This window comes from Aotus nancymaae, unplaced genomic scaffold (genome assembly GCF_030222135.1).
Source record: "Aotus nancymaae isolate 86718 unplaced genomic scaffold, 86718_ANA_hifiasm-v0.15.2.pri h1tg000027l, whole genome shotgun sequence".
NCBI classification, from domain to species: Eukaryota; Metazoa; Chordata; class Mammalia; order Primates; family Aotidae; genus Aotus; species Aotus nancymaae.
The window spans coordinates 3051539-3122675 of NW_026988440.1; the positions used below are offsets into that span (position 1 = coordinate 3051539).

The 71137-nt window shown below is 44.8% G+C and overlaps 1 protein-coding gene and 5 pseudogenes across 4 annotated transcripts; 3 read left to right on the forward strand and 3 right to left on the reverse strand.

Annotated features, from left to right (window-relative positions):
• Positions 1 to 8835: 8835 nt before the first annotated feature.
• On the reverse strand, positions 8836 to 12098 carry LOC105705742 (HLA class I histocompatibility antigen, A alpha chain-like; annotated as a pseudogene).
• Positions 12099 to 16569: 4471 nt separating this feature from the next.
• On the forward strand, positions 16570 to 18056 carry LOC105705749 (SH3 domain-containing kinase-binding protein 1-like; annotated as a pseudogene).
• A 605-nt stretch (positions 18057 to 18661) lies between these two features.
• LOC105705743 (heat shock protein HSP 90-beta-like) lies at positions 18662 to 20888 on the reverse strand (annotated as a pseudogene).
• Positions 20889 to 25766: 4878 nt separating this feature from the next.
• On the forward strand, positions 25767 to 26687 carry LOC105705744 (large ribosomal subunit protein uL4-like; annotated as a pseudogene).
• A 35620-nt stretch (positions 26688 to 62307) lies between these two features.
• LOC135276610 (uncharacterized) lies at positions 62308 to 63006 on the forward strand (annotated as a pseudogene).
• A 1234-nt stretch (positions 63007 to 64240) lies between these two features.
• On the reverse strand, positions 64241 to 67614 carry LOC105705751 (saoe class I histocompatibility antigen, A alpha chain). 4 transcript variants are annotated; one of them, XM_064380645.1, is made up of 8 exons: positions 67508 to 67613; positions 67109 to 67378; positions 66592 to 66867; positions 65719 to 65994; positions 65482 to 65598; positions 65007 to 65036; positions 64838 to 64885; positions 64241 to 64672 (listed from the first exon to the last, which is right to left on the reverse strand). In XM_064380645.1, exons 1-8 carry the CDS (start codon positions 67578 to 67580, stop codon positions 64668 to 64670), a joined length of 1095 nt encoding a protein of 364 aa, XP_064236715.1. In that variant the 5' UTR covers positions 67581 to 67613; the 3' UTR covers positions 64241 to 64667. The 4 variants fall into 4 exon arrangements, with proteins under 4 accessions (XP_064236715.1, XP_064236714.1, XP_064236716.1 ...); XM_064380644.1 differs by having other exon boundaries at positions 67109 to 67595; XM_064380646.1 differs by lacking the exon at positions 64241 to 64672 and having other exon boundaries at positions 64694 to 64885; positions 67508 to 67586.
• Positions 67615 to 71137: the final 3523 nt, after the last annotated feature.

Sequence of the window (71137 nt, forward strand, 5' to 3'; positions counted from 1 at the left end):
ATAGAAGGGCAAGATTTTTTCTAGTATCATTCTTTTGCATGTGGATGTCCAGGTTTCCAGCACCATTTGTTAAACCACCATGTGTTGCAGTGGGGCTGATCCAATTGTTAGATGCACTGAGCAGTAATACATGGGAGCACCATGCATTTATTTACCTGTCTTTTCTCTGGAGTTGTTTTGAGAAGGTTTTCACTGACAACCCAGCAGAAATACATGCATATGACTTCCTATAAAATAAAATTCAAGTAAAATTATAAATATTAAAATGCTAAGACTGGAGCAAGACTAGAACATCACTAGAAAAGCCAAACATAGACTGAATTGGAGGGTTTATGTTTACCTTGCTACACATTCTGTTGGCCTGCCATCTCTAAGCTTACTGCATAAGATAGACATAGGGTGGGGTGAGAGCTCACATAACCAGTCCCTGGTTTTCTGCTTCAGAAACAATTTCAAATTCTCTGCTTAGGCAGAGTGAGAAAATTAACTGAAACATGTTGAATGTGAAGTTGGCATCTACAAAGTCGGACAGAGAGTAGTAAGTGTCAACATCAGGAATCCAAGGAGATTGTATCTTTTGACAGAGAAATGGCCTCAATCTGCATTGCTGAAGGGAGCAAGTCCCTTCAGGTAACCTTCATGATGAAGAAAATCCCTATATGATATAGAGGTTTTCTGCTGCAGCCCTAAATTGCACTGTCCTTCTTTCTAACTGAAGGTCTCACAAAGTTTTATAGCTTCAATGGTTTCACCTGGGCCCAACTTTTGTTTTTCTGATGTTGTTTGTTAGAGCTTCTGGTTGGGGCTTAGAGAAGTGACTTGGATATTTTGCCAAAATGATATTTCTTTAATGGAATTTGAAATCCATGAACACTCTACTTTCCTGCTGTATACCCAGAGCAGGGTGAGTACCTTGCTCTTGTTTTCAGAACATCACTAGGAGTGGTACAAGATTTGGAGCTAGGGCCTCCCTTGATATCTACCCTTTCTTTAATTCAGAGGATCGCAAGCTGTTGGGGGAAGAATTGTGTCTTGTGCCCCTCCTGATCTGATTAATATTAATATTCAATGTCCTGTGAGGAAGTCACATGCGCACATAACATCACTTCTGCATGTAGTGTCATGGGAGAGTGGGTTCCTGGGCCCCAGGTTAAGAGCCTAAGCACTACAGGCATGGAGCTAGAGCTCTGGGAGGGGAGGGATGGCTGGGATGGAACCTAGTCTTGTCCTTTAGTCCTGGGGCCTTTTCACTCTTCACATGGTGGGTGGTGGGCATCTGGCAGGCGCTGATGTTGATGGAGTCGAGGGAGGACACTGGCCGGGACTGGGAAAGCAGGGTTTGAGAGATAATTAAGGCAGACATTATTTTCTCTGAGCGTAAGTCATGTCTTGAAATGTGGAGGGCCTGAAGGTGTATCTCCCTACCCAAAGCTGTTTTTGCCTTTTCCCACAAGGCTCATTTAGCCACAGGCCTAGTGTCAACACCAGGGGGCGAACAAAGACCATGAAGGCACCGCACAGCCAGGATTGTCTGTGATACTGACTTAACCAGGAAGGCAAGACTTTGCAGCCAGGCCACCTGGATTCAACTTGCAGCTCTGGTCCTACTGACACTTTTCCTCCTGGTGCCTCAGTTTTTAAATCTGTGAAGTGGTGAGGACATTACAGCACTTACTTCTGGCTCAGGTTTCTCAACGGCAGCACTGTTAACCATTTGGTACAGAGAGTACCTTGTGGAGTGGGCTGTCCCGTGCATTTTGGGAGGTTTGCCAGCAGAACCCCACTCACCCCCTCCCACCAACTCCAATATGACAACCGAAAATGTCCCAGGATTTTGAGGTCTCCCTTGTGTCTAGGAACTGCCCTTCCTCAGGCATTTTCCCACCTGACACTTGAGCTCATCTCTGCTTTGGTCCACATAAGGCCACTGTAAAAAAGATTGTTTCTTTAAAGATTCTATCCATCTTTTAAATAAATGCATTTTCTTCCTTTATCTCTGCATTCAGTTAATCCTTCCACCCCCTTTGTTTAGTATATCTCGAAATGTATCAATTCTAATTCTAGTAACTAACATATCTGACTTGCGTGATACTTGTTATGACCCCTAGTAGAGCTCTGATTCCTTTAGCCCAGGGAATGTGCTCTCGATTCTGCTCTGGATGATGGAAATCAATTTATTATACTTTATTTGTTTCAAATGTTGCTCCTCATCGGCAAAATGTACATGTGGATATGGCTTGAACTACTAAGCGGTTTTATTTCTTCATTCCCCTGATAATTGTTGTGCACTTACTGGAAGTCAAATACATGGCATGATATTGCTTCCTTGATCACACCAGATCAAATGAGAAAATGAGACGTTATAGCCAGGTGTATTGGCACATGCCTATAGTCCTAGCTATTCATAAGGCTGAGGCAGGAGAATTGCTTTAGCCCAGAATTCTGAGGTTACAGTGAGGTATTTCAGTCTGGGCAATAGACCCTGTTTCTTAAAAAAAGGTCAAAAGACATGGTGAGATGTCTACATGTGCTCTATGTCTCAGGAGATTCATGTCCTGTAATTTTTCTAAATGGCATCTCCGTGTGGTTTTCATGAATGTTTGTCTGGTATTTCTTTTCTACCCTTTTCCTTTCAACTTTTTGGTATCTTCGACTGAAGTTATGGCTTTTGTAAACAGCCTACATTTATTTATATATTGACTTATTTTCCCCCCTCTGCACTATTTGTCTTGTCATTGGAGTGTGTGAGTCCATTATGTTTAATGTCATTGTTGACCTCATTGGGTTTAAGTCTGTACATTGTCATTTGCTGCTTTCTAATATTACATCTTTTTTGCTCAACAATTTTTCTTCTCTTGCCATCTTTAGATGAATAAAAAACTTTGCATTATTGTAGTCTTCTGAATAAGTGTTCTAGTTACAAATTCTTTTATTTTTACTTTAATTACCTGAGAAAGCACAATAATCCATGGCTTATTATAACCAACAGCAGACCATAACTTCCCTGACTCCCACCTACCTGTGCAGACAGCCCAGAGGAGAATCAGTGCTCTGGCTCTGAGACACAGGGGGTGGAAGCAGGAGAGCAACTGGATGGTGAAGCTGTAGCTGCAGAGGCATCCGGGCCCCTCACCTGCACTCCTGGTAGATGTCTCTTCCACTGAATGCCTGCGACGCCCTCTCCTCTATATGCTCCTGCCAGAGTCTCCCCATCTCCACTGACAGCAGCTCCACCCTTCTACTCACTCAGTCCCACACTGTGGGTGTCCTTGATTCTTCTTTCTCACACCACAGATACAATCCCTTAGCCAGTGCTGTGAAGTCCATCTTCAAATTCATCCGGAATCCCATCACTTCCCACCATTTCCCCTGATCACACCCCAGACAACGTAACCAGCATCTCCATCCTGGAATACCGCACTCCTTCCCCACCATTTCCCTACTGCCTCACTTGTCTCCCAACTCTCAATTCTGTTCTCAGCACGGCAGCCAGAGAGAAGCTTTCAAAGGATAAGTCCCAGCATGTCCCACTTTTCAAAACTGTCCTCTAACTCCCCATGTCAGTCAGAGCAAAAATCAAACCCTTCCCACACCCTTCAGACCTATCTGCTCTGGCCACACCTCTCACCTCATTTCAGTTTCTCTCTGTCCAGCCCTTCTGGCCTCTTCCTCTTCCAGGAGCACAGACACTTTCCTGCCCTAGTGCATCGGCACTGAAGGTTCCTGCCTGAAAAGAGCTTTCCCAGTCATTCTTGTGGACAGCTCCTCACATCCCTCAAATCTTCACTCAAAGGTCACATTTACAACAAGGCCCATGCTGATCACTCAGCACAACAGCTGCCTCCCTGTCCCCACAGCCCACACTCTGGATCACCTGCCCCACAGCACTTGCCACCTTCTAACTCAAGCATTTTCTGCTCTGACTCTGCTTATACTGTATCTATCATCTGCCTACAGAGGTGTCCAATGTTTTGACTTCCCTGGACCACATGGGAAGGAGAAGAATTGTCTTGAGCCACACATAAAATTCACTAATGACAGCTGATGAGCAGAAAATAATCAAAAAAAGAAAAAAGTACATGCATAACTTTTATGATATCTGCCACCACAGATAAGCAAAAACGTCTTCACATTCGAAGCTGTCCTGGACCACATGCAGCCTGGGAGCCGCAAGTTGGACAAGCTCGCATCTAGAACATATGCACTGGAAGTCTGAATTTTTTTCTGTTTTAACTTTAATGATGTTTTCTAAATGCGGAAACAGTCATAAACGTAGCAGACAACAAATGTCAGTTGAATGAATGATCACTGTAAGGATCTCCCTATTCTAAAGGCAATATCTTTATTAATGTAGCCTCAGGCCAAATGCTATTTTGTGGCAGCTACAGAACAACATCATCTCACACTGACATCAGTGCTGCCAGAGCTTTTCTCACCAGGGCTGAGTGTGTGTCCTCTGTCCCTCCCTCCCTCCTCCCACACCAACCCTCCTGCACGCTGCAGTGCACAACCATATTTTTCTCTCAGGAAAGATAACCCTAGGCTTATGGGTCCAATTCTCCAACCACATATGAATCTCAGTCAGACTCTGCTTTATAAATCCATGAGTTTGGATTGGAGGCAGCACTAGGATTACTACAACTCAGGCAGGAAGAAGAGTAGGAGAGAGAGCAGAAGGAGTTCCAACAGAAAGTTACCTATGATGAAAATCCATGGGACCCCTCTTCACTGCAAGTTTCCTAATCTGCTTTCTTTAAAAAGATTGCAGAGGCCCATGGACGCCGCTGAAGAAGCATCATTAAAATCTCTCTTCTCCCTGTGATCATGTCTAAGTCAGAGTCTCCTAAAGAGCTGGAACAGCTGAGGAAGCTCTTCATTGGAAGGTTGATCTTTGAAACAACCGATGAGAGCCTGGGGAGCCATTTTGAGCAATGGGGAGCGCTCACAGACTGTGTGGTAATGAGAGATCCAAACACCAAGCGATCCAGGGGCTTTGAGTTGATCATGTATGCAACTGTGGAGGTGGGGATGGCTATAATGGATTTGGTAATGATGGTGGTTATGGAGAAGGCGGCCCTGGTTACTCTGGAGGAAGCAGAGGCTATGGAAGTGGTGGACAGGGTTATGGAAACCAGGGCAGTGGCTATGGGGGGAGTGGCAGCTATGACAGCTATAACAACAGAGGTGGAGGTGGCTTTGGCGGTGGTAGTGGAGGCAATTTTGGAGGTGGTGGAAGCTACAGTGATTTTGGCAGTTATAACAATCAGTTCAAATTTTGGACCCATGAAGGGAGGAAATATTGGAGGCAGAAGCTCTGGCCCCTATGGTGGTGGTGGTCAATACTTTGCCAAACCATGAAACCAAGATGACTATGGCAGTTCCAGTAGCAGCAGTAGCTATGGCAGTCACAGAAGATTTTACTTAGGAAACAAAGCTTAGCAGGAGAGGAGAGCCAGAGAAGTGACAGGGAAGCTACAGGTTACAACAGATTTGTGAACTCAGCCAAGCACAGTGGTGGCAGGGCCTAGCTGCTACAAAGAAGAGATGATTTAGACAAATACTCATGTGTATGGGCAAAAAACTCAAGGACTGTATTTGTGACTAATTGTATAACAAGTTATTTTAGTTTCTGTTCTGTGGGAAGTGTAAAGCATTCCAACAAAGGTTTTTTTTTTTTTTTTTTTTTTTTTTTTTTTTTTTTTTAGAAAGAAAGAAAAAAAGAATGAAGAAGAGGAAGAAAAAGGAAGAGAAAGAGAGAGAGAGAATGGGAGTACTGCTTTCTTGCCCAGGCTAGAATGGAATTTAGTAATGGGTATTGAAAACCACTTTTATACCAATAATTATACTTAATGATGTAGACAGGAAGGAATAAAGGAAGAAAATAACAAACAAGCAGCCAACCCATATTTCATTTAAACCTATGAAATGCTATGCAATTACTGAGGAGTGATTTACTTCCAATTATGTAGTCACTTTTGGAATAGGTGTGAGGGGATAATCTGTGTTTTGTGTATTTGAAGTGGAGAGTTCTATAAATGTTTATTAAGTTTACTTGTTCCGGGTCTGAGTTCAAGTCCTGAATGTCCTTGTTAATTTTCTGTCTCATTGATCTATAGAATCGTTAGCTCTTCTTGTTACATTGATCCTTTTGCCATTATGTAATGTCCTTCTTTGCCGCTTTTGATCTTTGTTGCTTTAAAGTCTACTTTATCAGAGGCAAGAATTGCATCTCCTGCTTTTTGTTTATTTGTTTATTTTTACTCTCTGTTTGGATGGTAAATCTTCCTCCTTCTCTTTGTTTTGAGTCTTTGTGTATTGTTGCATGTGAGATGGGTCTGGATGCAGCATACCGATGGGTTTTGGCTTTTTATCCAATTAGAATATATATAAGTTTAATACTGCCATTTGATGTTAGCTGGCTGTTTTGCCCATTAGTTGGTGTACATTTTTCATTGTGTTAATGCTCTTTGCTTTTTGATACATTTTTGGAAAGGCTGATATTGGTTGTTCCTTTATATGTATAGTGCTTCTTTCAGAAGCTCCTGTAAAGCAGGCCTGGTGGTGGTGAAGTCTCTAAGTACTTGTTTGTTCACAAAAGATTTAATTTTTCCTTCGCTCATGAAGCTTAGTTTGGCTGGATATGAAATTCTGGGTTGAAAGTTCTTTTCTTTAAGGATATTAAATATTGGTCCCCACTCTTTTCTGGCTTGCAGGGTTTCTGCTGAGAGATCTGCTGTAAGTCTGATAGGTTTCCCTTTATGGGTAACCTGACCTTTCTCTCTGGCTGCCCTTAGTATTTTCTCCTTCATTTCGACCCTAATAAATCTGGCAATTATGTGTCTTGGGGTTGGTCTTCTTGAAGAATATCTTTGTGGTGTTCTCTGTATTACCTGGAGTTGAATATTACCCTGCCTTGCTAGCTTGGGAAAGTTTTCCTGAATGATATCCTGAAGAGTATTTTCCAACTTAGATTCGTTCTCTTCATCACATTCAGGTACACCTATCAAACGTAAATTAGGTCTTTTCACATAGTCCCATATTTCCTGGAGACTTTGCTCATTCCTTTTTATCCTTTTTTCTCCAATCTTGTCTTCTCGTTTCATTTCACTGAGCTGGTCCTCGACTTCTGATATCCTTTCTTCTGCTTGATCAATTCGACTGTTTAAGCTTGTGCATGCTTCGTGAAGTTCTCGTGTTGTGTTTTTCAGCTCCATCAATTCACTTATATTCCTCTCTAAATTGTCCATTCTCGTTAGCATTTCGTCAAACCTTTTTTCAAGGTTCTTAGTTTCTTTGCATTGGGTTAGAACAAGTTCTTTTAATTCACGGAAGTTTCTTATCACCCACATTTAGAAACCTGCTTCTGTTATTGGAACACACTCATTCTCCATTAAGCCTTGTTCCGTTACTGATGAGGAATTGCGATTCCCTGTAGAGGGAGAGGCATTCTGATTTTGAGTATTCTCTGCCTTTTTAGGCTGGTTTCTTCTCATTATATATTTATCCCTCTGTCGTCTTTGTAATTACCGACTTTCTAACTAGGTCTCTGAGCGGACGTCCAACTTTTGATTCCCAGCGCCGAAATCTGAGCAGTCCACTGCACCAGCCAAAACAGCGGTGTTAAGATTGATGGTGCTTTTCTGCCCAGGAATCTCCAGACTCTGCACCTAGAACTGCTGTGCTAAGGCACCAGCAAAACCACCGCGCCGGCCACAAGAGTCACTCTGGCGACCCGTGGGGCTCCTCCACTGGGAATCTCCTGGTCCGTGAGCAACAAATATTTGTCTGAAAGTGTGGCGTCCTCTCATTCTCTGCGCTTTCACTGGGAGCTACGTGCCTAAGCTGTTAGTGATCAGCCATCTTGGATCTCTCTCCCAACAAAGGGTTTTAATGTAGATTTTTTTCTTTTTCTTTTTCTTTTAGTTTTTTGCACCCATGCTGTTGATTGCTAAATGTAATAGTCTGACTGTGATGCTGAATAAATGTCTTTAAAAAAAAAAAAGAAGATTGGGGAAATTTGGAAAATACAATCCAGGAAAGAGACATGGAAGGAGGGCAAGAGGTACAGGGGTCTGAAAATTTGTCTCTTGATACCACGAGGGCTTCTATGTGTAGGGACCACACTAGGTGACATCCAAGTCCTTGTGATCACAGGTCATGGTAAGACAAGGTTCTATTGAAGGATCAAGGAAAATGGAGCAGCAAAGATGACCCAGCCAAGCAGTGATCACATAAAACCCACAGTGGCCTGCATACACACTGGGCACAGCCCCATCTACTCCATCCCCTGCAAGAAATTAGTACAAGAAACACATGTACTGTGGAAGATTCTTGGGTGTTCCGTTTATTTTGCGACTCAAATTTCAGGAATCTTCTCCTTTAATTAACTCATCAACCTCTCATGGAAATAATTTTAAAAAGTAAACTATACTCAGATTCTAATGTTAATAGGAAAGTAAGAAGTTACAGCTCACTGCACCATGAAGTTGAGACAGAGATGGAGACATCCCAGCCCCAGGTCTCTGGAACAGGAAAGGTGATGGGGAAGGAATGCAGGTCAGCATGGGGAAGGGGTCATTGTGGACACAGGGCTGGGCTGGTCTCCCCACCTCCTCACATTATGTCTATAGGGACACAGACACATTCAGATGCCTTTGTAGAAAGAGAAGTCAGGGTTCTTGAAGTCACAAAGGGAAGGTGTGGATAAATCTTGCCTCTCAGTGCCACACAAGGCAGCTGTCTCACACTATAGAAAAATATTTATTAACAAATTCGTATCAGTCACAGTGAGGGGTGACACTTTAAAAAGCCCACCACATGCTCAATACATCCCACTCAAACAAACTCCATAGCACAGCTGTGTACACTGTTCTCCCCAACACCCACACACATCAGGGTCCTCAGGGTCTCAATTTTACAAGGTGATGTGAGAGACACATCAGAGCCCCGGGCACTGTCATTGTCTGGGATAGAACTAAAACAGGACCTGGTGAGAACTCACAGGAGATGCAGCTATAGGAGGAACTGCGGGCTGGGTGAGCTCCCCCATGGGATCCCGACCACAATATCCCAACGATCTCAGGGATCAGCCTCCTTCATACTTACTTGCTGCCTCAGTGTAGCTTCCTCCTTTGCTATCTGTGGGAAGAAAATATTCTGTGAGAGGCCAGAATGGTGGCAGGGCCATGAGGTCCTAGAGGACCCTCCTAGTCTTGGACCCCAGAGATGTTTCCAGAAATGTGTGACTGCAGACCCAGGGCAGGATCAGGAAAAACAAGGAAAGCAGGTGTGGGTCCTGGACCAACTGCCCCCCTAAGGACTGTCCTCAGCAGGGACCTTCCCTTGTGACCTGTGACTGCTGGGATCAGGTCCTCATCACCACAGTCATCAAGGTGATACATCTGTCCTTCATTGTCACAGGTGCTTTACACAAGAGTAAGTGCTGGCACACAGGGCCCAGGCTGGGTAAGCTCATGAGTGTGGATGGTGCTTCCCAGTAACCAGGCAGGGGACACTTCTACCGGGGGCTTGGAACCCTCAGTGGGACAAGAAATCTCAGACCCCACTCTGCACCCCTTCCTCACCTGAGCTCTTCTTCCTCCACATCACAGCAGTGATCACAGCTCCAGTGACTACAGCTCAAAGGACAGCCAGGTCAGCAACGATGCCTACGATGGGGATGGTGGGCTCGGAAGACACCTCTGGGAAAAGAGGGGAAGGTGAGGGGCCCTGATCCCAGGCCCCAGCCTTGACCCTGCTGAAAGGCTCCAGAGGCTCCTGCTTTCCCTAAGAGACATGATACCCCCATCTCCCTCCTTACTCCGTCTCAGGGTGAGGGGCTCGGGCAGCCCCTCAGTCTGCAGATTGGCTGGTGTATCTCTGCTCTTCTCCAGAAGGCACCACCACAGCCGCCCACTTCTGGGAGTTTCCGTCCCCTGCGGGCCTGGTCTCCACAAGCTCCGTGTCCTGGTTCTGGTCCTCCCCATCCCGCTGCCAAGTCAGTGTGATCTCCACAGGGTAGAAGCCCAGGGCCCAGCACCTCAGGGTGGCCTCATGGTTAGAGACGGGGTGGTGGGTCACATGTGTCTTGGGGTCATCTGAAGGAAAAGTCAGAAAATTCAGGCACTTTGCTTTCCTCATGGGACACTCCAGCAGCACTTATGTGATCATTCTGAGAAGGAAGAGGACACCTGGTGTGGGAAGGGAGCACAAAACCCATACACCAGCCTGGACACAGGCACCTGGGATAATCTATTCCTTGGAAATTCTAGTCTCTGAGCAGAGGAGGAGGGACTGCTGGTCCTGTCCTGAGTAGAGGCCAGGGGACTCAGAGGAACTGGAGTCAGACTTCTACACACATTGAGTGTGAAGCAGAGAACCAGGCCTGAGAGGAAATGGCTTGGTGCCCAAGGCTTGCTGTGGGGTCACAAGGAAACCCTGATCAGTATTCCAGGGATTGTCTTCACCTCCACTCCCTCAGAGACTTCATCCCTTAATTGTATCAGAGAGCAGGGCAGTCCCTCAGAGTCATTCTCTGGCACAGGATCTGGAAACCCAAGAGGATTCCTGAGGACCAGAGGGAGGGTGATATTCGAGTGCTGGTCCCATTTTTCTCCCCTACTTGTGCGAGGCCAGCCTGGGAGGTCTACAGGAGATCAGGGAGGCGCCCCGTTGCTCCTGGTACGCGCGCGCTCCAGTGTCTCATTCCTGTTCTCCAGGTGTCTGCGGATCCACTCCAGGCACCTGCCTTCCAGGTAGGCTCTCATCTTCTCCGCCACACTGTCCGCCTCCCACTTGCGCTGGGTGATCTGAGCCGCCAGGTCTGCGGTGGTCGAGGAGCGCAGGTCCTAGTTCAGGGCGAGGTAATCCTTGCGGTCGTAGGCGAACTGGTGATACCTGCGGAGAAGGCGCCCTTCGGGCCCAGGTCGCAGGAATACATCTCCTGGAGGGTGTGGGACCCCGCCCCCGCCCCGCCCCCGCGGTCATCCCGCCCACCAAGCCCCGCCCCTGCCCAACCTGCGGGGATTTTGGCCTAAACTGAAAACGAAACCGGGTAAAGGGGCTTGGGGCTCTCCCAGGTCGAGGGTCTGGACGGGTCCCCCAGTCTCGGGGTGGATCTCGGACCCGGAGACTCGGGGTGACCCAGGCCATCAGTCGGGAACGGGGAGGGGTCGTGACCTGCGTCCTGGACCGGGGTCAGTCACCGGCCTCGCTCTGGTTGTAGTAGCCGCGCAGGTTCCGCAGGTTCACTCGGAAACTCTGTGCGGTGTCCTTGAAAATCCGAGTCCCCGGGCCCCAATACTCCGGCCCCTCCTTCTCCATCCATGGCGCCCGCGGCTCCACCCTCAGACTCTAGGCGTCGCTGTCGAACCCCGCGATCTGCCTGTCGTCCATGTAGCCCACGGAGATGAAGCGGGGGTGCTCAAATACCTCACGGACTGGGAGCCTGGGGGCGAGGAGGGGCTGAGACCCACCCGACCCTTCTCACAGCGTGGCTCCCCGGGTCCTGCGCCCCCGCGGGGCGGGGCTCTCGCTTCTCCCGCAGAGGCCGTTTCTCTTGCGACCCCGCACTCACCTGCTCAGGTCTCAGTCAGGGCCAGGACCCCCAAGAGCATCAGGAGGAGGGTTCGGGGCGCAATGGGTGATTCGGGACTTTAGAACGGGGACTGCGGTGAGCTGATTGGCTTCTCTAGGAAGCCGACACCCAGTGGGAATGGGAACTTGGTTCACATCGTGAGTATCCAGGAAGAAGGTCCCGGCACAAGTGAGGAGAGGAAGAGAAACTGCGGAGATGAGGAATCCCCAACGCTGCGCATCCCCAATCCATACACCTCCTTTGGTGCCTGAGACCCTGAGAGCCACGTCTGGGCCCTGGCACTTCGTCCTGACCCAGCTCCTCCTGTGCCAAGCGCTCTGTCTCAATGTCTCCCTGAGTCTTGGCCCAGGAGCTGCTGAGAAACCAGAGAGAAACCCTCAGCATGGGTCCCGTCCCTCTTCCTTCACTTTTCATCCCTGCATCCCCGGTCCCTGAACTGGACTTCATGCCTCCCACTCCTTCCCGGCCCCCCTGGATTCTTCTAGAAGAAAACTCACCCCATGGAGCTTGGTGCCAGAGAGTGAGCTCGCCCTGGGAATGAAGGTGTAGAAACAGGGTGTTTTGGGTTTTTTTTTCTTAAATCCGGTAAAATTGTGCCTGAACGCATGAGATAGCACAGAGACCAGTTTGCTTTTTGTTTATTAACTACAGTGGGCAGCAGAATCTTGGTAACCCCTGAATGATCAGGAATCTAATCGGTAAAAAATGCGACTTTGGCCCCTTGATATGCAAATGTGTCTAAAAGCATTACAACAGGACTCAAAAAGCTCCTAAGTTCCACTTTTCCAGACAATGTATCTGTGACTCCAGCTTGTTGTATTTTAAATTTACCTTCATTCCATAGCCCTGAGTTACTGTGTGGGTCCAGGACATCTCCTCAGTTCAAAGTAGCACACTGTGTTACTGTATGTTGCAACCAGGAGCCAGTACAGACTTCATTCACTTCACAGTCGCAAGTGTTCAAGGCGGTCACAATGCCCCTCACCAGTGCTCATGCATTGCCTGTTTTTAGGAAGTGTCCACATCTAAGTGGTGTGTGCATATTTTATAGGAACACTTAGTGTTTATTTAGACCTGATTAACATAAAAAACAATTACTTTTTAGGCAGACCTAAAAACCACATAAGGTATTAAAGGCCAACTGCAAAGAACACCCTTGCAGGCTCTGTAGATGGATGTATTAAAAATCTATAAAACAATGTGTTTCAACCTAAGAATTCTGTTGCTTTTGAATTCCTTCCCTCTGCTCCTTTTCCTCACCTCCTGCTTCTCCAGCCCTTCCCTCCATCCCTCTCATCCCTCAGGCCCTCCTCTCCCCTTAGACCCCACCACCCTGTCACTCCTGAATTGTGGTTCTAGCATTGTCTCGTTATCTGCTACATGACTATTCTCTCCACAATGAACCTGCTACTGTGAGTCAGAGTGTGTCATTTCTCCACCTAAAACACTCCAGTGGCTCCACCTTGGTCTTGTGAAGCTTCCAGAATGTCAGGCATATGAGCATATGAGGGCATACCTGCTCCATCGTAGGCACTAAATTAATTTTTCTTGACTGAATGAATGAAATATGAGTGCATTAAGTTGCATCACAGAAAATTATAAAATGTGAAACACTGAAAAAATTAAGATTTTATTTAATGTAACTAGTGTGCATATCAATTAATCAATTCATTCCATAAGTTTGTTGAGCCTGTGTATGAATTTTATAAGACTGTGTAATTATCGCAAATATTGGCTTTAAACAACACCCGTTTATTGTATTCATACATTTATTTATTTTTAGAGACAAAGTCTCTCTCTGTCATCCAGGATGAAGTTCAGTCACATGATCATGGCTCACTGCAGCCTCAAACTCAAGGGATCCTCCTGCCTCAGTCTTCAGAGTAGCTAGGACTGAAAGTACCACCATGCTCAACTAATTAAAGAAAAAAAAAACTGTAGAGATGACGGTCTCACTATATTATCCTGTTGGTCTCAAACTCCTGGCTACAAGTGATCTTCCTGTGTCAGCTCCTCAAATGTTATGATTACAGGTGTGTGCTACCAAGCCTGGCCTAACAACACCCATTTATCTGTTTATAGTTCCTTAGTCAGCAATCCCGGCATGATGTGGATGGAATCTCTGTTCTGTGCTTCCCAAAGCAGTGTTTTCATTTTGAATTCTCCTTCAGGCTTATACAGAGGAGTCAGAATGCAGTTTTTGGCAGTTGTAAGACAGGTTCCTGCTCCTTGCTTGCTGCCAAGGTGGAGAACAGGGAGGGATGTGGTCAATTCCTGGTGCCCACCAGCATTCTTTCCCACACAGCCCCTTCATTTTCAAAGCCCACAGTGGAGGAAACCCCTCATGCTGAATCCCTCTCACACTGTGAATCTCTACGCTCAAGAAGAACCCAGTCCTTTCAAGGGCTCACCTGATTAGGGCAGTCCACGCAGAATAAACCCAGCCTAAAGTCAACTAATTGATGCCCTTAATTATATCTGCTGAATCCCTTCACAGCAGCACCTACATTCAATTTGGGAGAATATCTGGGGGAAGGTGAATGATCAGGAGTTGGTTGTTGGGGATATCATAGAATCAGCCTAGCAAGGATAGGATCTTCCTTTTGTGTTTAATTGGAAACAGTTGGAAATTGAAGTTCAAGTAAAGTGATCATTGTGAACGGTAATAAAATACATCCTCTTCAGCCATGAAAATTCTCCTTACCTTTTACAACCAAGTTATATATTTAGTATCTTACAATTAATTTAGGCCAGGTGTGGTGGCCCATGCCTGCAATTTTACCACTGTGGAAGGCAGAGGAAGGTGGATCCATTGACTCCAGAAGTTCAAGATCAGCCTGGGAAACATGGTCAAAGCCCCATCTCTGCCAAAAAATTAGAAAATTAGCCAGGCATGGTGGTTCATGCCTGTCATCCCAGCTACTCAGGAGGCTGAGGTCAGAGGACCCCTTGAGCCCAGGAGGTCGGCACTGCAGTGCATGGGGATCATGCCACTACATTCCATCGTGGGTGACAGAGTGAGTCACTGTCTCAAAAATAACAAGATTGATGATCACAAATTTAGAGCATATGCAAATTAATGTGTAATAATCCATCCTCTCATGAAAATCTATCAGTTATTTACTATTGCATAACAAATTATTTAAAACAAGCAACTCAAAACAACAGATATTCATCATCCCCCACAGTTTCCAACAGTCAGGAATCCAGGAGAGGTTTCCCTGAGTGCTTCTGGCTGAGTTCCTCTCACAAGGTTGTAGTCCAGTTGTCAGCCAGGGCTCCGTCATCTGAGTGTTTCACTGGGGCTGAGGATACACATGAAACATGGCTCAGTCACATGGCTGTTGGAAAAGGCCTAGTTTCTTGTTGTTTGGTTCCAGAAGTCCTCAGTTCTTAGCCACATGGACCTTCCTGCAGGGCAGCTTATGGGACAGCAGCTGGCTTTTCCTAGAGCTCATGATCCCAGAGAGAGAGAGAGAGAGAGAGAGAGAGAGAGAGAGAGAGAGAGAGAGAAAATGTAGAAGCCACAGTGACTTTTATCTTCTACACCCAGAATGACAAACTGTCGCTCTGGGTGTAGAAGATATGTCATCATTACTCTATCAGTTAGAAGTTGCATTAGCTCATTCTCACACTGCTATAAAGAAATACCTGAGACTGGGTAATTTATAAGAAAAGGAAGTTTAATTGACTCACAGTTCTACATGACTGAGGAGGCTGCCCCAGGACACTTACAATCATGGCAGAAGTAGAAGCAAACACGTCCTTCTTCACATGGTGGCAGGAGAGAGAAATGCAGAGTGAAGCAGGGAAAAGCCCCTTATAAAACCATCAGATCTCATGAGAATTCACTCACTATCATTAGAACAGCATAGGGGAACCGTCCCCATGATCCAGTCACCTCCGATGTGATCCCATCCCCAATATGTCAGATTACAATTCATAAGGCAATTCAAGATGAGATTTGTGTGGGAACACAGAGCCAGGCCATATCAGAAGTGCATCATTAAATCCGAGCCACATTCAAGAGAGAGAATTAAGCTGCACCTCTGGAAGGGACCAGTATTAAAGGATTTGCATATATGTTAAAAGCAAAATTAAAACTATTGTTTCAAGATTTTGTAACTCAAAGGCTTTTTTATTATCTAATTGTTTTTCATAAATGCTTTAAGCTTGTCTTTTAATTTAATTAATTTTAAGCTCCAGGGTACAGGTGCTGGATGTGCAGGTTTGTTACATAGTAACGTGTGCCATGGTGGTTTGCTGCACCTGTCAACCCATCATCTAGGTATTAACCCCGGCATGCATTAGCTGTTTATCCTAATGCTTTGACCACCACTGCCCACCCTCAACAGGCCCCAGTGTGTATTGTTCCTTTCCTCTTGTCCATGTGTTCTCATTGCTCAGCTCTCAATTACATGTGAGAACATATAGTGTTTGGTTTTCTGTTCTGTGTTAATTTGCTGAGGATAATGGCTTAGAGCTTCATCCATATCTTTTTATGCAGCCATAAAAATAAATGAAATCAAGCAAAGGACTTGATTTCATTTATTTTTATGGCTACATAATATTCTATGGGGTATATGTATCATCTTTTCTTTATCCAGTTCACCATTGATAGGCATTTGGGTGATTCCATGTCTTTGCTATTGTAAATAGTGCTGTAATGAACATACACATGCATGTATCTTTATAATAGAATGATTTATATTCCATTGGGTATATATCCTGTAATAGGATGGCTGGGTCAAATGGTATTTCTGGTTCTAAATCTTTGAGGAATCACCATACTCTCTTCTACAATCATGGAACAAAGTTATGTTTCCACCAAGAACATAAAAGCATTCCTATTTTTCTGCAACCTTGTTCCGACTCCCGTGTTCTCAACGGGAAGACTGGAATGTTTCCTTCCAACTTCATCAAGGAGTTGTCAGTGTAGTCAGATAAGCTTGGCATTTCCCAGGATGAGCATCTGTCCAAGTCAAGTTTAAGGGAAACCACAGCTCCGAGAGCGATGGGGGTGACTCAAGCAGCACCAAGTCTGAAGGTGCCTATGGGACAGTGGCAACTGCAGCAATCCAGCCCAAAAAAGTTAAAGGAGTGGGCTTTGGAGACATTTTCAAAGACAAGCCAATCAAACTAAGACCAAGATCAATTGAAGTAGAAGATGACTTTCTGCCGGTGGAAAAGACTATTGGGAAGAAGTTACCTACAACTCCAGCAACTCCAGACTCCTTGAAAACAGAAATGGACAGCAGGAGAAAGAGTAAGGATTACTGCAAAGTAATATTTCCATGTGAGGCACAGAATAATGATGAAATGACAATCAAAGAAGGAGATACAGTCACTCTCATCAATAAGGACTGCATTGAGGTAGGCTGCTGGGAAGGATAGCTGAACGGCAGATGAGGCGTGTTCCCAGATAACTTCGTGAAGTTATTTCCACCGGACTTTGAAAAGGAAGGGAATAGACCCAAGAAACCACTGCCTCCACCTGCTCCTGTCATCAAACAAGGGACAGGTACCACTGAGAGAAAACATGAACTTAAAAAGATACCTCCTGAAAGGCCAGAAATGCTTCCCAACAGAACAGAAGAAACAGAAAGACCACAGACAGAGCCAAAACTGGATTTACGGAAGCCCTCCATTCCTGCCATACTGCCAAAAAAGGCTTGGCCACCTAAGACCAATTCCCTCAACAGATGTGGTGCACTGTCCCCAAGAAGGCCAGAACTACCAGTGAGTCCGCTGACACACACCAGGGGTGATGGTCCAAAGATTGACTTGGTGGGCAGTTCGCTTTCTGGCATCTTGGACAAAGATCTCTTGGACAGCAGCAATGATATCAACCTAGAAGGTTTTGACTCCGTGGTGTCATACTGAGAAACTCAGTGATCTGACCACAAGCAGACCAAAAGCTATGTGGAGGTGGCCACCATCCCAGTCCCTCACATCTTCATCCCTTTCAAGCCCTGATATCTTCAACTCCCCAAGTCCTGAAGAGGATAAGGAGGAACACATTCCACTTACGCACAGAGGAGTGGATGCACCAAAGAAAACTTCCAAGTCTATTACCATATCCCAAGTGTCTGAAAACAAAGCATCCTTGCTGCCCAAGCTGGGGACTGTGGCAGCAGCTGGTGGTGGGCCAGCCCCTCTGTCCTTCGCTGCCTCCTCCCCATTGTCATCCTTTTTGGGAACAGCTGGTCACAGAGTCAACTCCCCGTCTCTGTTCAGCACAGAAGGAAAACCAAAGATGGAGCCTGCGGCCAGCAGCCAGTCAGCCATGGAGGAGCTCAGGACACAGGTCCGCGAGGGGAAGAGCATCATCGAGAACATGAAGGACCAGCAGAAATGGGAGATTAAACAGTTATTGTCTGAGTTGGATGAAGAGAGGAAAATCTGGCTTCGGTTGCAGATGGAAGTAAATGACAAAAAGAAAGCTCTACAATCAAAATGAATACTTGATCAATGAAATGTCACATTTTCATCCTGAGTCCGAGACTCAAATTTTCTGCCCCAGCCAAAATAATCTTGTGCCAAAAGATTAAAGGTTTGCCTCAATATGTCCCTGTTTGAAAGATTAGCACAAAAGTCTGATAGAACAACACAGATTCCATCCAAGAGGAGAATTTTCCCCTGGGTTTAATCGTGGGGCTGGCATTCATTGTGACTTACACAGAACAAAGTTGTGCTAAAGACTTTTCTACTCTGAGATCTCAATGTGAAATGAAAACTCAGGCAGTTTAGTCCATAGTGGTACTATTTTGATGATATTTTCCATAAATAAAATGTATTTTCAGATTTAAAACTTTTTAAATAAAAATTTATTTATTTATTTTTTATTTTGCATACTTTAATTTCAGAACAAAATGAACAAACAAAATAAAAAACCACAATATACAACATCCAGTCCTGCTGTCAGAGTAGGGAAAGAATGGGAGCTTGACACCCTTGTTTCCTGCCTTCAACAGAAGGACAGGAGAGAAAAAAAATACCAGACATTAGCAGGGGGAGCCAGGTGGGACAGGGGCACTCAAGGCTGCAGTGGGAGCCACGGGGACACTATACAAGGGCAGTTTTCCAACTAGGAACTCCTAATCTACTTCTTCCATCACCCTCAATAAGGGGGATCTCATCAGGAACTGCAGCACTGGGTTCCTCTGCTGCCACTTCATTTTCATCTATACCTAGACCTAGCTTGATCATGCAGTAGATGTGGTTGGAGTGGGTCTGGGGATCCTCAAGGGAAAAGCCAGAAGAGAGCAGGGCGGTTTCAAACAGCAGCACCACAAGGTCCTTGACTGCCTTGTCATTCTTGTCTGCCTCAGCCGTCTGCCGCAGCGTGTCCATAAAGGGTGGCCAGGGTTGATCTCCAGGTGCTTTTTGGCCATCATGTAGCCCATGGTGGAGGTGTCCCAAAGTGCCTGGGCTTTCATGATCCTCTCCATATTGGCTGTCCAGCCGTAGGTGCTTGTCACAATGCAGCAGGGTGAAGACACAAGCCTATTGGAGAATGTCACCTTCTTAACCTTCTTATCTGAGATTCCTTTCATGAGCTTGCAGAGATTCTCAAACTTTGCCTTGCTCTCTTCCATTTTCTTCTTCTCCTCCTCATCCTCTGGTAGCTCCAGATCCTCCTTGGTAACTGAGACCAGACTTTTCCCATCAAACTCCTTTAGCTGCTGCACACAGCTAAAGGATTCACAAATGGGCTCAGTCATATATACCACCTTGAAGCCCCACTTCTGCACTCACTCCACAAAAGCTGAGTTGACCACCTGCTCTTTGTTTTCACCAGTGATGTAATAGATGGACTTCTGTGTCTCCTTCATGTGAGAAACATACTCTGATAGAGATGTCATCTCATCTCCAGACTGGGAGATGTGATAGTGCAGCAGCTCAGACAGGTGGCATTGGCTAGTGGAATCCTCATGAATTCCAAGCTTGAAATTTTTAGAGAATACCACATAGAATTTCTTGTAATTCTCCTTGTCTTCTGCCAGCTCAAAGAAGAGCTCAAGGCACTTCTTTTTCAAGATTTTGCTGTTCTGGAGCATTTCTCAGGAGATGTTCAGAGGCAAATCCTCAGAGTCAACCACACCACGGATAAAGTTGAGATACTCTGGTATCAGCTCATCACAGCTGTCCATGATAAATACATGACTGACATAGAGTTTGATGTTGTTCTTTGTCTTCTTGTTCTCAAAACGGTCAAAGGGAGCCCAATGAGGAATGAATAGCAATGCCTTGAATTCCAACAGACCTTCTACAGAAAAGTGCTTGACTGCCAAGTGGTCTTCCCAGTCATTAGTGAGGCTTTTGTAGAATTCTTCATACTACTCTTGAATGATGTCATCATGGTTTCTGGTCCAAATACGTTTGGTCTTGTTTAGTTCTTCCTGATCAATGTATTTCTCTTTGATCTTAGTTTTCTTCTTCTTATCCTTTCCACTATCATCCTCCTCATCTGAACCCACATCTTCAATCTTGGGCTTTTCTTCATCTTCTTTATCTTTCTCATCTTTCTCACCTTTCTCTTCCTCTGCCTCATCATTACTAATTTCCTTCTCTCGTTCCTTCTGCAAATAAAGGGTGTTAGGATAACCTATGAACTGAGAGTGTTTCTTCACCACTTTTTTGACACACCTTTCTTCTAAGTACTCTGTCTGATCTTCTTTAAGGTAGAGGATCACCTTGGTACCCCTGCCAATGGGCTCACCAGAGTCAGCAAGCACAGTGAAGGAACCTCCAGCAGAAGACTCCCAGGCATACTGTTCATCAGCATTATGCTTTGTGGTCATGACCACTTTCTCTGCCACCAAGTAGGTGGAATAAAAGCCAACACCAAATTGCCCAATCATAGAGATGTCTGCACCAGCCTGAAGAGCCTCCATGAATGCTTTAGTACCAGACTTGGCAATGGTTCCCAAATTATTTATGAGATCTGCTTTGGTCATGCCAATGCCTGTGTCTACCAAAGTCAAGGTATGTTCCTGAGGGTTGGGGATGATGTCAATTTTCAGCTCTTTACCACTGTCCAACTTGGAAGGGTCTGTCAGGCTCTCATAGTGAATCTTGTCCAAGGCATCAGAAGCATTAGAGATCAACTCCTGAAGGAAAACCTCCTTGTTGGAATAGAAGGTATTGATGATGAGAGACGTGAGTTGGGCAATTTGTGCCTGAAAGGCAAAAGTCTCCACCTCCTCCTCTCCATGGTGCACTTCCTCAGGCATCTTGAAAAGAAAAGGCTCACAGGTATTAGAAAGCAAGGTGGGCTGGCTGTCCAACACACACGAGACACAAGAGCAGCGCTGGAGTGACTCGAGAGCAATAAAAATTTATTAATAAAAAATTATTAAAAAGTCAAGGAAAAATAGATAAAATCAGGTATATCTGTTTTTTCTTGACTTTTAAATAATTGCCATTCTGACTGGCATGAGATGGCATCTCATGGTGGTTTTGATTTACATTTTTCCAATGATTAGTGATGTTGAGCTTTTTTTTTATTATGTTTTTGGCCTCATGTATGTCTTCTTTTGAGAAGTATCTGTTCACATCCTTTGTCCACTTTTTAATGAAGTTGTTTTTTATGTAAATTTGCTTAAATTATTTGCTGATTCTGAATATTAGACCTTTGTCAGATGAATAGATTGCAAAAATTTTCTCCCATTCTGTAGGATGTTTGTTTGCTCTGATGATAATTTCTTTTGCTGTGCAGAATTTCTTCCCTTTAATTAGATCCCATTTGTCAATTTTTGCTTTTGTGGCAGTTGCTTTGGCAATTTCATCATAAAGTCTTTGCCCAATGTGTATGTCTTGAATGGTGTTGCCTAGATTTTCTTCCAGGGTTTTTGCAGTTTTGGGTTTATACTTAAGTATTGAATCCATCTTGAGTTAACTTTTATACAAGGTGTAAGGAAGGGGTCCAGTTTCAATTTTCTGTATATGGCTAGCCAGTACTCTCAACACCATTTATTAAATAGGAAATCCTTCCCCTGTTGCCTGTTTTTGTCACATTTGTTGGAAAGCACATGGTTGTAGATGAGAGGTCTTCTTTCTGAGTTCTTTTTCTGTGCCATTTGTCTACATGCCTGTGTGTGTGTGTGTGTGTTTTTTTTTTTTTCAATACCATGCTGTTTTGGGAACTGTAGCCTTGTTGTATAGTTTTGTCTGGTAGTCTGATGCTGCTAATTTGTTCTTTTTGCTTAGGATTCTCACAGGTATACAAGCTCTTTTTTTAGATCCATATGAATTTTAAAATAGTTTTTTTCTAATTGTGTGATAAGCTTCTCTTTTAAATTAGTGATTAAAAGTTCAAGACATCACAGAGCCTTGGGTGCTGAGGGGGAAACAGTTTGAGATGGAGAAAGGAGATAATATGGTATCTCTGAGTTTTTCTTGCAAATACCTATAATAACAATTTTCTCTTTAATGAGTTAACACAGTTTTGAACGTAGAGTAACTAGATTAAATAGTTCCAAGTCTTCATTTCCATAAAAATAATGCCTTGAAAATAAGTCTTTGTTTTGTCTAAGATGTCTCAAATTTAGTGGAAATATGCCCCAAGGGCCCGTTTTCTTATTGAAATATCTTCTTCAAAAAACATCTGTGTATACTTAAAAAAAAGAAACACTGGGCTGGGCATGGAGGCTCATACCTGTAATGCCAGCACTTTGGGAGGCCGAGGTGGGCAGATCACAAGGTCAAGAGGTCGAGACCATCCTGGCCAACATGGTGAAACCCCGTCTCTACTAAAAATACAAAAATTAGCCAGGCTTGGTGACACTCACCTGTGGTCCCAGCTGCTTGGGAGGCTGAGGCAGAAGAATCACTTGAACCCATGAGGCGGAGGTTGCAGTGAGCCAAGATTGCGCCACTGCACTCCAGCCTGGTGGGGGAAAAAAAAAAAAAAAGGAAACACTGCTCTGTCTCTGGAGTAGCCATTCTTTTATTTCTTTATTTCTCTGATAAATTTGCTTTCACTTACAAAGAAATTGCCTAATCAGATGACTTTTCATACTCCAGTCAACACATCTAACTTAGCATGATGCCAATAACTTTGGTTTGATGTAGTAGCCCAAAATGGTTAGCATGAATTGAGAAACAAGTTTTTTTCAAAAACTAGCTGTTTAGTGGGCATTCTATAATAAAGTTAACATTGTTTGTTCTGGTATTGAATGGATATGATATAAATAATTTAGACACCACTTTGATTCAAAATAGCAATGGTATTATGTGCTTCTGAAGTATATTTTTTAATTGTTTTTTTGCAGTCCTATTTTGTTTTCCATTCATATTTGCTATTCTGTCACTGGTTATCCCTTTCTACTCTTTTCTTGTTTCATTTATTTTGATCAATGATGTGCATTTCCAATTTGGTAAAACTTCAATTTAGATGTATGTGTAGTAAAATGTAACATGACAACTTTTGCAAGAAGGAATTACCTTGCACATCAGCTTGAACATTGATTGTATACTTAAAAATCTAGAGAGATGCCAGGGAGCCAAGGACCAAATGACCTATTTTTAGCTAAGGCAATTTTCTTGGCATCCTCATCCTCTCTGTCACATGGCTCCTTGCAATTCTCTATGGTTTTCTTCCAATGTAAGTAGTTCTCATTAAGGATTCTTGCAATGAACTTTAGTATTCTTTTCTCTTTTATTTTAATAAAACCAGGTATATTTTAATTTGGAAAACTCTGAGGAATTACAATGAAGTAACTACCAGGGTGCCCAGCACTGTTGTAAAACACAGAACCTGTAAGGCTACCCTGGGCTGCTGCCCATTCCCATCTCCCAGAAGGAGACTCCATAATGAGTCTTGTGGTTATTATTCCTTTGTATTTCTTTAAAGATTTGTGCAATAAGTGTATATCTATATCTACCTATCTATCTATCTATACATATATATGTACATATGTATCTCCAAACCAAATATTAGTTTTGCTAGTTTTTAAGCTTCCAGTACAGCAAATTCCTACTGCATTTGTTTTTTCATAATGCACATTACATATAGGAGTTATCTGTGGTGTGGGAGGCTATCATTGATTTATTTTTGCTGCTGAAGGTTTACATTTTATGGTTATACCACAATTTCACCAGCTTCCTATTGATGTGTCAGAGGCTAATTCCAGCTTTTACCATAAACATTATTATGCATGTCTCCTTGAAACATAGGCAAGAAAGTCCCCAGATTGTATGATTAGGAGTTAGGTTGGAGGATATATTGTATGGACTTTAACAATACTAGATAATGGTAATATGATTTCCAAAGTGATTGTGCCTACTTAAACTATTTTTTTTTTTTTTTGAGACTGAATCTTGCTTTGTCACCTGGCTGGAGTGCAGTTGTGTGATCTTGGCTCACTGCAAATTCTGCCACCCCATTCAAGTGATTCTCCTGCCTCAGCCTCCCGAATAACTGAGATTACAGGCACACACCACTATGCCCAGCTAATTTTTGTGTTTTTAGTAGAGACAGGGTTTCACCGTGTTGGCTAGACTGGTCTTGAACTCCTGACCTCTGATGATCTGCATGACTTGACCTCCCAAAGTGCTAGGATTACAGGCATGAGCCACCACACCCAGCCTAAACTCTTAAATAAATGAGCAATACTTGATGTTGATGATGTGTTCTGAAAACACTGAGTTGAAGGAATTGAGTTAAAAGCCAGTGTCTTGGCTGCAGGTTTATAGCAGGAATTTTTATTTAGACTCTGTTATTAACTACCTGTTGTTTACTTGTTTCTCATATACCATGGCATTACGGTTTTGAAATATAGATTCAGAAAATGCTTATTTATGGCACAATCAAATAGGGTTGTTTTATATGTTAGAAAAATTTTATAATAAAAAGCAAAAAAATGGGGAAAGGGAGGGAAAGAAGGAGGAATAGAGGAAAAAGTGAAAGAAGAAAAAAAGGAAGAAGATGGGAAAATTGGAAGGAAAGGGGGGTGAGAAGGAGGGAGGGTAAGAGTTTGAATGGAAATAGAGAAGAAAGGGAGGGAGGAAGAGAAGGAAGGAGAAAGGAAATGAACAGAGGAGAAAAAAGCTAAAATATAGACAAGACTAGGCATTGAGAAACTAGAAACTCTATTTATGGCTAATATTACCAAAATAGGAGGGAATAAAACAGATGTAGTAAACCTCTGCAGAATAATGGAAATGTGAGAGGGCTCCATTAGTTATCCATTGCTGTGTAACAAACTACCCCCAAATTTAGTGACTTCCAGCAACAAACATCGACAAACTCAAAAGCATAATACAAATATCAGCAAAATGGAGCCAATGCAGGGAGAAAAATTTGAATAAACAAAAGGATTACAAATTGGAATAACTAAGAGGTCATTGGTGTGCAGATGAAAATGATTTTTTGTAGTCCAAATGCTCGAAAAAGGAAGTGCCAAAATGGGATTCAAGTTACAGCATTTTATTAGGGGACACACAGGTCAGACGATATGGTGAGGGAGGTAGGTTACCCTGGGAAACGCAACAGGCCAAGATGCAAGTGTGACCCCCAGTGATGGACAGAGGGGGAAGGTTTACTGGATGTGTCCTAGACCACAGACAATGTAAGCGAAGTTGAGCAAGGCCATGGAGGAGTCCTGGAACCATAGTTCACCATCAGAGGTGTCCCCTGTCTCCCTGGAATGTCCTGCCTTAGTGTCACTGGTGTGACCCATAACTGGTAGAGAGCAGCCCATAGGAAGGAGCCTCTCACCACCAATGCTGCTGCGGATGTCAGGGCACAGGTGCAGGGCCTTGGGAGATCACCCAGGAGTGTGACTCAAACCTTCTGCCCTGATGGATCTGGGCCTTTGGAAATCAAATAATCTCAGGCTGAATTGGTGGATGATTCTGCTCACACTTACAATGGGGTAAGGGAAATCAGAAGGCTCCCAGGTGGATCTCTGGTTTCTACACATACTTCTGCTCTCATTGTGTGAAAGTAGCCATGCCTCCTCTTGGCTGGATCTATTCAGCCAAGGATGAGGATCCATTATCTGGTCCTGGAAATGAAGAGACTCATCTTCTCACCAGTTCGAGGTGGTGGAACTCACTGTTCTGGACAGAGTGCTTTTGGAAATATGTGTTACAGATGCTCTATGTTTGCACTAATCAAAGCCTGTCATCATTGGCACCACAGAGTGAACACAAGCCAAAAGCTATGCCATCTGCTCTGACCTGTGCCTCAGCCTGACCAGTGTTAGTCATGTCTAAAGGTCATCATATTGAGGACACTCCTGTACTTCCTGTGATGGCCAAAGATATAGTTGAAGTCTACAAGAAGACCAAGGAGGCTCTTTTGCTTCTTAAGAAATGTAGAGCCTGGGATAATATCAAAAAGTCTGTGCCTCTCAGCTAATGAGAGCTGGCAAGGACTAAATGAGAAAATGTCATTGTATCCAGTGCAGGGGACCCCACGTCACCTATAATGAATGAGGTTAGATGGTATCAGCAAGGTCTTCAGAAACATTCCTGGAATTACTCTACTTAATGTAGGAAATTGAGCATTTAGGACCCTGCACCTAGTGGGCATGTGGGACATTCTGCATTTGGACTGAAAGCACTTTCCAGAAGTTAGATGAATTGCACAGCACTTGGCACAAATTTGCTTCCTTCAAGAGTAACTGCAACCTTTCCAGACACAAGTTGATCAATACAGATTTCAGCAGAATCTTGAAAATCCCAGAGATCCAAAGAGACCCTTGAGCACCACGCAAGAATATTCACTGAAGAGTCCTGAAGAAGAACCCACTGATGTGTTCCTGAGAATGACATTAAAACTAAACCCATAGGCAAAGACCATGTTCTAGAAGACCATTCTTTCCCAGATCAGGAATCACAAACTCTGGGTAGATAAGGCAGCTGCAATAGCAGCATTAGAGGCCAAATCAGCTGAGAAGGGGGTTGCAAGCAAGAAGTCTGTGGCAGGCAAGTAAGGAAAGAAAGCTGTTGGTTCTAAGACGCAGAAGAAGCCTCTGGTGGGAAAAAGGCAGCAGCTACAGAGAAACCAGTAGCTGAAAAGAAGCCTGCAGGAAAGAAACCTACCACAGAGAAAAAGAAGCCTCCTGCACAAATGTTGTAAGGCTGAAATCATTGTGGGTAAGTTACTGTGGACAAAGACTTGATCAAAGGGAGAGTGAAAAAAGAAATAAAGAACAAATGTAAGTGATCCCTCTCTCTGCTTCATTTTTCCTTGTGCTTATTCTGGCAGTTTTGTAAATGAAATCTGTTGCTGAAATGTGAAATTCTTATTTGATGAAAGTCTCCAAATATTAGAGAATAAAATTATCAGTGTCTAAGCCTTGCACACTGAAAAAAAATAGAAACTTTAGGAAATAAAGCCATGCATGAGGATCTGACTCTGAACAAGCTCTAAGGTGATGCTGAAGTGAGAGCCACTTACTGGACTATGTGATCTCGGGCAGCTCCTGGAATTCCTGTGTCCTCTTAGAAAAGTCAAATGAGGACCCAGTGCCCAGATCATAGTTTATAAATGTCATTCTTCAGTATGAAAAAGCAGGGCACCTTAGAAAAATAGCTGATTACAAGGCTAGGATAGAGAAAATACAACATAAACTTAGAACATCATGTAATTCTAGAAAGGAAGTGCCACTCCCCAGCTAAAAATTGAGAATGTGCCAAAGGGCCACAGGAGCCAACCTGAAATAGCTCCCTATGGACAAACCTAGAATAATTTGAACAATAACATAACAACAGTATTGAATTATAACCCAAAATATAAAATGAATATCCATTTTGTACTGAAAAAATAATTAATTTAAGAAATAAATAAATGAGAGTGAAGGGACAAATCTTTCTTACAGAAGAATTTCCAATAATACATGAAGAGAATCCTTTTTCCAGAAGATGAAACTTAATTTCCATCTTTTGAATGTGGGCTGGACATGGTGACTCACAAAGAATGGAATACAGGATATAAAGAATTGTAAACTTACAGAGGAGAAACTTGGCAGGCACCACCTTAACCAAGTGATCAAAGTCCTGTTGATATCATGCACTCCTTGATATGATGTGATGAGAAAGGCACTTACCAGTATGGCACTTGTCCCCTAAACCCTTAACCCCAATCTAATCATGAGAAAACATCAGACAAACCCAAACTGAGTGACATTCTACAGATTATCTGTCTAGTACTCTTCAAAACTTTCAAAAACATAAAAACAGGCAAAGACGAGAAACTCACAGATCAGAGGAAACATGACTACTAACAGCATTAAGTGACCTGAACTGAATCCTGGAATAGGCAAAGGACATTAATGGAAAAACTAGTGAAATTCAAGTAAAGCAATAGTTTAACTGATAATATTATGCTAATGTTAATTGCTTACATTCCTAGCCTTAACATGGTTTTATTAAATTGTAACATTAATGGAAGTTGAAAGTAGGGTAGATAGAACTCTGTGCTCAAGATACACAGAGGTCAAATTTTTTTTTTTTTGAGATGGAGTTTCACTCTTGTTACCCAGGCTGGAGTGCAATGGTGTGATCTCGGCTCATCACAACCTCCGCCTCCTTGGTTGAGGCAATTCTCCTGTCTCAGCCTCCTGAGTAGCTGGGATTACAGGCACGCACCACCATGCCCAACTAATTTTTGTATTTTTAGTAGAGATGGGGTTTCACCATGTTGACCACGATGGTCTCGATCTCTTGACCTTGTGATCCACCCACCTCGACCTCCCAAAGTGCTGGGATTACAGGTGTGAGCCACCGTGCCCGGCAATTTTTTTTTTTTTTTACCTTGAACTTAGACCCACTTGCCCAGCAGCCATTAAACTGATGCCTATTATGATAGAGTAGTTCCTCCTGTTTTAAAACTTCATACATATCCACTCATCCACTATGGCTTCCCTGTGTCTGGCTTTTTGCACTTCGTGTAATATCTATGTGGTCTATTCAGGGTGTTGCATGTATCAGTAGTTTCCTCATTTTTATTGCTGGTAGTATTCTATTGCATTACTGAACCAGTCTTTTGTACATTGTGGGAGTATTCTTGTTTTTTTTTTACTATTACAAATAAAGAAAATATAAATATTCTTGTACAGGGATTCGTGGACATATTCTTCAGTTCTCTTGAATAAATATCTAGGACTTTAAAGGTAACCATAGAGTACTAGCTGGCTTAACTTTGTTAGATGATAGGAAACTGACTTTCAAAGTGGTTTTATATTCTTTTTATTTATTTATTTATTTATTTATTTATTTTTATTGCATTTGAGGTTTTGGGGTACATGTGAAGAACATGCAAGATTGTTGCAAAGGTACACACATGGCAGTGTGATTTGCTGCCTTCCTCCCCATCACCTATATCTAGCATTTCTCCCCATGCTATCTGTCCCCAACTCCCCACCTCCTGCTATCCCTCCGCTATTTCCCCCCAACAGACCTCAGTGTGTGATGCTTCCCTCCCTGTGTCCATGTGTTCTCATTGTTCAACACCTACCTATGAGTGAGAACATGCAGTGTTTGATTTTTCTGTTCTTGTCTCAGTTTGCTGAGAATGATGGTTTCCAGGTTCATCCATGTCCCTAAAAAGGACATGAACTCATCATTTTTTATGGCTGCATAGTATTCCATGTTGTATATGTACCACATTTTCCCTGTCCAGTCTATTATCGATGGACATTTGGGTTGGTTCCAGGTCTTTGCTATTGTAAACAGTGCTGCAATCAACATTCGTGTGCATGTGTCCTTATATTAGAACGATTTATAATCCTTTGGATATATACCCAGTAATGGGATTGCTGTGTCAAATGGAATTTCTATTTCTAGGTCCTTGAGGAATCGCCATACTGTCTTCCATAATGGTTGAACTAACTTACACTCCCACCAACAGTGTAAAAGTGTTCCTATTTCTCCACATCCTCTCCAGCATCTGTTGTCTCCAGATTTTTTAATGATCACCATTCTAACTGGCGTGAGATGGTATCTTAATGTAGTTTTGATTTGCATTTCTCTAATTACCAATGATGATGAGCATTTTTTCATATGTTTGTTGGCCTCATGTATGTCTTCTTTTGTAAAGTATCTGTTCACATCCTCTGCCCACTTTTGAATGAGCTTGTTTGTTTTTCTCTTGTAAATCTGTTTTAGTTCTTTGTAAATTCTGGATATCAGCCCTTTGTCAGATGGGTAGATTGCAAAAATTTTTTCCCATTCTGTTGGTTGCTGATTCACTCTAATGACTGTTTCTTTTGTGGTGCAGAAACTGTGGAGTTTGATTAGGTCCCATTTGTGTATTTTGGCTTTTGTTGCCAATGCTTTTGGTGTTTTGGTCATGAAGTCCTTGCCTATGCCTATATCCTGAATTGTTTTGCCTAGATTATCTTCTAGGGTTTTTATGGTGTTAGGTCTTTATGTTTAAGTCTTTAATCCGCCTGGAGTTAATTTTAGTGTAAAGTGTCAGGAAGGGGTCCAGTTTCAACTTTCTGCACATGGCTAGCCAGTTTCCCCAGCACCGTTTATTAAACAGGGACTCATTTCCCCATTGCTTGTTTTTGTCAAGTTTGTCAAAGTTCAGATGGTTGTAGATGTGTGGTGTTGCCTCCTAGGCCTCTGTTCTGTTCCATTGGTCTATATCTCTGTTTTGGTACAGTGGCATGCTATTTTGATTACTGTAGCCTTGTAGTACAGTTTGAAGTCTGGTAGTGTGATGCCTCCAGCTTTGTTCTTTTCGCTTAGAATTGACTTGGCTATGTGGGCTCTCTTTTGGTTCCATATGAAGTTTAAGGTGGTTGTTTCCAGTTCTGTGAAGAAGGTTATTGGTAGCTTGATGGGGATAATGTTGAATCTGTAAATTACTTTGGGCAGTATGGCCATTTTCACAATATTGATTCTTCCTAACCATGAGCAAGGAATGTTTCTCTATCTGTTTCTGTCCTCTCTTATTTCCTTGAGCGGTGGTTTGTAGTTCTCCTTGAGGAGGTCCTTTACGTTCCTTGTTAGCTGTATTCCTAGGTGTTTTATCATCTTTTTAGCAATTGTGAATGGCAGTTCGTTCTTGCTTTGGCTCTCTTTAAGTCTGTTATTGGTGTATAGGAATGCTTGTGATTTTTGCACATTGATTTTGTATCCTGAGATTTTCCTGAAATTGCTAATCAGTTTCAGGAGATTTTGGGCTGAGATGATGAGGTCTTCTAAATATACAGTCATGTCATCTGCAAATAGAGACAATTTGACTTCCTCCTTTCCTATTTGAATACCCTACGGGTATTTCTTTTTCTTGCCTGATTGCTCTGGCTAGAACTTCCAATACTATATTGAACAGGAGTGGTGAGAGAGGGCATCCTTGTCTAGTGCCAGATTTCAAAGGGAATGCATCCAGTTTTTGCCCATTCAGTATGATATTGGCTGTTGGTTTGTTGTAAATAGCTTTTATTATTTTGAGATACTTTCCATCAATTCCTAGTTTATTGAAGGTTTTTAGCATCAATGGTTGTTGAATTTTATCAAAGGCCTTCTCTGTATTAATTGAGATAATCATGTGGTTTTTGTCTTTGGTTCTGTTTATGTGGTGAATTATGTTTATGCAATTGTGTATGTTGAACCAGCCTTGCATCCCCGGGATGAAGCCTAGTTGATTATGGTGGATAAGCTTTTTGATGTGCTGTTGCAATCAGTTTGCCAGTATTTTATTGAAGATTTTTGCATCTATGTTCATCATGGATATTGGCCTGAAGTTTTCTTTTCTTACTGAGTCTCTGCTGGGTTTTGTTATCAGGATGATGTTGGTCTCATAAAATGATTTGGGAAGGATTCTCTGTTTTTGGATTGTTTGGAATAGTTTCAGAAGGAATGGTACCAGCTCCTCTTTGTATGTCTGGTAGAATTCAGCTATGAACTCACCTGGACCTGGGCTTTTTTTCGGTGGTAGGCTATTAATTCCTGCCTCAACTTCTGACCTTGTTATTGGTCTATTCAGGGTTTTGACTTCTTCCTGGTTTAGGCTTGGGAGGATGCAAGTGTCCGGGAATTCATCCCTTTCTTCCAGGTTTACTAGTTTATGTGCATAGAGTTGTTTGTAATAATCTCTGATGGTGGTTTATATTTCTCTGGAATCTGTGGTGATATCCCCTTTATTGTTTTATAATGCATCTATTTGATTATTCTCTCTTTTCTTTTTATTAATCTGGCTAGTGGTCTATTTTGTTGATCTTTTCAAAAAACCATGTCCTGAATTTATTGATTTTTTGAAGGGTTTTTTGTATCTCTATCTCCTTCAGTTCTGCTCTGACCTTAATTATTTCTTGTCTTCTGTTAGGTTTTGAGTTTTTTTTTATCTTGCTTCTCTAGCTCTTTAAATTTTGATGATAGGGTGTCAATTTTAGATCTTTCCTTGCTTCTCATGTGGGCATTTATTACTATATATTTTCTTCTAGAGACTGCTTTAAATGTGTCCCAGAGATTCTGGTACATTGTGTCTTCGTTCTCCTTGGTTTTGAAGAACATCTTTCTTTCTGCCTTCATTTCATTGTTTATCCAGTCAACATTCAAGAGCCAGTTGTTCAGTTTCCATGAAGCTGTGCAGTTCTGAGTTAGTTTCTCAATTCAGAGTTCTAACTTGATTGCATTGTGGTCTGAGAGACTGTTTGTTATGATTTCCATTCTTTTGTTTTTGCTGAGGAGTGATTTACTTCCAATTATGTGGTCAATTTTAGAGTACGTGTGATGTGATGCTTAGAAGAATGTGTATTCTGTGTATTTGGGGTGGAGAGTTCTGTAAATGTCTATTAGGTTTTCTTGGTCCAGGCTTGAGTTCAAACCCTGGATATACTTGTTAATTTTCTGTCTCATTGATCTGTCTAATATTGACAACAGGGTATTAAAGTCGCCCACTATGATTGTGTAGGAGTCTAAGTCTCTCTGTAAGTCATTAAGAACTTGCTTTATGTATCCAGGTGGTCCTGTATTGGGTGCATATATATTTAGGATCATTAGCTCTTCTTGTTGCATTAATTCTCTTACCATTATGTAATGTCCTTCTTTGTCTCTTTTGATCTTTGTTGGTTTAAAGTCTATTTTATCAGAGATGAGAATTGCAACTCCTGCTTTCTTTTGCCCTCCATTTGCTTGGTAAATCTTTCTCCGTCCCTTTATTTTGAGCCTTTGTGTATCCTTGCATGTGAGATGGGTTTCCTGGATACAGCATACTGATGGGTTTTGGCTTTTTATCCAGTTTGCTAGTCTGTGTCTTTTGATTGGGGCATTTAGCCCATTTATATTTAGGGTTAATATTGCTATGTGTGATTTTGATCCTGCCATTTTGATGCTAGCTGGCTGTTTTGCCTGTTAGTTGATGTTTTTTCTTCATTGTGTTGATGCTCTTTACCATTTGGTATGTTTTTGGAGTGGCTGGTAATGGTTGTTCCTTTCTATGTCTAGAGCTTCTTTCAGGAGCTCTTGTAAAGCAGGCCTGGTGGTGATAAAATCACTGAGTACTTGCTTGTTCATAAAGGATTTATTTATCCTTCACTTACGAAGCTTAGTTTGGCTGGATGTGAAACTCTGGGTTGAAATTTCTTTTCTTTAAGGATGTTGAATATTGGTCCCCACTCTCTTCTCGCTTGTAGGGTTTCTGCTGAGAGATCTGCTGTGCGTCTGATGGGCTTCTCTTTGTGGGTAACCCGACCTTTCTCTCTGGCTACCTTTAGCATTTTCTCCTTCATTTCAACCCTGGTGAATCTGATGATTATGTGCCTTGGGATTTCTCTTCTTGAGGAATATCTTTGTGGTGTTCGCTGTATTTCCTGGAGTTGAATATTGGCCTGCCTGGCTAGGTTGGGGAAGTTTTCCTGGATAATATCCTGAAGAGTATTTTCCAGCTTGGATTCATTCTCTCTGTCACATTCAGGTACACCTATCAAACATAGATTAGGTCTTTTCACATAGTCTCATATTTCTTGGAGATTTTGTTCATTGCTTTTTACCCTTTTTTCTCTAATCTTGCCTTCTCCTTTTATTTCATTGAGTTGATCTTTGACCTCTGATATCCTTTCTTCTGCTTGGTCAATTTGGCTGTTGAAACTTGTGTATGCTTCACGAAGTTCTCGTGTTGTGTTTTTCAGCTCCATCAATTCACTTATATTCCTCTCTAAGTTGTTTATTCTCATTAGCATTTCGTCAAACCTTTTTTCAAGGTTCTTAGTTTCTTTGCATTGGGTTGCAATATGTTCTTTTAGCTCACAGAAGTTTCTTATTACCCACCTTCTGAAGTCTGATTCTGTCAATTCATCACACTCATTCTCCATCCAGCCTTGTTCCCTTGCTGGTAAGGAGTTGTGATCCCTCTTACGAGGAAAGGCATTCTGGTTTTGGGTGTTTTCATCCTTTTTGTGCTGATTTCTTCCCATCTTTGTAGATTTATCCACCTGTCATCTTTGTAGTTGTTGACTTTCAGATTGGGTCTCTCAGTGGACATCCAGTTTGTTGATGATGAAGTTATTTCTTTCTGTTTCTTAGTTTTTCTTCTAACATTCAGGCCTCTCTGCTGTAGGACTGCTGAGGTCCACTCCAGGCCCTGCTTGCCTTGGGATCACCTGCAGCAGCTGCAGAACAGTAAGGGTTGCTGCCAGTTTCTTCTACTATCTTTGTTCCAGAAGCATACCCACCTAATGTCAGTCTGAGCTCTCCTTTATAAGGTGACTCTTTGGATATATGGGGGTCAGGGAGCTGCTTGAGGAGACAGTCTGTCCTTTATAGGAGCTCAAGTGCTGAGCTGTGATCTCCATTGTTCATTCAGAGCTGCTGGGCAGGTCCATTTAAGTCTGCTGCAGCAGAACTCATAAACACCCTTTTTTTCCCCCAGGTGCTCTGTTCGGGGAGTTAGGGCTTTATTGATAAGTTTCTGTTGTGCTGCTGCCTTTTTTCAGGGCTGCCCTGCCCAGTGAGGAGGCAGTCTAGTCACTGTCTGCCTGCAGAGGCTTTGCTGAGCTGCTGTTGGCTCTGCCCAGCTGCCATGTGAACTTCCCTGCAGTCCTGTTTATAGGGGTGTAGTTAGAACTGCCTCAGCAATGGCAGCCCACCTCTGTAATGGTGGACTCTCTCTGTAATGGTGGGCTGTCTCATCAATGGTGGGCTCCCTCAGCAATGGCAAACTACCTCTGTAGTGGTGGACTCCCTTGATAATGGCAGACACCTCCCCGCCACACAGAGCTGGACCATCCTGGGTTCAGCTGTGCTTGCTGTGAAACTCTCAATCTGGAGCATTTCAGATTGCTGTTTTTTTGTGCGGGTGGGACCAGCCAAGCCTGATCACCTGGCTCCCTGCCTCAGACCCCCCCTTTTTTTTCAGTTGAATGGGTGACTCTGTCTCCCAGGTGTTCCAGTCGCCTATTGAAAAGATGCCGTGATCTGTGATTTCTCATGTGGTGACCCACTGTGCTGGCTGAAACAGCTGCGCTGAGATTTGTGGCATTTTTTTGCCTTGGAATCTCCTGGCCTGGCTCCCTGTTTCAGTCTCCTTTTTTATCAGTTGAATGGGTGACTCTGTCTTCCAGGAGCTCCAGTCACCAGCTAAAACGGTGCCCGGACCCATGTATTTTGTGTGGAGACCCGCTGCACTGGGGTGCCGGCCAAAACAGCCACGTTGGTGACCCATGGCATTCCTCCACCTGGGAATCTCCTGGTCTGTGGGCAATAAAAATCCATCTGTAAATGCAGCAACCACTCACCCTCCATGCTTTCACTGGGAGCTGCAATCCTGAGCTGCTCCTAATCGGTCATCTTGGATCCATCTCCCAGTTTTGTATTCTTATAGGCAATGGTTGAGATTGTTTAACATCCTTCCCAACATTTGTATTTATTAATTATTTGAATTTCAGTCATTCTGATAAGTGCTTAGTGGTTTCTCCCTGTGGTTTTACTTTGCATTTTTCCCTGATGACTGTTGGCCATTTGTATATCTTTTTTGTAATGTTTCAGAAGATTTCTCTAAAGATGGTAGAAGGAGCTTAAATAAATGTGATTTCTTTTTCTCTAAGTGCTAGACCTAAAGTGGAATATTCAGAATCCATCCACACCTTGCAGTCTGGCCCACTCAACCCCATATTTGCCCCCTGAAGTTCCCACTCCTTCATCCCTCTTTTATATTCTATCCACGTCACTCTGGCTCCAGCTTACACTCCTCCAGGAAGTCTGTTACTGTGAAGGTCACTGACATCTCGGTATTATACTCTCTCCATCTGTCTGTACCTCTCCATGAAATACAAAAATAACTTTTTTCATTTTGCTCATTTCCTGTGGATTCACTTTATAAATATTAATTCAATGTAACTCTAGCTGGAAGAAAGAATAGACAATTTTTAAAAATCTTTGTGAAGGTACTAGCTAGGTTGGTCAACTGGTGACATTTAATAATATTGGCTATATGTAGTATACACAGAAAAATAATATAAATATATGTAGATAGCATTGATTTTTCACATTTCTGATGTGTATATGATTTTGTCAATACTGTACTGAGAAAATCAAGGACTTTTGGTGGATGTGTGTCTCAAATTTGGTGTATGCCTTCATATTTTTACTAAGTTTTAGGAAATCTCTGTGTTTGAAACCTTTTAGACTTATTTTAGACAGGGTCTCACTCTGTCACCCAGGCTTGAGTTCAGTGGCACAATAACAGCTTGCTGTGCCTCAATCTCCCAGGCTCAATAATCCTCCCACCTCAGCCTCCCAAGTAGCTGGGACTATAGACATGCCCTACCATGCTGGGCTAATTTTTTGTATTTTTTGTAGAGAGGGGTTTTGCCATGTTTATCAGGCTGGTCTCAAACCCCTGAACTCAAGTGATCCACCCACCGTGTCTTCCCAATGTACTAGGATTACAAGTGTACACCACCTTGCCTGGCTTTCCTTTTAGACTTCTTATAAATTGTTTCTTGCTGATTTTATCATTCATTTGCTTGTTTTTTCAGTTAACATGGCCTATGGCAGGAATCCATATTCATACAAATAGTTCATTTGTTTTCATTGCTGGATAGTATTCCATGGGAGGAATATGCTACAATTTCTCTCTTTCCCTCTTCATTGATATTTAGGTTGTCTCTATTGTAAATATCACTGCAATGAACATCCTGGGACATTACCTCCTGGTCTCAGAGATATGTGAGTTTTCCTAGGACATGCTCATAGGAGTGAGGTCACTGCAGCTTTTTCATATGATGCTACATGATGTGAAACTGTTCTCTGAAAGAAATAATCCAAATGCCTACCAAAAGGGGTTGGTTAAAAAGCACCACACTCAAAAGGAGCAATCTCTATTTTTAAAAAATATTTCACATCTATACAATGGAGTATCATGAAAATTTCAAACAGAGAAACAAAGATTTAGTGAAGCTCTTGGTATTTCTTCATGGGACGGTCTCAATGATACAGTGTGAAGGGAAAAGGCAGGGTGCAGGAAAGCAAATGTAGTTTGCTAAAATTTGTGTGAAATGGGAGAAATATATACACATACATTTATATTTTCTTGCATATGCATAAAATGTCTTTGGAAGAATAAGCAAGAAACCAATATAAATGGCTGCCTGTCAAGATGGGGTAGGATAAGAGAGACTTTCAAGTTTTTGAATTTTGAGCCAACTCAAAACACAAAATAAGATAATTCCAAAGGAGACAAAGCAAAACCAACTACTTCAAAATAAAATACTTTAAAAAACCAAAGGCTGACAGAATTAATTATCATACCTTCCTTAATATTTAAAAAAACTGTCTAAAAATAATATCACTCACAAAACAAGGATTCATTACCATTTTCATTCAGTATGTTGTTTTCATTTTCATTGCACTATCTAACTTTATGTGTCTGTCTTTCATTCATTAAATGGAAAAATGAAGGAATGGTTAATTAGCAATTGCAATTGGTTTGGTGAAGAAAATTTTGACCAAATCTTGATGTAACTGGTGAAGCCCAGTTACAGGGAATTCTATGGGGTCCAATGTGCCAATTGTGGCTCAACAAGCTCAGAACTTTTTCAATTGTTCCTGTGGGCTCCAGTATGTGATGTTTAGAACAGAGAACACCTTGGTAATTGTTCTGGAAAACACATGGTTGAATCCATTTGCCAAATTCTGAAGGTCCTCATTATGAGCCCATTCTAAGTATGTATCATATGAGGTCACCCTGTATTTGGATCAGAAGGTACACTCAGAGCACCTAGGGTCACATCCCAGGCCCAAACAGCCCAGGACAGTAAAGCAAGGCCCATAGGTCAGTTTCATAAGGGATGGGAAGGATTGAGTGTGTAGGAGCCAGTTGTGAAGTAGCGGAAGCCCCAGATGCTGTGTAAAGCTGAGCTTCTGGATTGCCCTGTGACTCCACATTTGGTTCCTTCCTGGGCGTCTGCCATTCCTGAGATCCTGAGGAAATCAAACCTTGCTGTCTGGGGTGGGTTGCTTTCCAGGATGGGCCAGGCATGGTCTAGTTTGTCCTATACCTCTGCCTCTCAGCCCTCTTCTGATATTAGGAATCAACATGGATCACCTTAGGGTGGTGATTCTCAAAGTATGGTCCTGGGACAAGTAGCATTGGTATCACCTGAGAACTTGTTAGAAATGCAGTTTTCAGGCCCTGCCTCAGACCTACTGAATCAGAAACTGCATTTTAACAAGGCCCCCACCAGAATTCTACTTTTCAAATCAGGTCTCTCTCTCTCTCTCTCTTTCTCTCTCTCTCTCTCTCTTCCCCCCCCCCTCTCTCTCTGTCTGTCTCAAGACTCAATATTGAGTAGCTCTGACTTCTGGATAGTCAGATGTGGGACATACTTCCTTGCCAGGGAGCACCTGCCTCCTCAGCCAGCTTAGTCTGAGTCTTGGCCTGGCCTAGGGGAGAAAAAGTTATGTTCTAGGTTTTGAGCAATGCTCTCCTGTCTGGATGCCTGTTGGGCTCCTATGTGTACCTCAAAACCCAACTCAAACATTGTCTCTTATGAAACCTCTGTGACTCCTTTGTCAGAGCAGATGGTCTACATGTGCATCCACAAAGCAAGTTGCATGTTCCGCCAACCATTTGTGTAAGAATTTTCTTACTGATCTCTGCCTGAGCAAGATTGCCTCAATGTCAAACACAAGGAAGGTTTGGTTCTTCTTACCTCAGCCCCAGCTCCTTTAACACAATGCCTGGCACACAGTAGGTGTGTGATAACTGTTTACCAAGTGAAGGGACCACCTGCAATGACCTGGCAGACAAGAAAGTGGAATGAAAAACCCACAAGCCAAAAGTGGTGGGGAGAAGATTTTCCAAATCCCAGTGCTGTGTGAGCACAGGGCCCATGGAAGTTCACTTTTAGAAGTTTCCCACCCATCTTGTTCTCTTCTCATCAGAGACACCTATGCCCCCTGCCAAGGCCTGCCTAGTCACACGTTACCTTTGAGGACCACCTTTCAGATTAGCCAGGTACAAACCCCACAACAACATTCTGATTAGGTTCCAAATACTCAGCCGAAGCCCTGGTGTGGTGGTTCATGCTAATTCTAGCACTTTGGGAGGCCGTAGCAGCAGATTGCTTGAGCCCGCGAGTTGGAGATCAGCCCAGGGAACATGGCACAAACCCATCTCTACAAAAAACACAAAACATTACCTGGGGTTTGGGGTGAGCACTGGTAGTGCCAGCTATTCGGGTGTCTGAAGTGGGAGGATCACTGGAGCTGGGCAGTCTGAGCAGTTTCAGGCTGCCATAAGCTGCAATCATGCTACCACATTCCAGCCTGGATGACGGAGTAAGATCCCATTTCAAACAAACAGAAATTACAACTCAGGCTAATTTTGATGGGAGTTAAGAGCTTAACCTACTGAGGCGTCACTAGGAGTGATAAAGGTTGGCTTTAAGATTAGGGGGTTTACATTTCTAAAAATACAACTGCTTTACAAAGAACGTGAAGTGTTGGTGTGTGCAGGGTTGGGGTCTTCAGGACAAAAAAGGCAATAGCTCCAGTCATACTCAGTAGCTGACTGTCCCGCCCTCCTGTCACCTACAGCCTAGGCAGGGGCAGGACACTCACCTCAGCCCCTCCTCTGCGTGCCCTGGATGTGGATGGTCCCTCAATGTGAACCCACCTGGGCTCTGAACATGGCGGCTCTTCCCACTGTTGTGGAGCCTCAGTGGGTGTGGTGCATGCAGCGGGGCCTGCTTAGGAGACTCCACTCATAGGTGGCGTGGCCCTCCGAGCCCAACTGCATTTCATTTTCCTTGTACTTCTGTGTCCTGTCTCTTTATTTCTCAGATCCTGCACCTCAGCACAGCATAAGGGACACCCCACGACCCTGTGGGGCCCTCAGCCCTACACTCCTACGAAGCAATGCTCACATGCATCCCTTATGAGAAGGATCAGATCAACAAATAAAAATATGCCAAATAAAGTGGAGCTGAGGGCAGGATGGAGAGCTGCCAGTATCTGCCTTTGACCTCCATGGACTTGGGGAACAGCTCAGCCTGGAGACATGTGAGGTCTCCAACCTGGAGCAGCATCTGTCCCTAAAGACTGGACACAAATCACAGCACAAGGAGGGATCCAGACAAATAGACAAGGAATGACCACAGCAGGAACTTTGTGGAGCAGAGTGAGGCTGCAAACCACTCAGCACCTGCCCCTCCACCTGCCCTTCTCTCCCCACCTGCCCCTGCCTCAGCATGGCAGATCCTCAGAATCTGAAAAGAGAACCTAATCTCCATGCTTTCTTAACAGCTTATAATATTTTACCACAGCTTCGAAAAAAAGATATGAGAACAATAACTAATAGAGTAAGAAATCTCTTCAGGGTGAGTGAGCGAGTGACAAGGGGAATCTGGGAAAGAGGTATTGTAACCCTTTCATTCCCAGGAAGGAAATGATGGTCCAGGGAGAGACCTCAGGCCTGGATATTGGGATTATGTGGAAGGGGTTCTGGGGCATCAGGGGAATGGGCCTCACTCCCACCATCCTCCCCGTGCTATACTTGGAAGGAGACAGAGTGCATCAGTTGGGAAACTGGGGGAAGAGAAGTCAGGTCTTCTGAGAGACAAGGGAGCTGAGAACAATCTGTGTCTTGCTGGTCTGCACAAGGCAGCTCTCAAACTGTGGAGAACATGGTAATGACCAGATTCAGCTCAGCCACCCTCAGCCTCGACACCCTGAGCATTATGGGCAGCCCGTCATCATCCCCTACCTTCAAATGCAGAGTTCCTCTACAGCCCAAAGCTGCTCCCCAATCTCAACTCCTGTTGGTGTCAGGTCTGAGGGATCATATTTCAGTGAGCACTGCATCGGTGTCCAGGATTCTGTTATGACCTGGAGAATGACAAAAGACCTAGCAGAGCCTTCAGGAGGAGGTAGGACCATGGGATGGGTGAGGAACAGGACTGTGGCTCCATCCTCTCTATTCCATGGTTAGAGATGAGCTACCCCTGCTGCCCCTTCCATGCTGCTTTTTATAGAGTAGACCCCTCCTAAAGTTACTTCTGAGGACAGAAGCCCCTGTTAGGTGCCATGGTGGAGGGGTGCCCTGAGGGTCTTGAATACCTGGTTAACATTGGTACTTAGCTGAGATTGGGAAGGTAAGCCCAGGATGCAGAAGAGGAGAAAGAGACAGCATGGGACCCTGCAGTCACCCTCCTGGACATCTGTTTGCAGGGAGGGTCTTTCCTGCAGGGTTGTGGGTGCCCAGTATTGAGGTCCTCTGTGTATGGCTACCCTGCTGTTCTCATGTGTGAATGGAGCCAGACCCATTTCTTATTCCAATATAAACAACCAGCAGAATCCATCCACAAAACACCTGCTAGCTTCACATTAATACTGTAATAGTTTGATTTAATATTTCATATCTTATAAGAAATAAAACAGAAGAATGATATTTTTGATAAGGGGAATTCAGATTACTGGGATCCTGCATACTTTCTCTCACTGTTTAAAATCCTCATGGAGAATCAGGGGAGTACAGAGCCCAGAAACAATCATGAGGCCTAAAGCTCCCTGGTGTGAAGGACCCTCCCCTGCATCACGGGGCTCAGAGCAAACAGCAGAGCTGACCCCAGGGTCTCCAGCTTGTAGCCTCTACTGTCAGTCTGCACTTTCTCAGCCTTCCTGGCTGCCAACCTTCTGGTTCCCAGCAGCCTCCTCTCCCACCCTTCATTTCTTCTGACTGGGGCCATTGGGCACTTGACAGGCAGTGCCCTCCTTGCCAGTCTGCCTGGTTTCCTCTCAGAGGTTGTGGCTTAACTGGGTTCTCCATCCCCAGCCCCAGCAGGAACAGGGAGAAGTGACTTGGCAAATCCCCCAATAGCAGTGGGATCCCTACACATGAGATGTGGTGAAGCCATCATTCTAGTCCCTCCCATGCCTAAGAACTTCTTGCACATCACAGGTCCAAGCACCAGAACAGGAAGTAGCTCTGTGTCAGAAATGGTTTCGATGATGGTTAGGATAAGCTGGGAAGTGGGGGACTGAGTTGTGAATGAAAGAGGTCTCGACCTTCTGGTCAAAACTCTGACCCTGCCACAGGGCCCAGAACAGCTCCTGCATGCCAGTTCTGTGTAGGGGTTTCCACCTTATACCCATTTCCACCCACCTCAACCGAAGAGGCCTGAGCAGCCCCTCATGCTGCACACAGCACAGGGATTCCTTCTCCCCTGCAGAAGATCCCACCAAGCTGCCCACTTCTAGAAGGTTCCATTCCCCTGAGGCCCAGGGTTCCCAAACTGTGCGTCCTGGGTCTGTTCTGCCCCCTCCCACAGTCAGAACAGCGTGATCTCTGCTGGGTAGAATCCCTGGGCCCAGCACCTCAAGGTGACCTTCCCATTATGTCCTTCCCGATGGGTCACCAGTGCTCATGGCCACTCTGTGGAGAGTCTTAGAGGTGGAAACATTTAATGAGAATCTCAGCTCTCAGCCTCCTTGTTAGAGGTCCAGGAGAAAATTTGAAAGTTAAAAGTAGGTTCCAGATAAACAATTTTCCTCATCTCTAGGGCTCTCTTTCCACAAATGCGTCTCATTGTCTGTGAAGCTTCTAAGGTTGGTGATATTATTTTTCAGTTTTAAAAAGTCCTTTTTTTTCTAGTTTGCACTCAGTGTTTACAACCTTCTGATACTTCCTGTTTCATTCTGATATTAGAAACTAGCAGTCATTTATGGTACTTTCATGCACTGTCTCTGCTGATCCGGTTTCCTGGTATTTTATCTTCTGGTTGTGATAAAAGTTATCTCTAATTGTTGGGAACAGAAGACCAGGGAAGAAAAAGATCCCCTGGTGAAGTTCACCTCTATTGACAAGTACATCACTGTTGGCAAGGGGAACTGCCGCCCCTTCTATTTTCCTCCCTGCACTCCTTCTCCCTGTCCGTCCTCCCACCCTCTCTCAGGACAGCCTGAAGAGCCTGGGCAGAATCACCAGACCCACAGTAGAAATGCTGAGGAGGAGGAGGAAGGAGCACCATTCGGGCCTCCTTCCCTCCTATAGGGAGGCCTCCAGGTAACGTAATTCCAGCTTCAGGAGGTCCTCACGTGCGGCCCGAGGCCTACAGTATCTTCCAGCAGCGTTGTCTCCTTGCCATGCTCCAGGCTTCTGCACTGCGTGCAGCCTCCGCGAACCAGAGCCTCTCCCAGGTGCGCTTGATCCTCTGAGCCGCGGATCGCGCTGCTGTCAAGCTGTTTACATCCTGGTTCAGGGACATGAACTATTCCCCGTCTTAGGCGGGCTGGAAGTGTTCCCCATGGAAGTTCCCAGGTAGTAACAACACGCAGCCCCGCAGCAACTGCAGGTGCCGGGCCCAGAATCTGTCCCCCGACCAGCTGGAGGCAGGGCCAGAATCCCCGCTTCGCCCCGCCCACCTCAGCTCCTCCCTCCCTCTGTGATTAGTCACAGCAGAAGTCAGTCACCATCCAGATCGAAGGACAAACCCGGAGCAAAACGTCCCCAGCGCTTCCCACCCGAGAGAGGTCAGCTGAGGCCGCGCCCCCACGCCCTGGAGACCCTGGCAGTCAGTGTGGGGTCGGGAGGACAGTGGCCCGGAGCCTAAAGTCACTCACCGGCTGCCTCCGGTGGTGGTGCTGGCCCAGGAGCCTCAGTCCCCGCAGAAACACATTCCCTGAAGCCATTGAGAACTCTTCTCAGGGCGCCCACATCCTGTCCCATTACCCGCGGCGCCCGCAGCTTCAAGCTCTGATCCCGTCCGCGGCTGTGGAAGCGCAGGAACCGCGTGTCGCCCACGAAGGCGCCACTGAGGAGCTCAGAGCGCGGGTGGTGGATGCGGAGCCCCGCGGCCTCCAAGTACCCGGGAGTGCGGGCCTGGGAAACGGGAACCGGCCCATTGGGGGTGCGAGAGGCGCAGGGAGCCTGGGACCCCGACCTGCTCCTCTCGGGTGCCCACCCGACCCCTGTCTCCGGGACGCGCTCGCTCTGCCTCCCCGCGTGGACTCAGATTCCCGGGCTCCTTCCCACATCCCCGCCCGGCCCCGGAGTCGCTCAGCCGGGAGTTTCTTACCTTGTGTGGAGAGCTGGGGAGAGGACAGAGGGACAGGGACCAGAGGAGGGTGCCGTGGGGCTGGAGCGCCTGGAGAAATGACCTGAGGAGTCTGCAGACCCCAGCCCGGGGCCGAGGCGCCGCGGGAGGAGCTGCTGAGCCCTGCAGGCCGCCCTTTCTCTCCTGCCCCCACAGTCCAGGTCTCCCCAAGCTCAGGGCCCACAGAGGAGCAGTAGGGGGTTCCGGGAACCGGAATTCGGCTTCTCTGGGTATCTTGGAGTCCAGGGAGGATCCTGGAGGTCTCCCACTTTATGAAGCCCATTCTCCACTCACTCTGACGGTTTCTCTAGACCCCAGTGGAAACCAGACAGGACGCCCTCATTAGTCCTGGGGGGAAAAACAAGAGCAAAGGATGAGAGGTGGCCATGAGGTCAGGAAAACTCTGCCAGAATTCTCAGAAGAGGAAAACCTTCAGAGCTGGGCCCTTGGCTTAGTTTGTCCTCCCTGCCCAGCCACCTGTCCCAGAGCTGGATAACCCCAGGATTAAGACAGAGGCTTTGGATATTTTCCTTGATGGTGACATCATTTTTGTCTTCTTCTCTCCTGGAAGGGGAGTCCCAGAAACATCAGAGTGACCCACTCTGCCTCTTTTTCTTATTCTTCTGTCTCTCCATTCAACCTCCCTGAGCTGGACTCTCCACCCACCCTCACATTCTGGAGAGTGCAGAGCCCTGAGCATGGCCCTGGGGCAGGACTGTCTGCGTGCAAACCCAGCTCCACCATGACTCCCTCACTTCCACTCAGAGACAATGTGGCCATTTCATTAATTCCAGAGGATATGGCAAACATAAGTAACAGAATACTGGGAGGTACCTTGGACAGAGTTCGGGGCAGGCACAGCTTATGGGTCTCCGTGTCCTTACCCTTCATCTCAACCAGAAAGCATTTGTGGAGAACGAAGAACAAAGACTCTAAAAATCAGAGGTGAATCTAGGACCACTGCTTCATTTTGATCAGGAAACTGAGCCATGTATTCCAGCAGTAATGAAGTCTGAGGCCTTGGTCACTGCAAGGCTTCCCCCATTAGGAGCTGCTTCTCACTGATACCAGGAACCCCAGGAGCTGGACATGGCACTGTTTTTCTTTTTTAGTCATTTCTAACGAGAACCTGGAGAGGTCCAAGATCATATAGACCTTGATCAAAATGGGGTCGGGCTGGAGTCAGGCAAAACTCTGCAACAACTCAGTGGCACCTAAGTGTGAAATGGATGCAGGATGTGCACGTGTAGCCCAGAGCCCAAAGCGCAATTAAAAACTAAAATAAAATCTCAACTCAGAGCTTCCATCAGAGCGTCAGGTTCAGCAGCTTTATGTACATATAGATCACCCTGATTTTCCACAGTTCTGATGTGCATGTGTTTCAGTCGATCCTGTGCTGAGCAAAGCAGGAACTGCTGGTGAAGGTGTGTCTTGAAATTGCTGTATGCTCTTATATTCTTACTAAGTGTTAGAAAGTTTCTTTGTTAGACATACTTTTCGTCTTGTTTTTCTTTTCTTTTTTTGAAATAGGATCTCGCTCTGTCACTTGGGCTGAAATGCAGTGGCACAAGCACATCTCACTTCAGCCTTGACCTGCCAGGCTCAAGAGATTCCTCTCACCTCGGCTTCTCAAGTAGCTGAGACTAGAGGTTGGTGTCACCATGCCTGGCTAATTTTTATATTTTTCGTAGAGACGGGATGTTGTCATGTTTCCCAGGCTAGTCTGGAACTCCTGGGGTCGATCACTCTGGCTTCCTTGGTCCCCCATGTGCTAGGATTACAGGCATAGGCCCTTGCCTTTCTTTGCTTTTAGATTTTTTATGAAGTGTTTCTTGCTGATTTTATCATTCATTTACTTGCTTTTTCAGTTAACATGGTCTATCTGATGAATCAATGTTCACAAAAATAGTTCATTTGTTCTCGTTGCTGGATAGTATCCACGGGAGGAATCTGCTACGATTTGTGTCTTCCCCTCTTCACTGACCTCTGCGTAGTCTCTGTTACAGACATTGCTGTGATGATCATGCTGGGACATTGCGCTCTGGTTCCAGGAATATGGGAGCTCCCTAGGATATGCAGGTAGGAGTGGAATCACTGCTCCCTGCCCACATGACGCTACATGATGTCAAATTGTTCTCCTAAAGAAATAATCCAAATGTCTATCAGCAGGGGCCTGGTTAAAAGCATTGCATTCAAAAAGAGTCATTTCTATTTTAAAAACTCCAGACCTACACAATGGATTGCCATGAAAATTTTGAACAAAAAAAGAAAAACATAGTGTAGCTCTTGATATTTCTTCACGGGATGGTCTCCACGTTACAATGTTAAGGAAAAACATCAAGGTGCAGAAAAGCATATGTAGTCTGCTAAAATGTGTGTGAAAAGAGAGAAAGAACATTTACATTTACATTTACTTGCGTATTCACAAGATGTCTTTGAAGAATAAGCACTGCCCAGTAAGTTTGGAGTAAGAGATGGTCAGGAGGATTTCCCCACAGTCAGGTTGTTTGAGGGGAGAGGGAAAGAGCAAGTAGGAAGTTTTGTGCTTCTGCAAAGACAGAGACAGTGCAGGAGACTCTGAGAGGATGGAGTGTCCAGGAACCCCGAGTCTTTCTGCCATTTCCCCATTTCTGTGTGTCTAGTAGTGGGGGGGTGGTTTCTCATCCTTAAACTTAATTGCACTGTCAGTCAGCCCCTCCAATGGGATGGTTCATCCCGTGCCCTGCAGAAATAGAGCACCATCCAGGAGGCACCCACAGCAGGGGCAGTGCAGGTCTGTGGTGGCTCCTGCTCTCACCTGCGGAGTCTCCTGTGGAGGGATTGTCAGTGTTCATTCCCTGTGGGCAGGAACGGTTGCCTTGTAGGTCAGTGGGGCATTGGCCAGGAAAAGGATATGAAAGTTATATGCTAATTTCTCAAAATTACTGACCTAAATGTTGATGTCCAATCAAGATGTTCATAATTTCAGCTGCGTCTTAAAAGGATTTCCACCAATACTAATGTTGTAAAGCAGATTAAGTGAAACAGGAACTCACACTTGGAGCTTCCTCTCCAGGAGGGTTCATAGGGGAGATGGTGGCTGTGGCAGTGGCAATCCCTGAGTGCAGAGGGTGAGCAGAGGCAGCTGCAGGCTGAGAGGTCTCAAGAAACTCTCTACTTCACAGGGAGAAGAAGATCCCCTATGGGCTGTGAGGTCAGTGGCTTGGGTGGAACCCCTGCTAGGAATCCCTGCTAGGAACGGAAGAGGAAGGTCTTTCGGTCTCACCAAGCAGCAGCCCTGGGGTGGAGCTGTGCTTCCCGAAGTGAGTGGACCAGGCTGGAGGAAGCATGGCCCAAGTGCAGGTCATGGGCCTGGGGGTCAGGCTAGGCTGGGCCTCCTTGAGCAAGGGGGTCTCCAGGGTCAGGTGAGCTGCAGACCCCATGGCAGCCACATGTTTCCATGCTGAGCCAGCTTTGCCGATGGGCTTCTTAATGGGCTGCTCAGTTAGGAGCTGCCTGCTCAGGGCTGGGAGGGGAGGAGCGCTGAGCTGCAGGTGGAGGGCAGAGCCACAGTGTGCAGGGCCTGCCTGGTGTGCAGGTGCCTCTGCAGGTGAGGTGGGACTGGGGACTGAGGGGGAGAAGGACTGTGTGTGTGACCCAGCCAAGAACTGGAAGGACATGGAGCCAGGGCCAGGGACCGTCTTTGGGGATTCCTCCCGCTGTCAGAGCTGACCAGTCTTGAAAGGAGGGGAGGGCACTGAGTTTTCTCCCAGGTCTTGTCCTTTAGACCTGGGGCTTTTTTCCACCTTGCATGGTGGGTGGTGGGCACAGGGCAGGGGCTGATGTTGATGGAGTCACGGGAGGGGACTGGCAGGGGCTGGGAAAATTGCCCTGGGTGGGAGAAACAAGCACAGACATACCTTCCCTCAGAGAAAGGGTGAATCTGATTTCGGAGTGACTGAGAAGGCAGAAGTCCTCAGGGAATAGAACATCTGCACCCAGTGGAGCACTAACTCTTTTCCCGAGTGTGTGAGCCTACAAGGCCCAGATCAACACCCGACTGGACAGGAGAGCACCAGGGCACCGCACAGCTGGGGTTTCAGTCTCTGCTGTCGGCTCCCGGGTCCACTGGCTCCACTGAGGGCACCCACACTCTGCAGCCGGTTGGCCGGGATTGAACCCCCTGCCCAGGTCTCACAAGCATGTTCCCTCCTGGTGCCTCAGTTTCCTCATCTATGAGATAGGAAAGTAACAGCATTCATTTCTTGTGGTTGGGTGGATGGAAAGGGTTAGTATATATGAGGTGCTTGCAGCTGTGCCATATTATTTTTATTATTTTGTTATGATTTATTATATTTATTATATTATAATACATGACATGTGCAGTAATTGTGCAGTAATTTTATCATATTATAATACATGACATGTGCAGTAATCATCACAGGTGGGCTTTATGAGTGGGTGTCCTGGTGACGGCTCCTCCAGGGGAGCCCAGGACCAACTTTCCTGGCACCTTGAGGTCCTCTTGCCCTGTCACACTGTCATGCATTACCCCATTCTACTTTGTCTTCATATTTTATACTATAAATATTTAGCTTTTAAATAGACATTTCTGGTCTGTGTTTTATTTCAAGCGTCTCAGAAGAAACAGAGTTGAGGTTCAGGGGAGAAGGAGAGGTCTGTCTTGATGCCTTGACACAGCACAAAGAAATCTCCCCTCCCCTCTGACATTTCCCCACCAGTTCTCAGTGAGGGACAGATTCACAATAACACTGACAGGCCTGGGAAGGGATTGGAGGGACATCTGCAGCAAATGTTCAGGGCTGACCCTGTGGGGGACACCTGCCCTGCAGAGTTTGTACCCTCATGTGATGAGGCAGAGCTGAAGTGTGATATTCCAGAGGGGACAAAAAGTGCTCTGGGGTTTTCTGATTATGAAGAGTAGGGTTCAGTCTGCTTCTAGGGGAGATGTGGACTGAATTAATGAAGAATCAATGCCCTGGGAATGTGGATGAGTAAAGCAATCATCAGCATCTCCCGCCATCAGTTCAGACTGACTGGGAGGTGGGAGGTGGGATACTTCCTGAGCTTGTGGGGTTCCTCCTAACTGTCTGGTCTTGGGGCACACAGATGGGTGGTGCCCTTCCTGGTCAGGGCAGCCTCAGCTCCGCCCAGGTAAGGCAGTGGTGGCAGAGAGAGTTAGAGGAGCGCCTGTGAAAGAGACCAAGGCAGGGATGGGAGGCCTCTGTGCAGCAGGAGCAGATGCAGGACCTTCTTGGGAGCGAGAGGATGAGGGACCGTAGTTGGTATTAACTGTAAGCACATTGTTATGCAGCAGATCTCTAGAACTTTTCATCTTTCAAAACTCAAACTCGATACCCAAAAATTTCTCATGAATCCCCTCAACCCAACCCCTGGCAACCACTGTTCTAATTTCAGGTTCTAAGAGTTTAGACGCCTCTTTTAACTGGAATTGCTCAGTATTGGAATGTCTTTGTGATTGGCTTATTTCACTAGCAATGTTCTCCAGGTTGATCCATATTGCAGTATATAATAGAATTTCCTGCTTTTTGTGGGTGAATAATATTCTACTGTCTACATAGACCACATTTTCTTAATCTATTCATGTGTTGATAGGTGCTTTGTTTGCTTTCTTTTCTTGGCTATGGTGAATAATGTTGCTGTGAATATGGGTATGCAATGTTTTTCTTTTTCACACTCTTCCTCATTTTGGTGGAATTAATATTTAGTAGCTACTTCTGACAGCACAGATTTAAAGTATGTTCGCATGTTTCTGTGTGTCCATTATTGTTTTGATTCTTTTCTGGAAGAAGATAGAAATGTATGAAGTTGCTGTTTGGCACAGCGTTTAATGATGAAGGAAGAGACAGTGTAACTGATCAGTGCTGGGTCTCGGCATCCTGCAATTTCAGAACTACTGTGAGCAAAAAGAATTTTTAAAAATGTTGCCCAGAAAAGGGGGGTCATCCCTAAATATGGTGACCTTGGGACAGCTGGCCTCCCTGCCAGACTTCTTCCATGGCGGCCCTTTCTGCAGTGACTGGGGTTTCTTCCTATTTCACTCTGCCCCCTGTCCTGACCCAAGAGACAAGGTGTGTCTGCAGCTGTGCCCTCACTTGGAGTTTGCCGGTACGTTATAAACACTGGCTCAGTGGTATCAGTACATTATAAACATTGATTTATTATGGGTTATTTTATTATTTATTAAGTGTGTATTTAGATTTCACTTTACTGGCCACACAATGAACCAGGACATGGTGACCTTAGCAATCGCATCCTCCTTCTTGTGTCAAAAAGCACCATCCAGGGAGGTCAGGAGGAGACAGTTTTCACTAGCGTTGATTAAGGGAGGGCCAGATGGGCTGGGCAGGAGGATTTTTCCCTGGAAGCTGTGCCTTGAACTATGACATCCTCCCCACCTTCAAGCACAGCCCCAGTGGCCATCTCCTGGGAGCAGAAGCAGTGCAGTGGCGCCACCTGGTGGTCTCTGCTCTTCCTTTCCCAGATCCAGCACAGCCCTGAAATCCACCTGTCCCTCCTGTGTGCCAGGGTTTCTTCACTGGACACGAGCGTGGGTCAACTTTCCTTTAAAGCAGAACAAGAATGAGATTGGACCATGTTAGAAGAGGAATGGTGTCATCTCCGCCTCTGGAGAGATCCCTGTCGCCGTGTTCAGGGGAAGGATCATGCTTCACGCCCATGCAGAGAGGAGGCTCTGGCTGTGGAGAGGTGAGGACCTGCTTCCTCTATGCTAATAACTAAAATCTGCAGACTGGGGCCAGGCTTCCCCGCAGCTGTGTCCTGTTAGGTTCATCGAGGCCTCAAGGAATAGACCGTGGACGTTGCCCCCAGCGACGTGGATCTGGATGCACACTCAGAAATGAGGGAGCCCTGCCAGGGGTCCTTTGGCTGCCGGTTGTTCTGGGTGCTCAGTGTCCAGAGAGGAGGGTGGGGAGGAGGCTTTGTGCAGAACAGGAACCATGCCCTGTAACTTATTTTATTCTGCATTAGCCTTTTTTTTCATAAAATAAAACACAGGTAACATAAAAGAAAAAGGTCTTAAAATGACGACCTTTAATCAAAGGTCATCTTGAGATCAGAGAGAGAGAAATTTGTCAGCTGACCTAGAAGCCCCATCAATTGCCCCAGTTCAATAATAAAGTCTTCTCTTTTTCAAATAAAAGTCAATCACATCCTGACTTTTATGTTCATCACCTCTTTGTTCTATTTTACATTTTCTTCATCCAAAATTACAGTTTTGGTTTACTTTTTAAAATATGTTTTTTGTTCTCACTATAAGTTTCTCCTTGAAATTTATATTGTATTGTAAGGTTCTTATTGTTTGCCTTTTGTGGATTGCACGCCATGATGTGATTTACTATGGAGCTCTATTACCTGTATTTTCTATAAATTCATTGTTTGATATAGAGGTTTGTGTATATTCAGATATTTTCTGTAAATATTGATGGTACATAGAAGGAGAATAAATCTTGAGGCCCACAAATCCCTAAGCTAAGGGGAAAAGTCAAGCTGGGAACTGTTTAGGGCAAACCTGCCTCCCATTCTATTCAGTCTCCCCTCTGCTCACTGAGCTAAATGCATGTCTCATTGCCTCCTTTGGAGAGGCTAATCAGAAACTCCAAATAATGCAACCATTTGTCTCTTATCTACCTGTGACCTGAAGCCCCTCGTTGCTTCCAGTTTCCTGCCTTTCCTGAATGAATCAATGTTCATTTTACATATGTTGATCAATGTCTCATGTCTCCCTAAAATGTATAAAACCAAGTTGTGAACCACCTTGGGCACACAAGTCATGAGGATCTCCTGAGGCTGTGTCATGGGTGTGTATCCTCAACCTCGGCAGAATCAACTTTCTAAAGTAACTGAGATCTCCATCAGATTTTCAGGATTCCCAGTACTGTATTGTATTTTTCATCAAGAAGAATAATTTAATACTGGTTATTTCTTTTCTTGTGATGGTAATTGTCATTGCTGTTCAGTGGCTGAATCTGTTAGTTGATTGTGGATTGCAAAAGGGTTACAGTCTTAGTCTTTCATTTATTTTCATGTATTAGTGGAATAATTTCTAGCATAAGAGATTTACCCTTGTCTATTATTTGTCTGTTCCATAGACACTTGTGTTTTGAGAGACTAAACCAAACATTCATTCACCCATGACCCAGCAATTACACTCTTGGTTATATACCTATAGAAATGTATGCACTTGTGTGCCAAAATATGTGAAAATATTATTTATAGCAGCACAGTTTGTAAAATCTGGACATAACACACATGTTTGTCAACCGTAGAGAGACAAGAAGAGTGAGCTATTGTGAAGTGGAGCACCTGACTGCCATGGGAGTGAATAGGCTACGACCACACACAGCAAGACCAGAGACATGAGGGTGACTGTATTCAGAACTGACACATCCTATCTGTGGCGTTAGAAGTGAAGACAGTGGCTGCTCTAGCATCAGGGAGGGTGATTTATGATTAAGTAAAACCGAAGGGTGTTTTCTGGAGGCTGGAAATGCTGTACCTTGATGTGCGTGTTGTTTACTCAACTATTCACTTTGTGAAAATCCACTGCCCACTCATGGCCTATCCATCTTTCTCCATGCATGCTGTCCTTCATTCCAGTATACATTTCTGATGTTTTCAAACAGTTCTTTCTAAGCAAATATAGAATCTTTCTCACTGGAAGTCCTTAGAAATGCTGCATTGAACAAATCAGTGTAATTATTGAAAATCCCAGGAAATAAATGACTGTGACTCCATATAAAGAGGAGAACCTACACCAAGAGCAGTCGGCTTGGGAGCTGAAACCGGAACAGCTTTGGTAATGGCTGTTGAATCAGGTACTAGGAATCAAAACCCAAACAGGCACACAGCAGATAGAGGATGTGAAGTGATGCCCCTGTGCTGCATGAGTGAGTGAATCATGGGCTGTGGCTCATGGGTTGGCTTGCCAGTCAGGAACTCAGGAAAAATAAAGATGAAAAACTAGGGGGTAGTGTAGACAGGTGTGCATAGGCCTCTTGCTATGGACAGAGTGTGTGATGATAGTGGTTCATGTGGATGCCCAGCAGAGGGACTCCAAGGGGCTGGGGCTCCCTGTAATTGGGTGGGCAAGATGGCTTGATGGATGATGCCACTCAGCCACACAGGGCTTGCCCATAGAGTCCTGGCACAAAGTGGCCGTGGTGGCTGAGATGGACACTGCATGGCCACAGCAATTGAGTCACCACTCACCATGGCTGACTTGGCAGCTGTGACCGTTGAGAACCCAGCCTGCGAAAAGCAGCTCTTCATAGTACAAAGAAATAAAACAGGCAGTGTTAATTAAGAACAAGAGAGTGTTATAACAGACAAATATACCACTGCAGATATAGCGGAGATTTAAATAGTCTTGAAACCAAAAAAAATATGTCAATAGAAAGACTTATTACAAGTAAAGAAGGTAAAACAATTGTAATATCCTATTTCCATTCAAACATACCCAGTTTTATAAGTATCCTCATGTATCTCAAGAAAAATATTAGTAGACTCAATCTACCTGTGTGCAATGAACAGACTATGTTGACCAAGTTATGTATCCCAAGAAGGCAATAATATATAAACTTTAAATCTTTCAATGCATTTTACCACTTAAAAAATTAATAAACAAAGATGGTCATATTTTAGGAGGTGAAAAAATTACAGTAAAAGAAATTGAACATTTCATCTGACACACATTCTTCAATTTATAAGAATTCATGTGATCAGATTGGGCCCACCTAGAAAATCCAAGATAATCCTCCATCTGAAGGTCCATGCTCTTAATCATATCAGCAAATCTCTTTTGTGTGTAAGGTAACATATGTACAGGTTATGAGGCTTAGGGCTTGGACATATTTGTGAGGCCATTATTTTGGATTCCACAATGTATATAGCGGTCAAATGAGATTTAACATTAGTCTAGTTAAATTCCTACACATCAAAAAGTGAGTAAATGTGTGAGGCATTCCACAAATAGGTTCTGGGTAAAGATGAAGCAAGTGTATACACAACACTGTGAATAAAGAGATCCACGTTTACTCACACTGCACCGGAACTTCAGCTGTTAAAGAGAAACAGAGATCTTAGAAGTAGCCACAGAAGAAACACACATCATCTAAGAAGCAACTGGGTTAATACGTAACTGATATTTCCCTGTCTGCCTCAGCAGCCAGAAGAGACATACTCATCAAAGAGCTGACAGAAAGCCAGTGTCAAACTAGAAATTTGTGGCTGGTAAATCCACCTTTCAGGAATAAGAGTAAAACCAAACATCATCATATAAATGAAACTGTTGGACCATCTCCGAAATGTCCACTCTAAAAATATTTACAAAGACAGAGAAATATATAAGAAAGAAACAAGGCTGGGTGCAGTGGATTATCCCTGTAATCTCAGAACTTTGGGATGCCAAGGTGGGTGGATCACAAGGTCAGGAGTTTGAGGCCATCCTGGCCAGGATGGTGAAACACCGTCTCTACTAAATGTACAAAAATTAACCGGGCATGGTAGCGCGCACCTGCAATCCTAGCTACTCAGGACGTTGAGGTAGGAGAATCTCTTGAACCCCGGAGGCAGAGGTTGCAGTGAGCTGAAATGGCACCACAGCACTCCAGTCTGAGCAACAGAGCGAGACTCTGTCAAAGAAAAAGAAAAAAAGAAAGAAAACAGAAATTGTAATTTGTAATCATTGGTATGTGTAAGTCAGTATAGTCATTATAAAATATAATGTAGCATTCAAAAGGAAAAAGTAAAGTAATATAAAATATTTTAAAATGTTGTGCTATAATTTCCTTACCCATCTTCCAACACCCCTCCTGTGCCAGCCATGAGGTCCGATGATGTTTGATTCTTTTTTATGAGATAACTTCATAGAGTACAGCACCAAGATTAAGTTAGGTGCTTGATGAATTTTTGCCATGTGAATAACTTTCCTGAAAGTACTTAGCAGATGAGGAATTGTGGTGCATAAGCACAATTCAAAAGTGGCTGAGAAGTGACACCAAAGGCCATGGTGGCATAAGAACTCCAAGGACGCCCCTCTACGGCGGCAATGTGCTTGTTGAAACCCCAGTATAAAAAATTTCCATGAGAGCTGTGATTGGATTTAGTGTTGATATATATTTTCTAATTGTGATAAAATATACATTCCATATAATTTACCTTCTAACCATTTTTTCAGTGTACAACTTGGTGGCATTAAGCACATTTACAGTGTTGTGTAACCAGCACCAAAATCCATTTCCAGAACATTTTCATCATCCCAAACAGAAACTGTTCCCATTCAACCATAACTGCCCGTCCTCCCTACCCCCAGCCCCTAGTAACCTCTAGTCTACTTTCTGTTTCTATGAATTTGCTTATTCTACCTACCTCATATAAGTAAAATATCACATTTGTTTTTTATTTCTAGCTTATTTCACTTATAATGTATTCAAGGTTCATCCATTCAGAATTTTATTAACTTTTAAGGCCGAATAATATCCCATGCGCATGTGCACCAGGGGTTGTTCATCCTCTGATGGACACTCGGTTGCATCCACCTTTTGGCTATTGGGAACAGTGCTGCTGTGGGCCTGAGGGTACAAATGTCTGTGTGAGTTCCCGCTTTCAGTTCTTTTGGGTATATGCCCACAAGTGGAGTTGTCGGCTCATAGAGTGATTCTATTTTGACTTTCTTGAGGAACCACTCTACTCTTTCCATGGTGGCTGCAGCACTGTTCACTCTCACCAGCAGTGCACAAGTGTTCCAATGTCTCCATATCTTCACCAACACTAGGCCTAGTGAAGTTTATCATACTTTTATGTCCTTATTGGCATTCCTTATTTTTATGTCCTTACAGTATAGCTTCTTTGGAGAATGGTCTATTAATCTCTTTTACACATTTTTGAATGAGATTGTTTTGCTGTTACTGAATTGTGCTTTACATATTCTGGATATTAATTCTTTATCAGATATATGATTGGCAAATATTTCCTCCCATTCTGTGCATTTTCTTGTGACTCTTCATAGTGTCCTTTGATGCAAAAAAGTTTTAAATTTTGATGCAGTCTACTTTGTCATTTTTCTTATATTACTTGTGCTTTTGGTCACCAGCCAAGAAACCACTACCAATTCTTAAGTCCATGAGATTTTCCTCAGTATTTTTTCAAGGGTTTACAGGCTCAACTCTTAAGGTTAGTTCTTTGAGTCATTCTGACTTAATTTTTGGAAAGGGTGTAATGGGAGGGTGTGAATTTTGTCCAGCATCGTTCTTCTGCATGGGGATTTCCAGGCTTCCAGCACCGTCTGTTGGTGCACCGTGTGTTGCGTGGGGCTGACACATTTGTAAGATGCAGTGAGCCCTAACACATGGGAGCACATGCACAGTTGTTTTGAGAAGGCTTTCACTGGCCAATCCAATAGAAATGAATACATATGACTTCTTATAAAATCAAATTCAAGTAAAATTATAAATTTTAAAATGTTAAGACTGGAGCAAGACTGGAACATCACCAGACAAGCTGAAATATAGGCTGAAACGGAGGGTTTATGTTTACCTTGCTACGAATTCTGTTGGCCCACAATCTCTTATGCTTATTATATAAGAGAGCCAGAGGGTGGGGTGATAACTCACATAACCAGTCCCTGGTTTTCTGCTTCAGAAACAAGTTCAAATTCTCTGCTTCCACAGAGTAAATAAATTAACTGAGAGAAGTTGAATGTGAAGTTGGCATCTACAAAGTCAAAGAGTGAGTAGTAAGTGGCAACATCAGGAATCCAAGGAGAGTCTATCTTTTTACACAGAAATGGCCTCACTCTGCACTGCAGCATGGAGACGGTCCCTTCAGGGAAACTTCATGAAAATCCCGATATGATGTAGGGGTTTATGCTGCAGCCCTAAATTGAATTGTTCTTCTCTCTAACTACAGGTCTCACAAAGTTTTATAGCTTCAATGATTTCACCTGGGCCAAGATTTTGCTTTTTTGATAGTGTTTTTTTGAGCTGCTGCCTGGGGCTTAGAAAAGTGACTTCGATATTTTGCCAGAATGGTATTTCTTTTTTTTTTTATTGCATTTTAGGTTTTGGGGTACATGTGAAAAACATGCAAGATTGTTGCATAGGTGCATACGTGGCAGTGTGATTTGCTGCCTTCCTCCCCTTCACCTATATCTGGCATTTCTCCCCATGCTATCTCTCCCCAATTCCCCACCCCCCACTGTCCCCCTCAACTCACCCCCAACAGACCCCAGTGTATAGTGCTCCCCTCCCTGTGTCCATGTGTTCCCATTGTTCAACACCCGTCTATGGGTGAGAACATGCGATGTTTGATTTTGTGTTCTTGTGTCAGTTTGCTGAGAATGATGGCCTCCAGGTTCATCCATGTCCCTACAAAGGACGCGAACTCATCGTTTTTGATGGCTGCATAATATTCTATGGTGTATATGTGCCACATTTTTCCTGTCCAGTCTATCATTGATGGGCATTTGGGTTGGTTCCAGGTCTTTGCTATTGTAAACTGTGCTGCAATCAACATTTGTGTGCATGTGTCCTTATAGTAGAACGATTTATAATCCTTTGGATATATACCCAGTAATGGGATTGTTGGGTCAAATGGAATTTCTATTTCTAGGTCCTTGAGGAATCACAACACTGTCTTCCACAATGGTTGAACTAATTTACACTCCCACCAACAGTGTAAAAGTGTTCCTATTTCTCCACATCCTCTCCAGCATCTGTTGTCTCCGGATTTTTTAATGATCGTCATTCTAACTGGTGTGAGATGGTATCTCAATGTAGTTTTGATTTGCATTTCTCTAATGACCAGTGATGATGAGCATTTTTTCATATGCTTGTTGGCCTCATGTATGTCTTCTTTTGTAAAGTATCTGTTCATATCCTTCGCCCATTTTTGAATGGGTTTTTTTTGTTTGGTTCTTGTAAAGCTGTTTTAGTTCGTTGTAAATCCTGGATATCAGCCCTTTGTCAGATGGGTAGGCTGCAAAATTTTTTTCCCATTCTCTTGGTTGCTGATTCACTCTATTAACTGTTTCTTTCGCTGTGTAGAAGCTGTGGAGTTTGATTAGGTCCCATTTGTCTATTTTGGCTTTTGTTGCCAATGCTTTTGGTGTTTTGGTCATAAAGTCCTTGCCTACACCTATGTCCTGAATGGTTTTGCCTAGGTTTCCTTCTAGGGTTTTTATGGTGTTAGGTCTTATGTTTAAGTCTTTAATCCATCTGGAGTTAATTTTAGTGTAAGGTGTCAGGAAGGGGTCCAGTTTCTGCTTTCTGCATATGGCTAGCCAGTTTTCCCAACACCACTTATTACACAGGGAATCCTTTCCCCATTGCTTGTTTTTATCAGGTTTGTCAAAGATTGGATGGTTGTAGATATGTTGTGTTGCCTCCGATGCCTCTGTTCTGTTCCATTGGTCTATATCTCTGTTTTGGTACCAGTAACATGCTGTTTTGATTACTGTAGCCTTGTAGTAGAGTTTGATGTCCAGTAGTGTGATGCCTCCCGCTTTGTTCTTTTTGCTTAGAATTGACTTGGCTACGCGGGCCTTCTTTTGGTTCCATATGAAGTTTAAGGTGGTTTTTTCCAGTTCTGTGAAGAAGGTCATTGGTAGCTTGATGGAGATAGCATTGAATCTGTAACTTACTTTGGGCAGTATGGCCATTTTCATGATATTGATTCTTCCTAACCATGAACATGGAATGTTTCTCCATCTGTTTGTGTCCTCTCTTATTTCGTTGAGCAGTGGTTTGTAGTTCTCCTTGAAGAGGTCCTTTACGTTCCTTGTTAGTTGTATTCCTAGGTATTTTATTCTCTTTGTGGCAATTGTGAATGGCAGTTCGTTCTTGATTTGGCTCTCTTTAAGTCTGTTATTGGTGTATAGGAATGCTTGTGATTTTTGCACATTGATTTTGTATCCTGAGACTTTGCTGAAGTTGCTTATCAGTTTCAGGAGATTTTGGGCTGAGATGATGGGGTCTTCTAGATATACAATCATGTCGTCTGCAAATAGAGACAATTTGACTTCCTCCTTTCCTAATTGAATACCCCTTATTTCTGTTTCTTGCCTGATTGCTCTGGCTAGAACTTCCAGTACTATATTGAATAGCAGTGGTGAGAGAGGGCATCCTTGTCTAGTGCCAGATTTCAAAGGGAATGCTTCCAGTTTTTGCCCATTCAGTATGATATTGGCTGTTGGTTTGTCAAAAATAGCTTTTATTATTTTGAGATACGTTCCGTCGATACCTAGTTTATTGAGAGTTTTTAGCATACAGGGCTGTTGAATTTTGTCGAAGGCCTTCTCTGCATCAATTGAGATAATCATGTGGTTTTTGTCTTTGGTTCTGTTTATGTGGTGAATTACATTTATAGACTTTTGTATATTGAACTAGCCTTGCATCCCTGGGATGAATCTTACTTGATCATGGTGGATAAGCTTTTTGATGTGCTGTTGTAATTGGCTTGCCAGTATTTTATTGAAGATTTTTGCATCTATGTTCATGATGGATATTGGCCTGTAGTTTTCTTTTCTTGTTGAGTCTCTGCTGGGTTTTGGTATCAGGATGATGTTGGTCTCATAAAATGATTTGGGAAGGATTCCCTCTTTTTGGATTATTTGGAATAGTTTCAGAAGGAATAGTACCAGTTTCTCTTTGTATGTCTGGTAGAATTCGGCTGTGAACCCATCTGGACCTGGGCTTTTTTTGGGTGGTAGGCTCTTAATTGCTGCCTCGACTTCAGACCTTGTTATTGGTCTATTCAGGGTTTCAACTTCTTCCTGGTTTAGGCTTGGGAGGAGGCAACTGTCCAGGAATTTATCCATTTCTTCCAGGTTTTCTGGTTTATTTGCATAGAGTTGTTTGTAATAATCTCTGATGATGGTTTGAATTTCTGTGGAATCTGTGATGATATCCCCTTTATTATTTTTTATTCCATCTATTTGGTTATTCTCTCTGTTCTTTTTTATTAATCTGGCTAGTGGTCTGTCTATTTTGTTGATCTTTTCAAAAAACCAGCTCCTGGATTTATTGATTTTTTGTAGGGTTTTTCATGTCTCTATCTCCTTCAATTCTGCTTTGATCTTAGTTATTTCTTGTCTTCTGCTAGATTTTGAGTGTTTTTGATCTTGCTCCTCTAGCTCTTTCAATTTTGGTGATAGAGTGTCAATTTTAGATCTCTCATTTCTTCTCATGTGGGCACTTATTGCTATATATTTTCTTCTAGAGACTGCTTTAAATGTGTCCCAGCGATTCTGGTATGTGGTGTCTTTGTTCTCGTTGGTTTCAAAGAACATCTTTATTTCTGCCTTCATTTCATTGTTTATCCAGTCAACAGTCAGGAGAAAGTTGTTCATTTTCCATGAAGCTGTGCAGTTCTGGGTTGGTTTCTGAATTCTGAGTTCTAACTTGATTGCACTGTGGTCTGAGAGACTGTTTGTTATGGTTTCCGTTCTTTTGCATTTGCTGAGGAGTGATTTACTTCCAATTATGTGGTCAATTTTAGAGTAGGTGTGATGTGGTGCTGAGAAGAATGTATATTCTGTGGATTTGGGGTGGAGAGTTCTGTAAATGTCTTTTAGGTTTGCTTGTTCCAGGTCTGAGTTCAAGTCCTGGATATCCTTGTTAATTTTCTGTCTTGTTGATCTATCCAGAATGGTATTCTTTGCTGGAATTTGAAATCCATGAACACTCCACTTTCCTGCTGTATCCCCGGAGCAGGTTGAGTACTTGGCACTTCTTTTCAGAACTTCACTAGAACTGGTAGATTTGGAGTTAGGACCTCCCTCGATCTCTACACTTTCTTTAATTCAGAGGATCACAAGCTGTTGGGGGAAGAGTGGTGTCTTGGGTCCCTTCTGATCTGATTTATATTAATATTCAATGTCCTGAGAGGAAGTCATATGTGCACATAACATCACTTCTGCATGCAGTGTCATGGGAGAGTGGGTTCCTGGGCCCCAGGTTAAGAACCTAAGCACTACAGTCATACAGCTAGAGCTCTGGGAGGGGAGGGATGGCTGGGATGGAACCTAGTCTTGTCCTTTAGTCCTGGGGCCTTTCAAGTCCTCACGTGGTGGGTGGTGGGTGTCTGGCAGGTGATGATGTTGATGGAGTCAAAGAAGCAAACGGGCCGGGACTGGGAGAAAAGTAGGGTTGGAGAAATAATTAAAGTGGACATTATTTTTTCTCAGTGTAAGTCATGGCTTGAAATCTGGAGAGCCTGAAGGAGTATCCCCCTACCCAAACCTGTTTTTTCCTTTTCCCTCAAGCCTTGTTTAGTCACAGGCTCAGTGCCACCACCAGGGGGCGCGCATAGACCATGAAGGAACCGCACAGCTGGGCTTGTTCGTGGTTGGCTCCTGGGTCCCTGACTTAACCAGGGAGCCAAGACCCTGCAGCCAGGTGGCCTGGATTCAACCTGCAGCTCTGGTCCTACTGACACTTTCTCTCCTGGTGCCTCAGTTTCTTCATCTGTGAAATGGTGAGGACATTACAGCACTTACCTCTGGGGAGAGTTTCTCAACAGCAGCACTACTAACAATTTGGGACAGAGAGCTCCTTGTGGAGTGGGCTGTCCTTTGCACTGTGGGAGGTTTGTCAGGAGCACTCCACCCACCCCCTCCCACCAATCCCCATATGACAACTGAAAATTTCCCAGGATTTTGAGATCTCCTTTGGGTCTGGAATCTGCATTTAGTCAGGCACTTTCCCACCTGAAACTTCATCTCACCAATGAGATGGTCTGTGGGCCTTGTGCTTTGGTCCACATAAGGCCACTTTAAAAGAAGGATTCTGTCCATCTTTTAAACAAGTCAATTTTCTTCCTTTATCTCTGCATTCAGTTATTCCTTGCACATCCTTTGTTTAGTATATCTTCAAATGTATCAGTTCCAATTCTAGTAGCAATTTATGATACCTGCTATGGCCTCAGTAGAGCTCTGATTCCTTTAGCACAGGGAATGTGTTATCGATTCTGCTCTGGATAATGAAAATCAATTTATTTTGGTTTACTTGTTTGAGATGTTGTTCCTCATCTGTCAAATGTAAATGTGGACACGGCTTAAACTACTCCCCAGAGAACCCAGGGGAGAATCAGTGCTCTGGCTCTGAGACACAGGGGGTGGAAGCAGGAGAGTAACTGGATGGTGAAGCTGTAGCTGCAGAGGCATCCGGGCCCCTCACCTGCACTCCTCATAAATGTCTCCTCCACTGAATGCCTGCGATGCCCTCTCCTCTGTATGCTCCTGCCAGAGTTTCCCCGTCTCCACTGACAGCAGCTCCACCCTTCTACTCACTCAGTCCAACACTGTGGGTGTCCTTGATTCTTCTTTCTCACACCACAGATACAATCCATTAGCAAGTGCTGTGAAGTCCATCTTCAAATTCATCCAGAATCCCATCACTTCCCACCATTTCCCCTGCTCACACCCCAGTCAAGGTAACCAGCAACTCCATCCTGGAATACTGCACTCCTTCCTCAGCGTTTCCCTACTGCCTCAGTTGTCCCCCACCTCTCAATTCTGTTCTCAGCACAGCAGCCAGAGAGAAGCTTTCAAAGGATAAGTCCTACCATGTCCCTTTTTCAAAACTGTCCTCTAACTCTCCATGTCATTCATAGCAAATGTCAAAACCCTTCCCACACCCTCCAGGCCTAACTGCTCTGGCCACACCTCTGACCTCATTTCAGTTTCTCTCTGTCCAGCCCTGCTGGCCTCTTCCTCTTTCCAGGAACACAGACACTTTCCTGCTCTTGTGCATCTGCACTGAAGGTTTCTGTCTGAAAAGAGCTTTCCCAGTCATCCTTGGGGACAGCTCCTCACATCCCTCAAACCTTTACTCGAAGGTCACATTTGCAATGAGGCCCATGCTGACCACCCAGTGAAACAGCCATCTCCCTGTCCCCACAGCTCACACTCTGGATCACCTGCCCCACAGCACTTGCCACCTTCTAACTCAAGCATTTTCTGCTCTTACTCTGTTTATACTATGTCTGTCATCTGCCTACAGAGGTGTCCAATCTTTTGGCTTCCCTGGACCACATGGGCAGAAGAAGAATTCTCTTGAGCCACACATAAAATACACTAATGGCAGCTGATGAGCAGAAAAAAATAAAATAAAATAAAAAAAGTACGTGCATCATTTTTATGATATCTGCCACCACAGATTAGCAAAAACATCCTCACATTCAAAGCTGTTCTGGGCCACAAGCAGCCTGTGAGCCACAGGTTGGACAAGCTTGCATCTAGAATGTATACACTGGAAGGCTGAAAACTTTTCTATTTTTACTTTAATGACGTTTTCTAAATGCAAAAACAGTTATATACCTGGCAGACAACAAATGTCAGTTGAATGATCACTACAGGGCACCTCCCTATTCTAAAGAGAATATCTCTATTAATGTAGCCTCAGGCCAAATGCTGCTTTGTGGCAGCTCAAGAGCACCATCATCTTACACTGACATCAGTGCTGCCAGAGCTTTTCTCACCAGGGCTGCTTTTGTGTCCTCCCTCCCTCCCTCCTCCCACACCAACCCTCCTGCACGCTGCAGCACACAATCATACTTTTCTCTTCAGGAAAGATAACCCTAGGCTTATGGCTCCAATTTTTCAACCACATATGAATATAAGTTAGACTCAGCTTTATAAATCCATGAGTTTGGATTGGAGGCAGCACTTGGATTACTAAAAATCAGGGCAAGAAGAAGAGTAGGAGAGAGAGCAGAAGGAGTTCCAAGGGAAAGTTACTTACGATGAGAAACTACGGGAGCCCTCCTCTCTGCAAGTATCAGAATCTGCTCTAAGAATGTTGGAGGAAAGATGGAAAATACAGTCCAGGAAGACACCTGTAAGGAGGGCGAGAGGGACAGGGGTCTGAATATTTGTCTCCTGATACCACAAGAACTTTTATCTGTGGAGACCACCATAGGTGACATCCATGTCCCTGTGATCACAGGTTGTGGTGGGACAAGCAAGGGTCTATTGAAGGGCTAAGGACAAAGGAGCTGCAAAGACGACCCAGCTGAGCAGTGACCACATAAAGCTAACTGTGGCCTGAGTACCCCCTGGGCACAGCCCCGTCTACTCCCTTCCCTGCAACAAAACAGCACAAGAAACACGTGGACTGTGGAAGGTTCTCAGGTCTTCCATTTATTTTGTCTCTCAAATTTCAGGAATCTTCTCTTTTAATTAACCCATCAATCTCTCATAGACATAATTTCAAAAAGTAAATTTTATTCAGATTCTAATTTTAATAGGGAAAGTAAGAAGTTACAGCTCAGTGCACCATGAAGTTGAGACAGAGATGGAGACATCCCAGCCCCAGGTCTCTGGAACAGGAAGGGTGATGGGGAAGGAATGCAGGTCAGCATGGGGAAGGGGTCATGGTGGACACAGGGCTGGGCTGGTCTCCCCACCTCCTCACACTATGCCTATAGGGACACAGACACATTCAGATGCCTTTGCGGTAAGAGAAGTCAGGGTTCCGAAGTTACAAATGGAAGGTGTGGATAAATAGTGCCTCTCAGTCCCACACAAGGCAGCTGTCTCACACTATAAAAAAAATTCATGAACAACTTTATATCAGTCATGTTTTAAACAATCCATCACCAGCTCAATACATCAAAGTCAAAGAAACCCGGTAACACAGCTGTGCCAACTGTTCCCCCCAACAACCCACACACATCAGCCTCCCCCACCCCCGTGCCAGGATCTCACCTTTAGAAGCCGTGAGAGACACATCAGAGCCCTGGGGACTGTCACTGCCTGAGGTAGAACAAAAACAGAACCTGGTCAGAGCCTATAGGAAATGCTATTAGCTGGGCGAGCTCCCCATGGGCTCCCGACCACAATATCTCAATGACCTCAGGGGATCCTTCATACTTACTTGGAGCCTGAGAGTATCTTCCTCCTTTATCTGTGGGAAGAAAATGTACTGTGAGAGGTCAGAAAGGTGGCAGGGCCATGAAGTCCTAGAGGATCTCCTAGTCTTGGACCCCAGAGAAGTTTCCAGAAATGTGTGAATAAACACTCAGGGAAGGATCAGGAAAAACAAGGAAAGCAGGTGTGGGTCCTGGACCAACTGCCTCCCTAAGGACTGTCCTCAGCAGGGACCTTCCCTTGTGACCTGTGACTGCTGGGATCAGGCCCCCATCACCACAGTCATCAAGGTGATACATCTGTCCTTCATTGTCACAGGTGTTTTACACAAGAGTAAGTGCTGGCACACAGGGCCCAGGCTGGGTAGGCTTATGAGTGTGGATGCTGCTCCCTAATAACCAGGCAGGGCACACTTCTACCTGGGACTTGGAACCCTCAGTGGGACAAGAAATCTCAGACCCCACTCCTCACCCCTTCCTCACCTGAGTTCTTCTTCCTCCACCTCACAGCAGCGACCACAGCTCCAGTGACTACAGCAACAAGGACAGCCAGGCCAGCAACGATGCCCACGATGGGGATGGTGGGCTGGGAAGACGGCTCTGGGAAAGGAGGGGAAGGTGAGGAGCCCTGAACCCCAGGCTCCAGCCCTGACCCTGTTGAAGGGCTGCAGAGGGGTTCTTGCTTTCCCTAAGAGACATGACACCCCATCCCCTCCTTACCCCATCTCAGGGTGAGGGGCTCAGGCAGCCCCTCGTGCTGCACATGGCATATGTATCTCTGCTCCTCTCCAGAAGGCACCAACACAGCTGCCCACTTCTGGAAGGTTCCATCCCCCGTAGGCCTGGTCTCTACGAGCTCCATGTCCTGGGTCTGGTCCTCCCCATCCCGCTGCCAGGTCAGTGTGATCTCCGCAGGGTAGAAGCCCAGAGCCCAGCACCTCAGGGTGGCCTCATGGTCAGAGATGGGGTGGTGGGTCACGTGTGTCTTGGGGGGCTCTGAAGGGAAGAGTCAGAAAATTCAGACATCTTGCATCTCTCATGGGACACCCCAGCAGCTCCCATGTGACCATCCTGAGAATGGACAGGACACCTGGGGTAAGGAAGGGAGCACAGAATACAGACACCAGCCTGGACACAGGCACCTGGGATAATGACCTGTTCCTTGGAAAGTTCTAGTCTGAGGGGGGGATCCGGGACTTCTGGTCCTGATGTGAGTGGAGGCCAAGGGACTCAGAGGAGCTGGAGTCAGACTCCCACACACATTGAGTGTGAGGCAGAGGACAAGGCAGGAGAGTAAAAATCCTGGTGCCCAATGCTGCTGTGGGGGTCACAGGGAACCCCTGATCAGTATTCCCGGGATTGACTTCTCCTCCTTTACCTCAGAGACTGCAACCCTTAATTGTATCAGAGAACAGGGCAGGCCCTGAGAGTCACTCTCTGGTACAGGATCTGGAAACCCAGGAGGATTCGTCTCCCTTAGGACTGGAGGGAGGGTGATATTCTAGTGTTAGTCCCATTTTCCTCCCCTCCTTCTACAAGGCCAGCCTGGGCGGTCTACAGGTGATCAGGGAGGTTCCCCACTGCCCCTGGTACCTGCGCGCTGCAGCGTCTCCTTCCCATTCTCCAGGTGTCTGCGGAGCCACTCCACGCACGTGCCCTCCAGGTAGGCTCTCTTTTGCTCCGCCACATTGGCCTCCTCGAACTTGCGCTGGGTGATCTGAGCCGCCACGTCCGCGGCGGTCCAGGAGCGCAGGTCCTCGTTCAGGGCGATGTAGTCCTTGCCGTCGTAGGCGTGCTGGCGATACCCGCGGAGAAGGCGCCCGTCAGGCCCCAGGTCGCAGCCATACATCCTCTGGTAGGTGTGAGACCCTGGCCCCGCCCCTGCGGTCAGCTCCGCCCGCCGAGCCCCGCTCCCGCCCAACCTGCGGGGATTTTGGCCTAAACTGAAAATGAAACCGGGTAAAGGCGACCGAGTTTCTCCCTGGTCAAGGGTCTGGGCAGGTCCAGCAGCCTCAGGGTTGATCTCGGACCCGGAGACTCGGGGCGACCCGGGCCGTCCGTGCGGGATGTGGAGGGGTCGTAACCTGCGCCCCGGGCCGGGGTCACTCACCGGCCTCGCTCTGGTTGTAGTAGCCGGGCAGGGTCCGCAGGCTCACTCGGTAAGTCTGTGCGGTGGTCTTGTGGATCCGTGTGCTCCGGTCCCAATACTCCGGCCCCACCTTCTCCATCCACGGCGCCCGCGGCTCCTCTCTCGGATTCGCAGCGTCGCTGTCGAACCGCACGAACTGCGTGTCGTCCACGTAGCCCACAGAGATTAAGCGGGGCTCCCCGCGGCCGGGCCGGGACACGGAGGTGTAGAAATACCTCATGGAGTGGGAGCCTGGGGGCGAGGAGGGGCTGAGACCCACCCGACCCTCCTCCTGGCGCGGCTCCCTGGGTCCTGCGTCCCCGCCGGGCGGGCCCCTCGCTCCTACCGCAGAGGCTGTTTCCCTCCCGACTCCGCACTCACCCGCCCGGGTCTCGGTCAGGAACAGGGCCCCCGAGAGCAGCAGCAGGAGGGTTCGGGGCTCCATGACCGCCATCCTCGGCCTCTGGGGAGGCTCTGAGTCCGGGTGGGTGACTGGGGACTTTATAGCCGGGACCGCGGCGACGCTGATTGGATTCTCTAGAAACCCGGCACCCAATGGGAGTGAGAACTGGGTCTGCGTCGTGAGTAGCCAGGAAAAAGGACCCGACACAGGTTGGGAGAGGAAGAGAAACTCTGCGGAGATGGGGAATCCCCAAAGCTGCGCCTCCGCAATCCAAACACCGCCTTCCGCGCCTGAGACCCTGAGAGCCACGCCTGGGGACCTGGGACTTCGTCCTGATCCCGCTCCTCCTGTGCCAAGCGCTCTGTCTCAATGTCTCCCTGAGTCTTGGCCCAGGAGCTGCTGAGAAACCAGAGAGAAATCCTCAGCATGGGCCCCGTCCCTCTCCCTTCACTTGTCATTCCTACATCCCGGTCCCTGAACTGGACTTCCTGCCTCCAACTCCTTACCTGTCCCCCTGGACTCTTCTAGAAGAAAATTCACCCCCAGGAAGCTTAGTGCCAGAGAGTGAGCTCTCCCTGGGAACGGAGGTGTAGAGACAGGGTTTTTTGTTGTTGCTGTTCAAATCTGAAGACTTTTTGCCTGAGAGCATGAGATAGCATAGAGGCGAGTTTGCTTTCTGTTTATTAACTACAGTGGGTAGCAGAATCTTGATAACTCCTGAATAATCGAGAACCTAATTGGCAAAAAGTGTGACTTTGGCCCCTTGATATATAAATGTGTCTAAAAGCATTACAACAGGACTCACAAAGCTCCTGTTTCACTTTCCCAGACAATGTATCTGTGACTCCCGCTTGTTGTATTTTAAATTTAGCTTCACTGCATAGACCTGAGTTTCTGTGTGAGTCCAGGGCATCTCCTGAATCCAAAGTAGCACACTGTGTTACTGTATGTTGCAACCAGGAGCCAGTACAGACTTCATTCACTTCACAGTCGCAAGTGTTCAGTGCAGTCACAATGCCCCTCACCAGTGCACTGCCTGTTTTTAGGAAGTAACCACATCTAAGTGGGGTGTTTATTTTATAGGAACACTTAGTATTTTCTAAACCTGATTAACATAAGCAACAATTAGTTTTTAGGCAGACCTACATAAGGTATCAAAGGCCAACTGCAAAGAACACCCTGAGAAGCTCTGTATTTGGGTGTATTAAAAATCTGTAAAACAATGTGTTTAAACCTGAGAATTCTGCTGCTTTTGAATTCTTTCCCTCTGGTCCTTCTCCTCACCTCCTGCTTCTCCAGCCCTTCCCTCTGTCCCTCTCATCCCTAAGGCCTTCCTCTCCCTTTATTCCCCACCACCCTGTCACTCCTGAATTTTGGCTCTAGCACTGTCCCATTACCTGCTACGTGACTATTCTCTCCACAGTGGTCCTGCTGTGAGTCAGTGTGTGTCATTTCTCCACAGAAAACACTCCAGTGGCTCCACCTCCATCTTGTGAAGCTTCTTGAATGTCAAGCAAGTGAATATATTAGGGCATACCTGGTTCAGTGTAGGCACTAAATTAATTTTTGTTGACTGAGTGATTGAAACATGAGTGTGTTAAAATGGACCACAGAAAATTACAAAATGTAAAACACTGAGAAAGTTGACAGATTTTATGTAACTAGTGTGTATATCAATTCATGAATTCATTCCATGAGTCTGTTGAGCCAGTGTATGAATTTTATAAGGCTGGGTAGTAAATTATTGCAAACATTCGCTTTAAACAACAACAATCATTTATTGTTGATTTATTTATTTTTAGAGACAGAGTCTCCCTCTGTCATCCAGGGTGAAGTGCAGTCACATGATCATGGGTCACTGCAGCCTCAAACTCCTGGGCTCAAGGGATCCTTCTGTCTCAGTCTTCAGAGCAGCTAGGAGAGCAGTCAAGTGCCACCACGACCAGCTAATTAAAAAAAAATTGTAGAGACAAGTGTCTCACTACATTATCCTGCTGGTCTCAAACTTCTGGCTGCAAGTGATCCTCCTGTGTCAGCTCCTCAAATGTTAGGATCACAGGCCTGCCCTACCACTCCTGGCCAAACAACACCCCTTGAGCTGTTTATAGTTCCTTAGTCAGAAGTCTGGGCAAGATGTGGATGGAATCTCTGTTCTGGACTTCCCAAAGCTGTGTTTTCGTTTTGAATCCTCCTTCAGGCTTATACAGAGGTGGCAGAATGCAGTTTCTGGCAGTTGTAAGACTGAGGTCCCTGTTCCTTGCTGGCTGTCAAGGTAGAGAACAGGGAGGGCTGTGTTCAATTCCTGATGCCCACCAGCATTCTTGCCTACACAGCCCCTTTATTTTCAAAGCCCGCAATAGAGGAAACCCCTCATGCTGAATCCCTCTCACACTGTGAATCTCTATGCTCAGGAAGGACCCAGTCCTTTCCTAGGCTCACCTAGGACAGTCCAAGCAGAAAAAACCTAGCATAAAGTCAACTAATTGAGACCCTTAATTATATCTGCTGAATCCCTTCACAGCAGCACCTACATTAGAGTTGGTTGAATAACTGGGGGAAGGTGAATGACCAGGAGGTGCTTGTTGGGGGTATCTTAGAATCAGCCAAGCAAGGATTGGATCTTCCTTTTGTGTTTAATTGAGACACAGTTGGAAATTGAAGTTCTAGTAAAGTGATCATTGTGATCAGTAACAAAATACATCCTCTTCAGCCATGGAAATTCTCCTTATATTTTACACCTAAGTTACGTATTTAATATCTTATAGTTAATTTAGGCCTGGTGTGTTTGCTCATGCCTGCAATACTAGCACTGTTGAAAGCAGAGGAAGGCAGATTGGTTGACTCCATAAGTTCAAGATCAGCCTGGGAAACATGGGCAAACCCTCACCTCTACAAAATAATTAGAAAATTAGCCAGGTATGGTGGTTCATGCCTGTAGTCCCAGCTACTCAGGAGGCTGAGGTCACAGGATCCCTTGAGCCCAGGAGGTCGACACTCTAGTGCATGGTGATCATGCCACTGCACTCCAGCCTGGGTGGCAGAGCGTGACTCTGTCTCAATAATAATAGTAATAATGATGATAAATTTAGAGCAAATGCAAATTAATGTCTAAATTAATGTGTAATAATACATACTTTCTTGTGAAAATTATTTACTATTACATAACAAATTATGTAAAATTTAGCAGCTCAAAACAACAAATATTCATCATCTCCCACAGGTTCCAACAGTCAGGAATCCAGGAGAGGTTTCCCTGAGTGCTTCTGTCTGAATTCCTCTCACAAGGCTGTAGTCCAGTTGTCAGCCAGGGCTCCATCATCTGAGTGTTTCACTGGGGCTGAGGATACACATGAAACATGGCTCAGTCACATGGCTGTTGGAAAAGGCCTAGTTTCTTGTTGTCTTGTCTCAGAAGTCCTCAGTTCTTAGCCACATGGACCCTTCTGCAGGGCAGCTTATAGCACAGCAGCTGGCTTCCCCCAGAGCTCATGATCCCAGAGAGAGAGAGAGAGAAAGTAGAAGCCACAGTGAGTTTTACATTCTACACCCAGAGTCACGAACTGTTATGTCATCATTACTCTATCTGTTAGAAGTTGTATTAGCTTGTT

What these genes read in the sequence shown, in the direction of transcription:
- LOC105705751 (XM_064380644.1), bottom strand. Translation starts at nt 67,580, where the DNA reads ATGGCGGTCATGGAGCCCCGAACCCTCCTGCTGCTGCTCTCGGGGGCC. An exon ending in GGAGACGCTGCAGCGCGCAG is followed by an intron (nt 65,995 to 66,591) that starts GTACCAGGGGCA and finishes TCTTCCCTTCAG; the next exon opens with AGCCCCCCAAGACACACGTG. An exon ending in GCCCCTCACCCTGAGATGGG is followed by an intron (nt 65,599 to 65,718) that starts GTAAGGAGGGGA and finishes CTCCTTTCCCAG; the next exon opens with AGCCGTCTTCCCAGCCCACC.